Source organism: Cynocephalus volans, chromosome 7 (genome assembly GCF_027409185.1).
Source record: "Cynocephalus volans isolate mCynVol1 chromosome 7, mCynVol1.pri, whole genome shotgun sequence".
NCBI lineage: Eukaryota > Metazoa > Chordata > Mammalia > Dermoptera > Cynocephalidae > Cynocephalus > Cynocephalus volans.
In genome coordinates, this window is record NC_084466.1 from 53019457 (window position 1) to 53091545 (window position 72089).

At 34.3% G+C, this 72089-nt stretch overlaps 1 pseudogene; it reads right to left on the reverse strand.

Annotated features, from left to right (window-relative positions):
• Positions 1-8278: 8278 nt before the first annotated feature.
• On the reverse strand, positions 8279-30180 carry LOC134381633 (uncharacterized; annotated as a pseudogene).
• Between the last annotated feature and the right edge of the window lie 41909 nt (positions 30181-72089).

Here is a 72089-nt window from a genome sequence, read left to right on the forward strand (position 1 = left end):
ATTACTCGAGAAAGGAAAGGGGGTGGAAGAGAGGAAGGCTGGTTAATAGACACAAAATTACAGCTAGATAGAAAAAGTAAGGTCTGTTGGTATACAGTTGACACAGGAATCTATAATTAACAATGATTTACTGCATGTTACCAAACAACTAGAAGAGAGAACAATTGTTCACATCACAAAAAAATGATTTAAGTTTTGCAATGATGAATATGCTTATAACCCTGATTAGATCATCACACAGTGTATACATGTATTGAAATATAACTCTGTACCCCATAAATATGTATAATCAATATGTTTCAGTAGAAAATTAATTTTAAAAAAAGAACGAGTAAATCTATAAAAACCTATAAGAGAATGACCTGCAAAGCATATTGTTTAAAACAAACAAGCAATGAAGATGAACGTGAAAGTCCCACAGGTGTTGAAATGGAAGGATGCAGGACATACATACATTCTTTATGTATGAGCAATTCTGCAATGATACTTAGGGGATTAATTACAGTGTCTGCTTTTTGGAAGGAGAGTAGAGTCAGGGTGTCAAGAAGAAGAATGATTTTTCTTTATACACCCTTTGTATAGTTTGAATTTGTTTTTTACAATGTCCATGTATTGCAATAAAAATAGAGTAACATAGTGATTGTCAGTGTTTGTGATTCTTATAAAAGATGTTCTAGGGTGTCTTCGTTCTGTACAATATCATGGTTTATCAAAGTTTCCAAGTGTTTTCTGATATTACAAGTCAGTTGAAAAATGCCATGAGAGCAAATCATAACAAAAACTTTTCAAAAAAAATCTTGTTATGTGAAAGTTTTTATAGTGTTTTTATTTGAAAAGCTTTAAAACTGGCCAATTTCTTCCACACAGTATATTTTTATAGTAACATAAATATAATTTTTAAAAAACATAGCTTCTAGGAAGAAATTTAATTTTTCCAAAATTCCTGTCAGTGCTTGATTTTTTTTTTTTTTTTTTCCCTTTTCAATCAATGTCAATGCAGATAACTCTCAGGATTCAATATAAATAATTTGGATGTCAGTTCCTATTTTGGACATATGAGGGTACTTCAAACAGTTTGTGGAAAAATAAAATTAAAAAATAATATAAAGCTTTCCATGAACTTTTTTGAGAATGCCTTATAAATTAAAAGAAAGGGAGTTTATGGAAGAAAAAAGGAAAAGGTAATGAAGAATTTGAAAACTTGATTTCACTTTATTATGATAATGTTTTCATTATGTTCATTATCATTATTTGTTTCTTAAAGAATAGTAGAATGTTCAAAAGAGGTAAATAAAAAACATACTTTTCAATTATTTATTTACTGAAGAAAAAAGCCAAGTAATTCCTATTTTTTAACTCTTGTAAACTTACTTGTTACCAGCACTGTCCCAAATGCTGGTTTTTAGGGAAGGAATTCTTGGATTATGAACTTCAGATGATTCCTCAGAAAAACTCCTATTCTCTGTGGCTGTGCTGTGCTAGCTCTTGTTAGCATTTAAGTAGTTGCATTAGTTTCCTACTGCTACTGTAGCAAATTACCACAAACTTAATGGCTTAACACAAATTTATTTTCTTAAAGTTCCGGAGGTGGGAGTCTAAAATCAGTCTAATTGGGGGAAAGTCAAAGCTTCAAAGGACACTCCTTGGGAAGACTGAGGGGAAAATTCTTTCCCTCTCCTTTTTCCACTTCTACAAGTCACCTATGTTTCTTGGCTTCTTTCTCTCATCAATTCAGCCTCTTGCTTCTGTCCTCACATCTGCTATTCTCTCTCCAACACCTTCCGATTTTCTGTTAGAGGAACTCTTGTGATTGTATTGGGCCCACTAGGGTAATTCAGGATAACCTCCCCATCTTGAGATCATCAGTTCAGTCACATCTGCAAAATTGCTTTTGCATGCAAGTTAACATTCACAGGTTGCGGGCATTAGAAAGTGAACATTTTGGGGGTGACACTGGTCAACCTACTACAGTAGCCTGCAGACAGGGTCTTGGAAAATGCCTCAAAATAATTAAGACATTAATTAATGTCTCTTCTTCTTGGATAGGAGACATGCAGAACTACATCCCCCAAATTATTTTTTCAAATGGAAGTTAATTCTGCTATTAGTTCTTTATGCAATTCTGGCTTTCATTATTTCAGTTTAGAGGATTTATATCATTATTTCAGGTTAGAGGAAGGTGGTGTTGGCTAATAAACTCCCTTATTGCCTTCATAAATCACAACCACCATTTTTATGGTAAATTAAAATCTCATAACCTATTCCTTTACAAATTTCATTAAGTTTGTAACAAGGCCCAAGTTTAAAGCTTCCTGTGGCACCAATTGTACTAAATAAAGAACCTTGAAACAATGCAGGCACGTGGTCTTCTGAGCCCATAATGCCCTCAGGTGATTCCCCATTCATCACAAGCAAGAACTAATCATCATCCATTCTGTACTATCAGAAAGTTCAGAATTGGAAGGAAGAGTTCAGATTATTTATCATCATCTTCCAAACATAAAGTAGATTTTTCTGTAATGTGAGCTCATATCTTTCCAAATTTTGCAATATATTAAAGAGCAAAAACTACTTCCCAACTTGTAATAAAATTTAAAGATGATTCAAGAACTTTGATTTTAATATGTAGGTTAGTTCAAAGATAGCTGCAAAACATAAAAGACTTCTTCACATGTGCCTCTTATAGATATATATTTGGGTGTTTATACAGGCTAATTTGAAATTATGTTTTTCTTTTAATAAAAACATTTTTCAGATCTATGCTTACTGTTGAAACAAATACGTTGTGTTAAAATTTTTCATGTTTCATAAATTCTGACTTCAACAATTCATTGATATTTCTTTTGTTCTCTATCTTTTGTTATATGGTCTCTGTATGTCCTGTTTATTATTATTTTTTTGTTTGTTTTATCTTGTTTTAAATTTGGATTGTTACTGTTTTTCTTCTTCATAGGAATATATGTATGTATGATATGTAGTTTATTATTTTTTCTATTGGGGCTACTATTAGTGTTATTTGTAATATTAAAAGACATACTTAAAAATCATTTCCTCTAGTTTTAATTATAACTTTTAACATGTATATGTACACATAAACACACACACACCATATAGGCAAACATATGTGTATACTTATTAAATTAAATTATCGTTGAAACTGAAGGATAGAACAAGTTTTATTAAAACCAGAACACTCTGAAAGAAATTTCATGTAGAAATTTTGCTTTTAGAAATACAAAGCATTTAGCTAACACTTAATTTTTTTAATAAAAATAAAAAATGTAAAGATTAACAAATATTTACCTGTTTCCATAGAATGGAAGTTAAATCTAACTCATTCTATATTTTATCTTCGATATAAAGAACTTTCCTATAATTCTAAAATTTGGTTTGAATAACTCCAGGAACAATTGGCTTGTAATCTTGAGAATATGAATGTTTGAAAGAAGAAACTGCATGTATTAGAATGCTTGTTGAGCAAACCATTTCTTCACTTAAATGTGTAAACTATGCTTGTCTTTAACCTACATACTGTAAGTAAACTGATTTAGTTTAAAAAACAGAGTGCAGATAAGTGTAGAAAGAAATATATTTGAAATTATTACTCTGAAAACCTATTTTGCAATTAAAATTAACTTTAGAACTAAATGCAAAAATATTATTCTTTCACACTACTCTTATTCTGTAATGATAATGGAGAAATTCACACTTGTTTTTGTTCGAACTCCATCCCCTTAGCCCTATTTCTTATTCCATCTACCTCTCCATTTTTATAAATATGATTGTTAGTATTAGCTTTCTATTGCTGCAGTAACAAACTACCACAAACATAGTGGATTAAAGAAAGATAAATTTATATTTTACATTTCTGTGGTTCAGAAACATGAGTTTCACTGGAATAAAGTAAAGATGTTGTAAGGGCTGCATTTCTTTCTGGAGACTCCAGGGGAGAATCTACTTCCTTGCCTTTTGTAGCTTTTACAGGTCATCCATACTCCTTGGCTCATGGACCCTCTTCCTTTATTTCCCAAGTCAGAAATATTGTATCTCTCTGACTCTCCATCTCCCTCTGACCACAGCAGGAAAAGATTCTCTGCTTTTAAGATCCTATGGGATTTGACTGGATGCACTTGAACAATCCAGGATAACTGCCCCATCTAAAGTTCCTTAATTCAATCACACCCACAAAGTCCCTTTTTGCTGAGTATTTATAAACCTGTCTTCAATTAATACACTTATTCCTTAACAACACATCTGGTATGGGCATTTATTTATCAGGGGCTACAAAAGCAAATAAGATGCTAAAAAGTGTTCACTGAAATCACTAGATTTTTCCTAGGGAACACTTATAAAACACATTAGTAGTATTTGACAGCTGGTGCCTCAGTACCTGGAGGATAAATTCCAGATCTTTTAGTATGGGTGACAGAGAGGATCTCTCAATCTAACAACCACACTACCATTAATTTATGCTGTCCCTGAACCTTATGGTCCAAGCTTAAGGAACTAGATACGATCTCTCAAATATGTCACACACTTATGACTGAAGGCAAAGGATATGGCAGTTACGGTACATGCCCGAGTCAATTTCTTCTTGTAGTTTAATTTGGTGTACTCAGAGCAGCAGGCTACTCTTTGTACCAGATGTATAAAGGTCCAGGGATGTGTACTTGTTCCATGAACACATGAGGTAGCCTGGTATGAAAGGATGAATCTTTAGAGCAATTTTAACCAACAAACCAATTAGCTGGTTCTTTCCGAAATCAGGTTTAGAGAATGCAATGCTAGTTGGTTACTCAGTTGCAAAGATATTACAGCAGATTGCCAGTGTAACTGTGGAGAACTATAACATAAACTCTTCAACCATGAGTGACAGATGGAGATAATTATGTCTCCAGATAACTGCCTCACTTTCTTACAATTATTATTATTGTTGATCGTTTGTGTACTAGTATGGTTTGGTGCTACTGCCTTGGTTCATGTTATGGTGCCAGCAGCAAATGCACAGTGAAATAGACAACTGATGCCTTGGTGTTTTTACAAAAATAGTTTTAATACATGCCCCCTATGAAAGGATCTTGAAGCTTCCTGAGACTGTAGACCACACTGTCACACATTTTTTAATCTGAAGAGTATTTGATTCATGTTAGCTAAATGGCCTAACATAAGGTATGAATTATATTTTTCTAGCTGGATTGTCTTTGAACCTCCTGCAACGTTTTTCACTGGTCAAATGTTAAAGTCTAACTCTAGTGGCTTCTGTACTCTGTAAATGTCTTATTTTGTTTTGTTTTGTTTTGTTTCCACAAGTAGAATTAACTTTAGGGGTTTATACTGTGCAAAAGGAAATAGAACTTTAGACTTTAAACAGATGATTAGGCAGTGTTTTTAAAACTTATAGCATAGAAAAACTAAGCTACAACTCTTTTGAGATCTGCTACTGGCAAAGGAATATGATCATTACAACCTGTTTAGCATGCTTACACGTTGTGAGGTTGTTGTGACAGACACCACTTTAGAGATCCAAGTAAAAGCTACAGTATGTTTTCCGTTTTGAGCCTGGCATTAAATTATACAGGCTATCACTTTAAAGAAAAAAGTTTCATATCCCTGCATGCTTTATCAAGGGTACAGTTGGATGGTAAGGTTTAGACATTCATTTTAGCTGAAGAATTATTCAGCAGCATAATCCTTTTGAATGAAACATCCATATATCTCCTGAAAAATTATTTTTTTTTAATACGTGGTGCTCAAATACCAAATCCTTTAGAAAATATTTCTAAAAAGACTTCATTGTACTATGGAGCATAAAAACTAACCCATCATCTTTAGCCAATATCATTTTTTCTTCTATGAATTTCTTTACAAACTTCTGATATAAGTAATGTAGATAACTTTTTAAGTTTAGTTGGATGTCAGAAAGAGGAAGGGTTCTAAGTGGAATTATTCAACTTGATTCAATAACACTTTATTGCCCTCAGTCTACTGCCAAGAGAATAGATTCTATAATTAGGATGGACATTTGAAACTATGCCACATGCATCTGAAAAGTATAACATTTGAAAAATTTAGCAATTTTAATTTAAAGTAGTATAAATTATTTTCAACATTATAAAAATTATTATTTTATTTATAGAGTTCCTGATGCCTCTTTAGAAAAAAAAAATAATGTAGAAAAAAGTATGGCATTTTTTTTTTACAAAATTCTGAATGGGTAGAGAAAGTGTAACCTCCTTTGGCAATTCAAATGTCCCTTTATGCTACAGAAATATGTGTATTTTTTAAAAAGAATAAATGTAGGATTTACTTATAAGCTTCAGAGATACAATATTTATATCTTAAATTGTGCTTGATTTGTTAGTACTCACTAAACCAATTAACCTTAAATTTATTTGCTTCCCAGACTGTCAAGCTGCTCAATGTTTGCTTACAAATATAAGGAGAACACCTACTATATTTAAGGTCTGTGTTAGGTAATCTCAAGTTGCGAAGTGTAAAAGCTGGAATTTCACTCATGAAAAAAGGGAATAGCACAATGCATTACTCTCATACGTCAAGGTTTTAGATTGTCCACCTCATGGTGTCTGCTAATGTTTGAATGTCTGTTCACTTCAAAATTCATATTGAAACTTAATACCCATTGCAACAGTATTAAAAGGGTGGGAACTCTGACTATGATTTTTGAAAGGATGAGCATTTGAGAGGTGATTGGGATATTGTTGGGCCTTAAAAACTAACGCCACCTTAAGTGACATTACAAGCGGCGCCATTATGGGCCCACAAGGGCGTATTAATGTGGCAGCCTAAGACGGCGCTGGGAGAAAGTAGGGTGGGGGTGTCTGCGGGAACCTTGCCTTAGCCCTTATTGGCCAAATACGCGCTTCTGTGCTTGTGGTTGCAATAGCTATGCATTGAGAAAGGATGCATGCTCTCTTGACCTTTAAGCTGATAAGATTATGTAAAAAACCTCCCTTCCCCATTTGCCTTTAAAAGCAAGTGCTTGTGTGATAATAAACGGAACTGCTCAACAGAACCCCCGCTGCGTCTGAGTGTCCTTTAACCGGGCTGGTTTGGGGCCGGCGGTTGTGCTCACCTCTCTTCACGGCTCTCTTCCCCCGTCTCCTTCCAAAGGGGACAGGAGGGAAAGAGGAATCCCAGGCCATTTGCTCGCCCACCGAAAGGAACGAGGCTAGGGCTGTTCGGGTTGGCCGGCGGCGGACCCGACAGGATATGAGGTCTCTGCCTTCATGAATGGATTAATTCATTCATGGATTAATGAATTAATAGGCTATCACAAGAGTGGAACTGGTGGCTTTATAAGCAGAGGAAGAGAGACCTGAGATAGCATACTCAGACCCTCACCATGTGATGCCCTGCACTGCCTCAGGACTCTGCAGAGTCCCTGTATTAGTCAGGGTTCTCCACAGAGACAGAATCAATAGGATATGCTATAAATATATGAGAAGGGATTTATTAAGGGAATTAGCTCACGCCATTATGAAGTCCCGTAATAGGCTGTCTGCAAACTGGGTGCTGGTAGCAGTGCTCAGTCCAAGTCTGAAGGCCTCAAAACCAGCGAAGCTGATGGTGTCCTTGGCGTAAGTCCTGGAACCGAAAAAGGAAGAGTCTTGAGCTCTGATGTCCATAGACAAGCGAAAAGAGTGTATCCCAGCCCCAGTGGATATAAAGAGAGCTTTATCTTTTTTTTCTGTCTTTTGTTCTCTTTAGGCCCCCAGTGGATTGGATGGTTCCCACTCACATTGAGGGTTGGTCTTTCCCACCCAGTCCACTCAGGCTCCTATACTAATCTCTGCTGGAAACACCCTCATGGACACACCTAAAAAGATTGCTTTCCCAGGTTTCTTGGCATTCTTTAATCTAATCAAGCTGACCCATAGAATTAACCTTCACAAGTCAATCCCTTGTCAACTTCGTGTCCATACTATCTCTTTAAATCGTATTTAATCTTCAAATGGTACGATAACATAATAGTTTCACCTAACATGATACAACTATCCTGCATACAACCAAAATGCGTTAATCCCTTTCCCAGAAGGGGAGGTAATGTCCTTAGATGATATTTACCCTTTTCCCAATATCCCATCAATTAAATGCAAATACTATGAGGTAAGGTTAATGATAGTTAAATGCTGGTATAAAGTCAGTAAGTCTCATGGTACATGGCAGAGAATAAAGGGAACAAAAAGAAAGATGATTGCTTGATATGTGTACAGAATATATACATAGTGACATATCCTTAACACAGCAGGGAGAACAATTACAATCCTTGTTTCTGTAACTGGTCATATGGTCAAAGCTGGTATTTATAACTACCTTCTTCTACTACCATTCTGTGTTCCCTTTGCCTTCAGTGAGAACTTCAGCTGGTTGTGGTTCTTTACCTAGTGGAGTGATCCAAACCTTCATCCCTGAAGAGTCTGGGCCATTCATAGTCTTGCCTGGTTTGGTTATTGTAATTTTCCACTGACATTAATCACAGGGCATGGTAGTACTGAGAGACGTCCTAAGGGATCTCCTGTACTCCAGACATAATCTTCCTTACCTCCATTGTGAAGTACTAGTCCAACTTTCTCTTGGTAGTCTGGGTCAATCACCCCAGCCAACACTGTAACTCCTTCCTTAGCCTGTTGACTCAGAGGCATGAGAAGCCCAAAGCGGCCAAGTTGCAGCCTTAATTTCCAGTTCAATGGGATCATTTTTGTGTCTCCTGAGGGAAGTATTCCTCCCTCTGGAACCAAGACCTCTAGACCAGCAGAGTGTAAAGTCACAGGAACAGGAAGTAAAAATTTTGCTAGTGGTTAACTAGGGGTAATGGTGAATGGTGTCACTTCTGTTTCCATCCCTTGATTCCTGGACCCATAAATCCTCGCTATGGGAGAAACAGTACCATATATTGGGTGCTGATTTAGAACATATACAGCCTGCTGGAGAACTTTGCCCTGGCTTTGCAGGGTATTGTCTCATAGCTGGTGTCACCTAGCTGTAACTGTGACTTCAAAAGGCCATTCCACTGTTTTATCAGACAGCGTGCTTCAGGATGATTGGGAACATGGTAAGTCCAGTGAATTCCATGAGCACAAGCCCACTGCTGCAGTTCTTCAGCTGTGAAGTGAGTTCCTTGGTCAGAAACAATGCTATAATGGTTAATAAGGCACTCTGCGAGTCCATAGATGGTAGTTTTGACAGAAGCATTTTATACTGGGAAGACAAATCCATAACCAGAGTAAGCGTATGTTCCAGTAAGGACAAAACACTGTCCCTTCCATGATGGAAGTGGTCCAATGTAATCAACCTGCAATCAAATTGCTGGCTGATTACTCCGGAGAATGGTGCCATATTGGGGGCTCAGTGTTGGTCTTTGCTGCTGACAGAGTGGGCACTCAGCAGTTGCCATTACCAGGTCAGCCCTGGTGAATCGAAGTCCATGTTTCTGAGCCCATGTGTAACCTCCATCCTTGCCACCATGGCCACTTTGCTCATGACAAAGGAGGCTGGAGAAAGAGGCTGACTAGTATCTACAGAACAGGTCATCCTGTCCACCTGATTATTAAAGTCCTCCTCTGCTTTTGATGGGTATTCACATGGGAAACATGTGAATATCTTCACATCCTTTGCCCACTCAAAGAAGTCTATCCACATACCTCTTCCCCAAATTTCCTTCTCATCAATTTTCCAATCATCTTCCTTCCAAGTCCCTGATCATCCAGCCAAACTGTTGGCTACAGCCCATGAATCAGTATATAATTGTACACCTGGTTTTTTTGTCCTTCCAAGCAAAGTGCCCCACCAGGTGCACTGCCTGAAGTTCTTCCCACTGAGAATATTTCCCCTCACCACTGTCCTTCAGGGATGTCCCAGAAAAGGGGTGAGGTGCCACAGCTGTCTACTTTCGGGTGGTGCCTGCATATTGTGCAGAGCCATCTGTAAACCAGGCTCTAGCCTTGTCTTCCTCTGCCAACTGATCATAGGGAGCTCCCCATGAAGCCACAGGTGCAGGCTGGGGAAGAGAAGACAGTGCAGCAGAAATAGGAACCATGAGCATTTGGGCCACTTCTTCGTGTAACTAACTTGTGCCTTCAGGACCTGCTCAAGTCTGATCATGTGTGACCCATTTCCATTTGATGATCAAGTGCTGCTGTGCATGCCCAACTTGTGGCTTGCTGGGTCAGATAACACCTAGTTCATGATGGACATCTCAGGTCTCATGGTAACTTGATAGCCCATAGTCAGGCATTAAGTTTCTTTTAATGCCCAGGAGCAGGTCAAGAGCTGTTTCTCAAAAGGAAAATAGTTATCTGTGGATGATGGCAGGGCCTTGCTCCAAAATCCTGAGTCTTTGCCGTGATTCACCTATAGGGGTCTGCTAAATTCTCCATACAACATGCCTACCTGCCACTGACACCTCAAGGACAATTGGGTCTGCTGAATCATATGGCCTGAGGGGAAGAGCAGCTTGCACAGCAGCCTGTTCAGAACCTTCTCCTATTCTGGGCCCCACTCAAAACTAGCAGCCTTTCATGTCATTTGGTAGATGGGCTGGAGTAACACACCCAAATGAGGAACGTGTTGCATCCAAAATCCAGATAGGCCCACTAGGTGCTGTGCCTCTTTCTTGGTGGTAGGAGGGGCCAGATGCAACAACTTATCCTTCCCCTTAGAAGGGATATCTTGACATGCCCCATACCACTGGACCCCTAGAAGTCTAAATGAGGTAGAGAGCCCCTGAATTTTAGTCAGATTAATTTCCCATCCTCTGACATGCAAATATCTTACCAGTAAGTTCAGAGCAGTGTTACTTCATGCTCACTAGGTCCAATCAGGATAATATCATTAATGTAATATACCAGAGTAATGTCTTGTGGAAGAAAAAGGTGATCAAGATCCCTGAGAACTAAATTGTGACATAGGGCTGGAGAGTTGATATAGCCCTGAGGTAGTTCAGTGAAGGTGTATTGCTGGCCTCACCAGCTGAAAACAAACTGCTTCTGGTGGGCCTTATGGACAGGAATGGAGAAAAAGGCATTCACCAGATTAATAGCTGCATACCAGGTACCCAGAGATGTGTTAATTTCTTCAAGTAATGAAACAACATCTGGTACAGCAGCTGCGACTAGAGTCACCATTTGGTTAAGCTTACAATAACCCACTGTCATTCTCCAGTATCCATCTGTCTTCTTAACTGGCCAAATAGGGGAGTTGAATGGGGATGTGGTGGGAATCACCACCCCTGCCACTTTCAAGTCTTTGTTAGTAGCACTAATCTCTGCAATCCCTCCAGGGATGCAGTATTGTTTTTGATTTACTATTTTTCTGGGTAGAGACAGCTCTAATGGCTTCCATTTGGTCTTTCCCACCATAATAATCCTCACTTCACAGGTCAGGAAACCAATGTGGGGATTCTGCCAGCTGCTAAGTATTTCTATTCCAATTATGCATTCTGGAACTGGGGAAATAACCACAGGATGGGTTGGGGGACCCACTGGACCCATAGTGATTCAGACCTGGGCTAACACTTCATTAACTACCTGACCCCTATAAGCTCTTATTCTAACTGGAGGGCCACTGTGACATTTTGGGTCTCCTGGAATCAATGTCAATTCATATCCACTGTGCAGTAATCCCTGAAAGGTCTGATTATTTCCCTTTCCCCAATGCACAGTTAGTCTGGTAAAAATCCACAGGTCTCCTTGGAGAAGGATGGGAGAAAGAGTAATAGTATAAATTTTTGGTGGTGTACCAGGGTCCTTCCTCAAGGGGACCCAGCCACCCCTTCACTCAAGGGGTTCTGTGTCTATAAACTGGCTCAAGTCTGAGAACTGACTGAGGGGCCATGACTCTGTTTTTATGATTTGAAGTAGACTTTTGTTCACTTGACCTAGCACGTTTCTGCTTAGGCCCTCAACCCAGATATGACCCCTTGATCTTGGACTTCCTAGCCTCCAGAACTGAAAAATAAAAAAAAAATTCTTTTCTTTGTAAATTACCTAGTTTTGATTATTCTGTTATAAGCAACAGAAAATGGACTCAAACAGTATCATGTGTGGGCCTGATTTGTCTAGGAGTCGTAATAAATTTAACCTCTTGCCATAGTAATTGCTTCAAGGAACCCAGGTCCAACTCAATTAGTAAATGGCACACCCAAGGATGTCAGGGTAGTTCAACACAGGTGTAACTCAGAATATAGTTTGAAGGTAAGGGAAAGAAACATTTTCTCCCTGGATGTGACTGAAGAAGAATGCAGTTGTGGTTGATGGGTACATGTGGCTGCTTTTAAAGCCAGCATAAGACCAAAGCTGACTCTCACAGAAGCCAAAGCCTCCAAAATCATAAAAAACTAGAGCCAAAGGATCAAAAAATATCTTAGCCTCCCCTCCTATTAGATTTTCAGAAACATAATACATTCTTATTTTTGTTAGCTTTTCCTTTTTTAAGTTGCACTTGAAAATATCTTAGTTGATAAATTGTCAAAAGACAAAGATGCTTGAGGGAGATGAGTTCAGGCAGAACAAATGAAGTGGAAAAGATATCAAATGAGAGTACTTACTGGCCAAGTCAGGGTTGCAAATTCAAATGCTCTTACTTAGGAGACCAACATCAATAAAGCAAATCAGGCATAAGACGAATTAACATATATTGCCCAGGATACCACCGACATGTATGAATGTAAGTCCAGTGCTATGATATCTTTCTATTTTCAAAAAGTTTTTAGTAGGTTAAATAAGATACTGTGTGGATGATGTTTGGCCTAGTGTCTTATAGATGCAAAGCAATAAATAAGTGACAAAATATTATTACCTATTCAATGTTATTGCTAATATTATTATATTAATATTATTATTCAATAAGTTTTAGCCCACTTCTCTTATTCTCAGTTCAACAGAGGATATATGACAAGAGGACAAGTGGATATAGATCTAGGAAACAGGTGAGCTATAGGTAACTAAAGGTTACCTTAGGAGATTAAAGGAAAGGTGAGGGGCAGAATCAAGTGACTGATATGAACATTTAAATACAAAAGATAGTAGAGAATAGAAGGGAGAGTGAAGTAAACAAAATAAATGGAAAAATGTTGAGGGACAGATATGGAACATTATTAACTGGCAATTTATATTAGTAATTAAGATCAATATTTTTGAATTTAAACAGTTTAAATCTAACCTTTATTACTTAATACATGTGCAAACTTACTCAAGTTAACTAACCCGAGTTTTTATCTGCAATATGGAAATATCAATAGTAACTCTATCATAGGGTTTGTATGAGGTTAAAGGAGATAATGCATATAAAACATTTAGTTCACTGGTAGAAAGTAGGTACTCAATAAATATTGCTAAACTTATTGTTATTTATTGGGGAGTAAAGAAGAACCAGTAAATAAAAGTGAGAAGAAAGAAAGCACAGTTTTAAAAAAAGATAAAATTACAAAATGAAAGAAGATACAGATTTTACATAACAAGAGAAAAATCAATGACTGCAGAAATTATGAAAGATAAAGAATACATAGAATAAGTCATTTTGCTTGATGAGTCATCAGAAAGTTACATGACATTTCCATTGAAGGTACAGGTCTCTACTTGGAGGTTGAAGAAGAAGCCATACAGTAAGGAATTAAAAAATGTGGTGGTAGCAAGGCATAGATCCATAGAATGTAGAAGATTGTTTGAGATTAGCACTGAAAGCGAATGGGAAATATATGGGACAAGCCTGATAGGGAAAGTTTTTGTGTTTTAATGTAAGGGAGATCTCAACATATTGTAATGCAGGTGGGAGAGGTCTCAGTTTCTGGAAAGAGAAAAAAATGATAATGGATGCACAACGGTAGAAAAAGGGATATAGAGGCTGACCCTCACTAGGAATAGGAGAGAGTGGGAGAGGGAAAACATTTTAAAGAGATAAAAGAGTTTGCTGACAGCTGTAAGCTGAAACCACGGAGCTCATATTTCATGATCCTAGCCTTCTCAGTAAGCTAGAATGTTTGGCCAGTTTTTGAGCATAAATGATATGGTGTGTCTAAAGAGTATAGAAAAATCTCGAAAGAACTGCTTTGCGAATAAACAATGGTATTCTTAAGAGATGAATAAAAGGAAAGCCCAACTGAAGTGGACTGTTACAGATGACACTGGATCAGTTCAGTCATGTTCAAGACTTTGCTCTAGAAAATCTCTATTTCTTCAATACGAGGACACCAAATGTTGAGAGATGTGTACTGTTTCATGTTGACATGGGGGAAAATAGTAGAGTTTCATATAAAATTATTTATTTTCTTGGACATTGTAGTTGTTGTGCTGAGATGATTGAACATGGGGTTCAGATGAAGTAGAGCAACACATGAATGGTGAGTGCCGGGAAATTTGAGGAAAGGAATGCAAGGAATTAGAGAACTGGAAAAGGCCAAATTAGATTTTAAATAGTTGTGAGAAAGAGACAGAAATAACAACTATTAGAAGAACTATACTGAGTTTTCACTTAGTATTTTTTGTAAAATGTTTGCAAAATGACCTCAATTCTCTACTACGCCCTATATCCATGACATTTGTGATGTGACTTTATCATACTTCCCAACAGGTGGTCTCTATGCTACTCTGTATTTGAATTAGCCTTCTGATTTGCATTGGTCAATAGAATGCAGCAGAAATGATATTGTGCTAATTTTCAGCTTAGATCTCAAAAGGCCTTGCATGCTTTCATTTGCTCTCTTGCAACTGTGCCTTCACCATAAGAACATGTCTTGGCATCCTCTGGGAAGATTAAATGTGTGAAACAGGATAGTTGGCCCAATTGGTCTAGTTGAATCTCAGGATATGTGAGAGATGCCCAGCCAGAATCAGCAGAGCTGCCTAACCCAAAACTGAACACAGACACATGAGTAGACTTCCTCAAGCCCAGGTCAGGAGAGCAGAACAATCCAATTTACCACAGACTGAGGACCAAATAGTGTTCATTGAAGTATGCCACTAGATTTTGTGGGTGCTTATTAATAAAATTGTGGTAATAAATGATGCAGTATTCTTCTTTGATAGGTTAAGTATAGACTAATCTTGCAATGCATTTCATATGAAATGCTTGTTCACCATTTCCTGTGGACACATTGGTCTGTCATATTTTCTTTGAAAGTATGTTTCTACAAATGTGTGTGAGATGTGGTCCAGCTAGCACACAGCATAACAGCATCATCTCCTCCTGTGAACATAATCCTGTTGATGCATTTAAGAGTTGATTAGCCATTGGGCAGTAATTTTATGCTGTTGGGAGTTCCATGAGGTAAGGGGTAAGCTGATCTTTGTCTCTAATGTCTGAGCTACTATTTAGCTCTTAACTGAGGGAACACGTAATTTAAACATTATGGTGAAAGACATCACATGATCTTTTTAACTAGAAACTATATTTGGAGTAAAAAAAACTAGGCCAAAGTTTCAGTTCTATTACTTAACAGTTCACATAAACTTACCTAAGTTAATTTAGTTCTTTGAGCTTCAGTTTTCTCAGCTGTGAAATAATTGAAGTTTGATTAGCCCAATAATAGACACAAAGTAAACACTCAATATATGGTAAGTACAGTGCTGTTAATAATCCATCTTATAACCCTGGTGATTTGGGTCTTATACTTCCCATTTTAATTTTTTCAAATATACTATATATAGTTCCTCCAGAAAAAAAAATATTTAGGATATACCTATATTTTTTGTTAAATCTGTTTATATTGATGCTATTTATTTATTTATGTCCTTTATTATTCCTGAGAAGATTAAGGAAGTTCATAGGAATACATAACATTCATCAGAATACAAAGTTAAAAATATGTGTCAGAAAGAGATCACCTGGATAGAGACATAAATAATTCTAGAATTGAGGCTAGAACACAAAAAGTTTAGTCACTGTTTGCCTCTAAGCTTATACCTTCTAATAAAAAAGTAGAAGAGGAAATAGAATAAGCATATGATTCTTAATGTTGGTAAAGAACAAACTAGCTTTTTCCAAGTTCCTCCCAAACAGGACACTGCAATCTAATGAAAAAAATTCTAAGCCACATCTTCTGGTAAACACAGCTTTAAATTGTAGAGTTCCATTTCCTATAATGTAGTTATAATTCTATTATACTAAATAACAATTTAATAAAACTAGTCCTAAGGGAAGTCAACATAGTAGTCCTCAGCTATATAGGTATCTGATGAGCTAAATAATGGCATATGTATCCTGACATCTAGATAAATAGACTATATAATCTTCAGGCAATCCTTCCTTAACATTACTTTCTCTTAACCCAACTTTTGATACTGAGCTGTAGCAAGTTTAATATTATATTCCCTGACAAAAAACTAGAGTGCAGGTCATCTGTATTAGCAGCTAAATGTGACATGATATGCTTGTCAGTGAGTCAAAATTGATAAAGTATTATCAAACCTGAGGAGAACAGAAGGGCATATTCTGGTTATATAAAGACACCACAATACCCTCAGGGTCAACTGGAGAGAGCACCTGCTGGCAGTGTCAAGATTTTCTTTAGTTGTTAACTTTGGGTCAGCATAGTTTTTAGGTAGATGATAAATGAGTTTTTACAACACCATCATCAGTCATTACTTATGTCAGTTTATCCAAATTCAAGAGTGTAACACTTTAGATCATTTGAACATTTGTTTATAAAATAGAAAAAATAGTATATGACTCATTCCCTTGATCTAACTCATAAGTGATTTTCTTCCTCGTTCCTTTTTCTTACTTATGTAGTTTTCTTCATCCTTATTTTCCCCGATTTCTCTTTTTCTTTTGATCAAAGGGCATTTATTAAATATCCACATCTATGTGGCTCCTTGCTAAGCTCTATAAAAACAGTCCTTGCCTTTTAGAGCTTGCATTGTAAGACAGACGATATTGATGCAATAGACACATATAAGTCATCCTGATTACAGAAGGAAGATGTTAAACACCACAGCATTTTTAAAGTACAGTCAGGCAGTCCTTTCTTTGGAACTGTTTTTATTTATTTATTTATTTTCTGAAACCCACAACTTTTACTCCTTTTACATTTCTGATGTTTTCCTTTACCAGTCAGTATTGCCAAATCTACATAATAATGAGTTTTGCGTGAGATGTTTCCTAGGTATTTTAATCAGTTCAATCAATGGATCTTATAAACTAAGTACGTTTTGTGAAATATTTGTACATTAATAACCCCTTAATTCTGCTAATTCTATAGTATGAGCAAACGCGGCTGCTGTTCCCTCAGGCGCAGCTCTGTCATCTGAACCAGATGGTTTATTCTGCTTATGTCAAGGTATGAAAATCTTATTTAATAGTCCTTGGGGGTTTGAAAATCAAGGCAATTTTATAACAGAAATACTGGAAATGCTGTAGTGCAGGCTGTAAAACAGATTCCTGCTCACAGTCCCCACGAACTGCAGCTGCTGGTTGGCTGCATTTTGCATACACCCCAACCCATTTGCAGTTTGATAATGTTGGTGGTTCATCTGGAAAAATATGACTACCAAATTCTCAAGTGTTTACCAAGGTGGGAGTTGTGGGTGTGGGGAAGAACACGCACAGTGTCTCTGACATGAAAAAATTAAAAACAAACCAACAGATAAACAGGTTATTGTTCTATATAAACAGTCTAAGGTTCATAATATAGGTCAAATCATCTGTTTGGTAGTCAGCTCGAATTTATAACGAAACATTGAATTGGGCATAACCATTCATTAGGTATCTGAGTATCAATGTTTGGAAGTGTACGATGAAAATACTTTTCTTCCTATTTACCTAATGGAAAAATTAATGTACATGAGGACCAAATGCAAACAAAGTGTGCTTAAGTTTTATTTGAGTTAAAGCATCATAAACATAAATTAAAGCAAGTTTATTTTATTTTTTTTACATTATCAGTCTGCTGTTCTCCAAAGGCAGAGTCACATTACCTTAAAGACCATATGGTAAAATATTCATTATTCCATAATATCTAGACATATTGTTATTAGATTTTTATCAGTTGCAAATGATAAAAATTCATTGCAAACTGGTTAGGGAAAATCTACCTATTTAATCTATATCTATCACTTATCTATCATCTATCTAGTATCTTGAGAAAACTAGACAGCATAGCTTCTGAGGCTATATTCTCACCTCAAACCATCTGCACTGAGAGTGGGATCAGAGCTGTTTCCAGAAGAATAGAGATATAGTTGCTGGGGATATAAACAAGTGTCCACTCTATTGATGAAATTTGAGCAACTGAATAAAGCACAGTCATGCTCCATATAATGACATTTCGGTAAATGATGCGCTGCATATACCATGGTGGCTATACCATATAACTTAGGTGAGCAGTAGGCTATACCATCTAGGTTTGTGTAAATACACTGTATGATGTTAACACAATGAAAGAATCTACCTAAGTATGGATTTCTCAGAATGTGTCTGTGTCATTAAGCAGCACATGGCAGTATTAGTATTCCCAGTAGTCTGATACATCATAGAATAATGCAAAATGTAACAGCAACTAGCTGTTAGAAACAATGCAGATCTGTGTTCGTGGGTTATCACATATTTATTCTCACTGTCCCTAATCCCAGAAGGGAATTGCATTCTAGAAGGATCCTCAAATATCTAGGGAATTGCTGTATTTGACTCTAATTAAAATTTAACCTTTTAGGTAAGTTCTATTAAAACATAAAATTTATTCTATAATCCCTAGAGATGCAGCATGTACAATATATTATTCATAAGAGTAAAGGAGATTTATGAGAAATGTTTGAATAATCAGCCAAGACTTCAACATAAATGTATGAAAATTTGCTAAATATTGATATAAAATCCTGAGAAGCATCCTCAGGAATTTTCCTTTATATTATGTTAATGGTCAAGATCAATTGAAACATGAAATGTGTGGAAATTTATGAGTTTTTATTTTATGTAAGTGCTGCCAATTTTGTAGGGCAAAACACATTTTAAAAGCCATACAGATTTGGATTTAATATGTAGGAGATGTTAGCAGAAATTTGGTTACACTGAGTCTTGTTCAAAGGAGGAGCTTACCAAAAATATCAGAAATTCAAAAATGAGTTAGAGAAGGTTTCAGGCTTTAGATTTAATCAGGGTAACCATATTCCAGTTTTCCCAGGATGGACCCAGCCTAATACCCAGTGTTCTGGTGTCCTATCCTGTCCTGTTTAACATGCTCCAGAGTTTTTTTTTTTTTTTTTGTAATAAAATGTTATTAATAGCTGCATTAAACTAAGCATAAGATTGAATTGTTTGACCCCCATTTGTTACTTAACTATTTCTGCCATGGTTTCTGTTAATGTGAGAATTGTATATGCAATTAACAGCATTCTCTAAGATAAAATCTGAATGAAAAACAACTAGTGATAATCTATATATTTTTTTCCAACCCTTTTCAGATAAAATATGATTAACATTTCCCTGTCAAAGAAAGCTTGCCAAGTGCTCTCTATTAGATGGAAGTGTCCTCCATTACAGGAGGGTGGGAACACTTTACTCTTTCTGGTCTTCCACTTTGCAGCCCCTAATGGCCACCTGGCGAAACAGCTCTTTTTTGTACCTTGGCCCATGCAGTGGCCTGTTACATGCATAAAGCCTCCAGGTCCCCACTGACAGGATGGAAATATGTAGGGATATGTAGAGAATATGGATAGTAGTATGAATGTTCTCACTAAAGTGAATTTTAAAATATATAGTGTGCATCTAAACATATTATTTATTTATTTTCTGCAGTATATTTTTTTTGGCAGAAAGTGGCTCACAGAAACAAAGTATATATTTAATAAAAACTTAGTTCCTGCCCTACTGTCTATCTCAGTCTCAAAAGAAATTTGAATAAATGTGTAACTTGCACAAAATGTTTATCAACAGTTGCTATCTGCTATGGTGGCCCAGACCGCTATGGTGAAAACTAGGAAACATAAATCTGCCGCAGCAAGGTCAACGTCTATTTCGTAAATTAGTAGGTATTTAAAAAAGGCTGTGCTCACTGATGATGGTTTAATACATGAAGCTGCAAAAGTTATATTGACATATTGTGAAGGATGACTTTTCATTTGGATCAAATGATTATTCTTCTAAATTAATCTCATTTATTTCTAAATTAGGGTATTGTTTACATACAGTAAAATTCATGAGAAGTCGAGCTTCCAACTTCATTATTTTTATTGCAAATTTTCTTATGCACATAGGAGAAGTGCAGTAAGTGATAGCTGTGAATGTGTGGGCTACATTAGCAGATGAAATCTTCATGAAAAGTTAAATGATCAGTTTTATATATATCATCAGAAGTTTCAAAAAGCAAAATAAATAAATTCTACTAACATTCATTTTTTCCCATCCAAAAATACAATAAATATAAAACATTTAGATGTTCCTTTTATTTGAGATGATACATCTGACATTACTGTAAATGCTTTTTAAATTTTATTTTAAAAGTTCATCACTGACAATAAAAATATTTATGTGATGAAAACACAAATACCAAGTTCAGTAGAATAGCATAGTAGTATAAAACTGTCCTTAGTAATTCAAGAACCTCTGTAACGTAAATGTACCTAGAATTGCCTTTGGTGCAAGCCTCTAAACGAACTGATATTTCACCAATCAAATACAAGCTGTAGTTGTCACAATTTACAGGTACTTTACATTTTAGCTGTACTTTGCTAAATTTTTTTTTATCAAAATGTTCAAAAAATGGAGCACTAAAAACTTCAGTTTTGAAACTTAAGTGAATTTCAGTTATTGAAACAAGTCTTGCAAACCAGAAAACACTGAAATTTATTCCTGTAAAAGGCAATGGAGGAAAAATAAATTATGCTAGTGCAAGTGGAATATAAAACTTAATTCTAGAAGTCTATAATATTATTTGTAATATCTTGACTAGTGGAAGAAATCTTTTGATGGAGCTTATATTTTTTAATTAGATAAATTTGTATTCCTTGCTAAAATGGAACAAAATTGATGATATCTATGATGTTGCATCACTTAAACTTTGAGAAACATAAAGTCCATTGTATTAGTCCATTTCTGTTGCTTATAACAAAGTACCTGCAACTGGGTGGTTTGTAAGAAAACAAAATTATTGCTTTCAGTTTCTGAGGCTGGGAAGTCCAAAGTCCATCTGGTGGTGGTGACAGTGACCCAGGGATCTCACATTGCAAAATGGTGGAAGCAGAGAGAGCAGAGAGACAGAATCTCTTCTTTTAAAGCCCTCAGAACCACACCCCTGACCACCATTTTTAATCCATTCATCACAGCAGGGTCCTATAATCTAATCACCTCTTCAAGGCCCCACCTTTCAATTACCGTAATAGGATTTCCCACACTTGACAGTTACAGTGGGAATTAAGCTTCTAATTTATGGACTTTGGGGGACACAATTCAGTCAATCCACAGCAGTCATCATAAGTAGAGACAATTCATGTGCATTTTCCTGTAAATAATTATAAACTATAAATTCCTGTATATTATTTAGAAAGGTATTTTGAATGAAGGCAAAGAGTTTTTAAAAACTCTTTGATTTAAAATATTTATACATTTCAATATGAAAAATATAAAGAAATGAGAATATACTCCATCTTACAGAATTTAATTTGATCTTACTAGCTACCTCAGCACCTTTAAAGACAGCATTTTCTTCTTTAAAAATATTAAAATATTACGGCCTATAGAGAAGAATCATTTGATGGTGGGGGGAATTTCAAATTCGTTAACCATAAAATGCAGCTTTGAAAGTGGCTTATGAAAAGCGTTTAAAAAATTATATTAAAAATAAATTCTTCACAACATTACAACAGAGACACACAGGTAACTTGCTGAAGCCTAAATTTGTACAAAACCTAAGTATGTATAGAGTTCATTCTCCTTCTGTATTTTCTAAAATTTCAGAAAATCAAAACAGATTTCTCTTTACTTAATATGCACATATATACTTTATTTTTTTAATTTTGAGAAATAATTTTTGCTTTGAAAATAGCATAGAGCAACTTTACAGATCCACCAATATTTTAAAAAATTGGCGAATAAATATTTCAAAAAATATATGTGTATTTTTAGTACCCTTCTTAATCTCCCAAGTGTTCTGGCTTGTCCTATCAAAAAGTAAATCACTAAAACCCATGTTTTCTACTGATTTCTTTAACTCATATTGATGCACAGAGAGCTTTCATTCATGTGGCTTTACCTAGTATTAGATTTCAGAGCTAGATGACTGTCTATCAGACAATTATCCTAAAGATGCTTTATCTCCGTAGAACTTTTGATGTATATTTATATATCTCACACGGCAAAGAGTTCAAAATTGTTTTTCTGGCAACTACCTGGAGCACAACTAGACCATGTTAACAATTAAAATGAGAATAGTTGAGTTAGGGAGAGGTACACATCCGAGGGAAGGGGAAGGGGCAAGGAAGATAGGGAGCCGTTGTGTAAGGGACACAAAAAGTCATTTCGATTTGTAGTGATAAACACGCTAATAATATCGATTTTCATCATTGCACACTTTACACAAATAATGATAGTTAACTGTGTACCTCATAAATATGTATAAATCAAAAAATAAATAAAAAGAATTCTTGAGCTCTATTCAGAGATAGAGCAGCTACGTTGAATCATTTTCTTTTCTTTTTTCTTTTTTTATCAGAAAGATGGCATGGGGAAAGTTGGAGTATGAAGATTATAAAATACAAGAACCTGAGTTTAACTTCAGCAAATCTCTATATTTGCATTGTACCTAATTTATTAGAGATAGTCCTCCAAGTGATTTACTGACCCATAGCTACAATGTGAGAATGTGGAAATCACACAACCTCATTTTTAAAGCTAGGAATCAGGTCAAGCACTCATTTTGAAAATGTCATGGTTGAGCTAGATTTCCTACTCAGTTTCAGTTAAATTTCTTTCTGTATATATTTCTCCTTCAGGTGTTAGAACTTTATAGGCATGAGAGATATGTTTAAAGAGGAAAATGTTATGATGATACCAGAGCATCAATACCAGTCTCCATAAGGTATTACATTTTATTTCTGATTCTGAAGCAAGTTAAACAATTTTAGAAAGAACTGTTTTTTAGACTTAACCTGATATGTATCCATACATTCAGTAAATATTTCATGAGATTTTAAAAAAATGTGTTAAAAAATATTTATGCCTCTGGTAGTATGAAGAGACCTATGGATAGCTATCTCTTTGTTTCCCATTTTTTTCTGTCGCAATAATTATACATTGAATCTCAGTGAAGTGACAAAAACTGCAGTTAGTGTTGAGTTATTGATTTAGTATTAATGTTTTGCATAGTTTTTTTAGAATATTCTGGCAAAGTGATTTGTGTTTTGAAGATGGATGCAGTTTGTGAGTAGAACCTGCCCCTTGAGTAGAAGATGGAACATCAATGAAGTAATTTGAGTGATGCAAGGATTCCCTTAGAAACCCTTGCCTTTGGATTCTTAAAGCATTTTTACATTAAAGATATTTTTCTTATGATCCAATATATCTGCAAAAGGGCATGAGACTGTAAAGACCGGGAGGCTGCAGTGGGCTGGTGTTTTGTTCTTTTGATCCCTTTGTCAGCTACTATATGATGAAGAAAACTGCTATTTATTTATTTATTTATTTATTTATTTAAAGATAATGCTGAACATGAAAATGGTTCTTTCCCTCTTAAAGTCATTGTGAATATAGAATTGCTCATACTGAGACTATTAATGGCAGAGATAACTCATTTTCTTATAATTCTCAGGAGTAATTAATGTTTGGTAGGGTACACATTAGCAGAGGATACTACTCTTCAGATGGAGTATTTTATGTTATATTGCACAAACAGAGAATGAATACCTTATGACTTTAGAAGCAGTGTCACCAACAAACTTAAAGTCTTAAACATAAGCAATCATCAACAGAACTTTCATATTATTAGTTAATTGGGATTATGGGAAAATTAGTGAATGGCATGGAGATAAGAGGATGTGATGAGAGGTAGCAACAGATAAGATCAAAACCAGGGTGAGGGATTTCTGGATCAAAACATTTTCTTTAATCTCATGTGACATAGAGAGAAGGATAATACTAGAATCATATTTTATTTGATCTATCCCCTAATACATATGTATGAATATATATCTATCCTCTCTGTCATATATCTCTATAGTCTATTTTTATGTTTATTATCAACTTGAGGTATAATTTCTGTTCCCACTTAAAGAGTACAATTTAAAAATTTTTGACAGATGTATACCCCTTTGACATCATCACTGACATGATACTAAGCAAAACATACTTATCACCTTTAAAATTTCCTCTATTTACGGCCCCAGACAACTGCTGACTTTGTTTTCTTTGTCACTATAGATTAATTTTTACTTTTTGGAATTATGTATTCATATATCTATATCTATATCTGGCTATTGATCTGTCTATAGATTGAAACACGCACTATTTTCTCTTTGGGTATGGTTTCTTTCACTCTGCACATGCTAATGAGGTTCATTCATTTTGGTGCATGTATCAGTAGTTTCTAGTTGTTGTCTAGTATTCATTGCATGAATATATCTTATATATCATTTATCCATTCACCTATTCTTGGATTTTTGGGTTGTTTACTGTTTTTTGGCTAATGTGAATTAAATAGCTAGGAACATTCATGTACAAGTCTTGTGTGGATACATGACAATCTAATAAATATGGGCGAAAGGTTTGAGCAGACACCTCATAAAAGAAAATGTATAAAGAGCCAATAAACACATGAAAAGACACTCAGTATAATTTGTCATCAGGAGAATGCATATAAAAACCTCAGTATTAAGAAAATGCATATAAAAACCTCAGGAAGATACAAATACACACCTACTAGAGTGGCTAAAATTATAAAGGACTGAAAATTTCAAGTTCTGGCAAAAAGTGGTAGTGTTGGAGCACTCATAAACTGCTGGTGAGAGTGTACAATTATATACCACTTGGAAAATTGTTTGAGACTTTTAATAATAATTGAACAGACATCTATCATATGACTCAGCCATACCTCACCTAGGTGTTTACACAAGAGAAACAGAATCTATTTTAAAAGCAGCATTGGAGGAGAAATATGCACTTTGCTGCTTTGACTGTGTGACTTTGGGAAAGTTGATTAACTGTCCCAAGTTTCAATTTCCTCATTGTTAAAAATTGAAAATAAATAAGATATATTCATATATGTCCTTGCTTAACCCCTGAAATATACCAAAACTCAGTAAGTGTTAGTTACTTTCCTTCATATGTTAATTGTTCATTTGGCTCTAAAACATTCACGTCACAGTGTGCTCTAAATTATTTTATCCAATTGCCTAAAGTTGAAACCTCTAAAAAATTATTAAGCAGAGAAATCTGAGCCAGATGAATCTGACAGAGAGATATAATCAAGAATCTGTAGAATCAGATAAAATGTTCATTATGCAGAATTGTGTCCAGCTACTGGTCTATGGAAACAAGACACAAGATAGGCTCAGAGCAAGGACATTGACAGGCCAGTGGAGAAGCATTTACCTCGTGACTGACTACCTTGTGACCTTTGTTAAGTATAAATTTGAATATAATTGGAATAATTCTCTGCTTTATTTATGTTATCCACATCTCAAAGTTCATAAAATTTTGTTCAGACTTAGTGGTTTCTTTGGCCTGAATGTTTGCCTCCCCCACAGCCCCCAAAATATTAGGTTGAAACCTCATCACCAATGTGACAATGTTGGGAGGTAGGACCTTTGGGAGGTGATTAAGTCATTATAAAAGAGTGCCCTTATAAAAAAGGCACAAGCAAGCTGCTTTTTTCCTTTTCCATCATGTGAGCACACAGCAGAAAGGCACCACCTATGTACCAAGAAGCAGGTCCTCACCTGACACTGAATCTGTAGACACCTTGATTTTGGCCTTTCCAAACTCCAGAACTGTGAGAAAGAAATTTCTGTTGTTTATAAGCACCCAACTTATGGTATTTTGTCATAGCAGACCAAATGGATGGAATATATCAGTGACTGTTTTTTAAAACACTGGATGATTACTGAGTAACAAGGATGTACTTGGAAGACCAGGCAGCAGGAACGAGTCCCTCGCTATAGGACCTCACTTTGACCTCAAGGAAACATATCATGGGCATGTAAATCACATTATTAACTATAAAAGCAGAGTGTTCTAGAAATCTAGTGAAAAGCAATTGTTTTTTCTAGTATATTTGGGGAAGATACCAATGAAAAGGATGGCGAAGCAGCAGCAGACAGACATTTCATGTATGTGTTTGAGTGTGGTTTTATGAGACAGGGTGGGAAGGCTATAATGCTTGTCAAGCTAAGAAAACATAGAGCAGCCTGGTTGAAGTGGCAACTTTCTGTAAGTGAGGAGTACAGAAGCAGTGTGGGAAGATAAGCAGTGGCCAGAGGGTTAAGGGGATAGTGTTTATACTTCAGTTATAAAAAGCTATGAACATTTTACATGTGGCTGCAGCATGATCAAAGGTGTGTTTATGAAAGGATATATCTGTAGACAGGCCATGATAGATTGAGCATCTGGAGATAGCACAGACAGTAGAAGAATATTTAGGTGACTTTTGTGGTAATCTAGGATCAATGTTAATCTTTTAACTCAGTGCTTTCCATTCTATTCCCCTTCTATGGCCTTTCCTAGTCCTAGATTTGGGAAAATCCTTATTCCCCTGACTTTGCAATGAACTTAACCTGCTGTGAAAAAGCTGAATGATCAGGAATGTGAGTTCAGACCCTTCCTTAGAGGAATAGCACAAAATTAAAAAGGTGTTGTGCTTTTTAGAGGGAAGGAAATGTGTAAATACAGAGAATTACCAGCAGCTGTCATTTTAGAAGACAGATCTTTCTCTTTGTTTTGTTTTGTCCCCTGAGGAACAATTGAAGGTCATGTTATTAAAAGTGCTAGTATATTATAATATTTGTGTCAGCTAATTAAATCTGTCATATCAAACATCTTCTAGTTTGCCTGACACTTTCTCTTAATTCCCTCCGTTTCTACTCAATAAATAGAGGGGAGAAAAACACAAAATCTCAGCTGTTGGAGTCAAATTCACCAAAATGCTGTCAAGTAACTCTTTGTTTACTTCAATATATTTGTTAATTTAAAGTAAAATGTTCATTGGACTTTCTTATATTTGCAGTTATTTTATGCTTATTAATAATCTATCAGGGTAATTTAAATGTAATATCTTCAGTCTGGATTTGCTTTATCAACCTGAATTATTCCTGAGAATTACTTGATTTCTTAAGCATGGCATATATATATAAAAGTTAAAGAAAATAACAATTATGAGGAAAGATTATAAAAAAAAAAAAACTGTTACAGAGATGAAACTGGCTCCTTGAAACAGTTACCCAATTTAAGGTTTTATTCTGGAGCAATTTGGAATTTCCCAAATAATTACCTCAGCATAAACTCTAGGAAATACCGACCTGTCCGAGAGGATCACACATAAAGCTGTACAAATGATAGGCTCATCCTGAGGTTGCTGAGAACATGTCTCCAAAGTCTTATTCAGCGCTATGTTGATGTCAACCTTCTGCTTTACCAATCTATCTCAAAGAAAGTTTTACTACCACCACTATCAAAACAGTGTCCTAGGAAATAAACTCATAAACTATGTGCTTCCTCTCCTTTGTGTTCCCTAAGCCTTTACCAACAAACTCTGCAGTGGTCTTCTCCAGTGGAGAGCTTTTCCTGTGTAACCTATACTCACTTTCTATATCTTGAATATTGTCTCATAAATGGTCTTGGGGGTCTTCAACTATTTTCACTGATTTCAAATTATTTTATTTTATTTTTAAATTTATTTTCTGAATAACTTTTAAAAAGTAGATAAACTGAAATGACAGTCCTCATATAGGACGAAGCCTCCAGTAATGTCTCTGTCAGCATGATCATTGCATTTTTCTTTCTGATCCTTTCCTTCTACTGGATGAATACAAAAGACAGCTGTGGAGATGACAGTAGGGACTTCCTCTGTCCTGCTCCTGAATTCTGGGCTACCATCAACTGAGGTCCTGCTGAAAAAACAGCTCTCTGTGTTTGATGATTGTTATGATATTAACTTTTCACTAATAGTATTTCCCAAGATTAACTGAATGCCATTCAGGAAATAAACAGAGCAGGAATTTAAGCAAAAGTTTGAAGAATCCTGGATTTACATATAAGTTTCTGATTCCACACTTTCCCATCTCCAATCACCCTACACAACTGAGTTACATGCTTGTAACTCCCTTGACATCGGACAAGACCATATTTTCATCACCCCTCACTTCAGCTAGAAGAAGGAATTAGCTGATAATTTATAAATTTACATATATCCAAACACACACACTCATATGTATAGTCTATGTTAGAATACAGAATATAAGTTAGTTATTGATAAATCAGTTACTTATAAAACTTTCTTCACAATTCTCTGTGTTGTAGAGGATTATTACACAATTCTCTTATGGCTTAAGAAATCATACTTTTTAAAATCAGTTCTTAAATTACACTGTAATAGCACATGAGCACCAAATCATGAGAATATTACCCATATTAGGTTGTACCTCCAAAGTTCTCTCTTCTTTGTGTAAACTCATACTTTTAATTCCATCAATTCCAGTTCCAACTACCCATTAGAAAAAGCATAGATGCTTCACAATAGAACTTACACAGTCCTTAAACAGAATGTTTCAAAAATATTTTAATAAAATGAGAAAATAACCAAGATTTAATAAATAGACAAGTTTATGAATAGCAGAATCCTGTACATGTGTTAAATATGTCCATAGAAAATCTCTATACATATATATATCATACATCAAAACATTCAAAATGGTTTCTTTGGGGCTGGGAGAGATTTGTTAGCTTTGTCTTCTGCTTTGTAAATTTTTGTGTTCCCCAAATTTTTACAGTGAGTAATTACTAATTTACCATAAGGAAAATAATATCTTAATTTTAAATGAAACCATGAATGTGACATGTATAACACACAACCTCATACATAGCAGGCAGTCAATAAACACCAAATACTTCCCCACTGAGAAAGCATTAAAGAAAAGGGGAAAGATTCATTTTGTTGTCAATAAAACCTTACTCAAATTGTCTAGAAAGCAACTGTACCCAAATATCTTACAACCTTGGCTAAGAAGAACAGCATAAAACTTCGAGACAGGGGCTAGCCCTGGGCATGAAAAGCCTTCACAGAAGAAAGTTAAAATGACTCATTGATGCGCTGGGGTCTAATTAAGCAAGTGAAGCATGAGGTGATATCATCAAAAATTGTTCTAACGGTAGGGAAGCAATTATGGAAACTATTGCAGTGGTCAAGTTCACTCATAATGAACACATGAATAAGAAGCTGTACACTAGCCACTGAAAGCAAAGTTTTATCTGGAACATATTTTTTTTTTCTATGATAACAAGCAAAGTCAATGCTTACTCCAATTTGCTTTTAGGAGGAAAGGTGAAAGGTCAAGGTCTTAAATGATCATAAAACCCCAAATAAAATGTTCTATCAGGCCAATACCAGGATCAGGGCCATACATTCAACTTCAAAATAAAACTAACTAAATAAATAAAAATAAAAAAGAAATTATTTAAGAAATAATTTTGGCTTACCTAGACTACATAGTTAAACACACTACAATTCAAGAGAAAGAGTAATTGCATGCTTGGCTTCAACACTCACACACCTCTCTGCCCACATCTCTGCGTTTTGGGGCTTTCCTCTTTTCTCATGGCCCATCTCACCAACAAACTAATGAAGTGCAATAATTAGAAGTAATATCGGTAGCAGAACATTACTCCATTTATTCATGCATTTATTCATTTATTTATTCAGTATATATTTACTGAGTTTTCTTTCAAAAATATTTTTGAAGTGCCTACTAAGTGCTAAGAAGTGTTCTAATCACTAGAGATACAATAAGACAATTAGGGTAGAAAGATTCCTACGCTCCTAAAATTTATATTTTAGAATGCAGGAGACAGACAATAAATAAGCAACACAACTGAGCTGGGGTATGCTGCTGCATATTTAAATTACACTGCAAGAAGGATGACTGAGGAAAATTCAGTATTGCCACCTGATTGCACCTTCCCTGCTGGCTTCAGTGCTCCACGGCGTGTTTGTTCCTTTGGCTTTAGGCAAAGGTTCCGGTAATAAGTCATCTTTCAGCTGCCTCAGTCTTTCCTCAGGCCTCATTGGCAGTGGAACTCAATCGTCTCTTCCCCCTTCTTCATCCAGCTCAGGCACCTGGGGTTTATCCCAGCCTCTGCTGTGGTCTGATCTCACCCTTCCACATTGAGCCTCCAACAGATTGCTAATCTGAACTAGGTGACTTTTTTTTTAATACGTGTGCTGAGAATGACATCAAGATAAACCTCAAGTCCTCCCTGATCAGGCTAGACTGTCAAGTTTATTTTGCTGTGTCTTGGATGTGAATATTGAGGAGGAAAATGTCAGAATACCTTAGTTATGCTATTTGCATGTTTTATATGCTATTTGAAAAGCAGAAGGATCAATATTAACAAAGCTAAATTTTTCCCTAAGATAATCAACAAATTTAAGGAAATACCAAATAAAAATAAGAGAATTTTGAACTACAAAATCTGAATCTAAAGTTTATGTGGTGAAATAAGCAAGTAAGAGTATCTGTCCATAAAAATTCTGAAAATGAATTATGTTGCAAGACTAACCCTATTACAGTATAACACATTATAAAATTATCATGCTTTTTAAAGCTCTGTGGTGTTGATGCAGAAATTAACAGATCATTAAATTTAGTGAAAGATAAAGTTTCATTTTAGTAATAAATACTATTTGAACAATTGTGTAAACTCCTGGAAAACAGATTAATTTGAAACCTATCACACTTTTTCTCGATGGAGAATTCCATTCGTATCAAATATATAAGTATCAAAATAAAACCACAAAAATCCAGAAGAAACCATGAAAGATAATAAAAAAAAATCTCAGAATAGAGAGGGTCTTTTCTCAGCATGTCACAAACAGAATTCATAAAAAACTAAAAACCAATATGCTTTTATATGCCACAGTAAAGTCAATATTAGCATAGTCAAAAGACAAATACTAATTAGAAAAATATTTGCAACTCATATCACAAAGGACTAATATCCTAACACATGAGAAGCTTTTTCAACTAACGAAGAGGAAATACTTGGCAAACCAATAGAAAACAAGCAAAAAAAGATGCGAACAGATATCTTCCTAGAAAATTAATTGCAAAATTTAACCCTATAAAAGATGTGCAAAATCACTACAAAATGTTATGCACAATTAAAATTACAGAAATATATTTTATCTATTACTTTTTACCTTTGAGTGAAAAGTAAGCCTTATTGGTCAGTCTATGAGGAATTAGAAGCTGTCATATACTGTACTTAGCCAGTTGAGTTAAGTAAATTCAGAATATTTCTGTTTAGTCCTAGTATATTGTTCTAAATGTCCCCTTCTTGTTTCCTTACCTGCTGTTTGAGCCTTCTCTCTTTCTTCCTAACCAATGTCCTTCATATCAGATCTCTCCTTCCTGTAAATCCTTTTGGAAGCTTTCATATTATTGTCTATTTTTAATTTTCTATTAAATTGTCAAACTATATTGTAAGTATTTTGAAGTCTGAGCCTTATTTTATTTATTTTTTAATAAACCCAGTGCCTGAACTTACCATTTGCTAACAGTAAAAATATCTGTAATGGGATTAGACTTTACAACTTTTACAGATTTCAAATGTTTTCTCATTTGGGACCACAATAACCTCCAGGGCTGGGTATTACTATTTACACTATTCTACTGATGAGAAAACTGAATCAGGTTATGACCATGTATTGACCAGGTAGCAGAGTCTATAGTATGGACATTTGAGGGTCAAAGGACTATATTCAGATCCTGGCTCTTCCACTTACAGGTCACGTGAGATTTACTAATTTAGTTAACAACTTTAAGTTAAGTTCTTTGCCTATAAAATGGAAATGACTATAATCCTTACCTCAGGGTTTCTGGGAAGAGTAGAAAATAAAAATAAAAAATAAAACATTTGGCACATGACCAGTAACATAAAAAGTGCTCAGCTGTTATTGTGATTAGTATTATTTTTCAATAGCGCAGCTTTTTTTTTTTATCTGTAGATTTATTTCTCTTTACAGTGTGTCCTTCTGATTCAGGCCCCTTATAGACGACTTGAAATGCTGTCAGTGAGTCATTTTTGGTGATGGATTGATGGTGAATTCAATAATAGGAATGTATTTAGTGCTTTACCAACGTACTTTTCTTATATATAATTCCATCAGAGAAGCAGTAATAATCAGGTAAGATGGGAGTTGGCATTGAATAGCTTTATTATTCATTATTATTGTAACATCAGCCCTTCACATCTGTTCTTGTTACATTGTGCATAGTGCATGAATGATACTTAGTTTGATTAGTGTCTATTCTTTTTTCCTAAGCCTTCATCAAAACATTTGTCTGATATCAATATGAATTTCTTTCTAGCTTTTTCTTTCTTTTTTGTACAGAATATAATCTTGCTCATCCATACAATTTAATTCCCTAAATTACCAGGCCTTTTTTTTTTTTTCTTTACTTGTCAAAAGCCCCAAGCCACATGAAATAATAGATCATCAATTCCTATTGTGAAAAGACTGAATATATGAAGTAGCTTTCATTTAGAAGTCAGTTTCTGTTGGTGTGAAAGAGAAAGTTTATTTATTTTTTTTTAGCTACCAAGTTATGGTCAACATATACATACATGCCAGCAAGAACAATATAAATGTGGAACTTGGGAGGCAAGAAAATATTTTATTTCACTAATATTTTCTCTTTTTATTGTGAATAATGGAAACTCTAATTATGTTATTAAAAATAATGGTTTTAGTAATAATTTGGTTATAATTTACTATATATTCATAATGGATAATGCTTGCTCTTTCCAGAATGATTTTCTTTTTGGTCTGGAAATAATAATAATAATAAAAAAATCATTTTATTTTTACAATAGCTTGTGAACAACATAGCTATAAACTCCCATAAAGGAAGAAAAGTTAAAAATAAATATTTTTTTTTTCACGTAGTAATTGACACAACTACAAGATGAGTTTTGCGACTTCTGTCGTGGATTGAACAATTGAAACCCAATCAGACCAGCAGAAGTGGAAATCTCTAAAGGAGGTACACAAATTAAAATATATCTTCCTACAAATAACTTTTCTAGGTCCAATGGGAAGGTTCTAAAAATTTGAGGTGAGATGATAGAGCATGGTTCTAAGTTGTTTTTATTGGACAGTAAATTGTGTGCTTAAATTAAATTACCTGAATATATTCATTCTTCCAACAAATGTTGAATTAAGGATACTTTTGTAAATAAAAGCAAAGTCTAGTTTAATTAAAAACATCTATTTAGGTAAAAAAATTGCCAATGTATAATTTTATTTATATTTTATAGCTGTATATTCTTAGCAATACTAGGTAAACTGTATTGAGTGCTTAATATAATCCAGGCACTAAATTGAGTACATCACTAATATTAAAACTCCTCATAGCCCTTTGATGGGCAGTATTGCTTTACTGATTTAAGATGAGAAAAGTGAGGTTTAGACAGTTTAGATAATATGGTCTATTTTTTCCCATCTAATCAGAGGAAATACTTGCAATTTGAATCCAAGCTAATTTGATTTAAACCCCTGTCATTTTCAAGTGAAATTATTTAAGTGCCTCCATTTGTAGTAGCTAGTATATAGATGAAAAAAGACAAATATTATTTGTTTGCTGTCATTTTCTGATGAGATGAGGACCACCAATGCAGCAAGCTCTATGCCTGAGTACACTATTTGAATTTCTGCAAGAGGTGAATCTAGCTATTCTAACCCCTACAGTCCTCTTACTACGCTTATGGTGCCTCTTTTTTTTGTTCCAGTGTCTTTAGCTCCACCTATTCCTATGTTTTATCTAATGAATATGTCTTGAAAAATGTCATTTCCAACCTTGAAAGATTGTTAGGCAAGTAATATAAACTGTATCTAGGCTACTTCCTTCTCTGTCCTGTGTAATTGGCATTGCCATAGATCAAGCCAATTAAATTTGAATTTTCGATAATCAACAAATACTTTTAAAACGTAAGTATGTCCTATGCATGTATTACACTAAAAAATGTAAGTGAAATTCAAATTTAACTGGGCATCCATATTTTATCTGGAAAACCCAGTCCTGCGGGGGGAGAATACACACACACACACACACACACACACACACACACACACACACACACACACACACATGCACATAAAATTGTGGATAAGCCTATTGGTTAGGTTGTCAGATGGGGGTGGTTGCTAGGTGGTCAGCTTGTAGAAGGTTATTCCTTGTCACCAAAATATGCTATCTGAAGTCATAGTCAATGCGCCTTTCAATGACCCCTGGAGAACTCTCCTGGCATTGTTTTGCATGCTCCCATGCCGAATACCCATTTTTAAACCAAATGTCATAGACAGATTATTAACCAGGGAACTTGCAAAAAAAACTAAAGTATGAGATGATTCAACAAAGATTTGTAGGGAAAGAATTTAAACACCCATAAAGCAAATTGTTCGCATAAGATCATGAGTATAGTTCCAGACAACTGGTTTGTTTATATTTGTGGGATAGAAAACTATCTTACCTTTATCATGATATGGCTTCACCTAGGTCATGACAACTTAGAATCATCTCCTGAATATGCCATTTATGGACCATTAATCAGAAATAGTGAACAATGAACCTGTGTGGTTCTTAATCAGAGGTAGTGACGAACAAATAATAAGCAACTAATCTGCAGCTGTTGATCACACATACTGGGTGAGAAAATTTCATTCCCTAATGGTGTCAAATAGGGGCTAATGAGAAATGGTAGCTACAAATTTCTTTCTTCCTTTTTCCCCCCAAGTAGCTATCAGAAAACTCCTAAGCATAATAAAAATCACCAAATCACATACTCCTGCCTGTTTCTCAGTTTTCATTTTCATTAATAACAGTAATGAAATGTTAAATATTCATTTCTCTAAGCATCCTGGAATTGCACCAAGAATATATGATATTGAGGGAAGAAAAGTATACAAATTAGGCTTGTCTTTACCTTGTCTGATTATACCCATATGAGACAAGAATTCTGTAGATTGAGACCTACATGAGTGCCCCCTCTCATTTAATCACCTCTTATTTCCTCTTTTAAAGCAATCCGCTCACTTAAAGAGCCTCCCTAACTGGTGTTCTTTCTACCAGTTCCAAGCATTTATTTCCTACAGAGTCCCAAAACCCTTGATACCTTCTTTTTTTCTAGCAAATTTTACCCTGTTTTTCCTCTGCGTAGCTTTTGTAGCTCTATTTGTGAAAGAAAAAAGTAAGCTCCATTTCTGAGGGCTGTACCAGAGAGAAATGCTGGGGTATAACAAAGGATCACTATTATCTTTAATAACATCAACAAATATTTAATTCACCTCTTTTTTTTATTTAACATGAATTTCTCTTTCTACTCTGGGTTTCATCTCCAAATAATAGAAGTTTCTGCCAATGAAATTGTTTATCATCAACAAAACATATGTAAAATACTCTCTGACGGATGCAAATCCTATAGATTATGTTCTAAACAAGCAACTTACCAGCAGTCAAGGACAGAGAAAGAAGTTTGTTGATTTCCTTCAAGATGTCACCTCTTTATGTTACATTTTAGCCTTAATTACATTAACGCTTAATTACAATCTGTTGTAATTGCAAAATGTTTCATTTTTTATAAGGCAACTGTAATAAATTATTAATTCAGATTATTTATTAATATGTGTGAAACACTCTGGGGTTAAAATAGAGATAAGTTTAATTGGGTCAAAAACATATATGTGGAGACTGAAAATTTAAAGAAAAAAGAAGATCCAAATAAATAAAATCAAAAATGAAAAAGGAATTATTCCAACTGATACTACAATAATATAAAAAATCTTAAGAGACTGCTATAAACAATTATACACCAACAACTTGAATAACCTAAAAGAAATGGATAAATTCCCGGAAACATAGAACCTAATGAAGACTAAACCAAGAAGGAGAAGAAAATCTAAACAGACAAATAATAAGTGATGAGATTGAATCAGTAATAAAAAAATCTCTCATCAAACCAAGCCCAGGACCAGAGGGCATCATGGAGAAATTCTACAAAACATTGGAAGAAGAACTAATGCCAAGCCTTCTTAATCTCTTCCAAAGAATTAAAGAGGAATGCTTCCAAACTCTTTTTATGAGGCCAGCATTATCCTGATACCAAAGCCAGTCAAAAACACTGCAAGACAAGAAATTTACAGGCCTACGTTAATGATGAACATAGATGCAAAAATCCTCAACAAAATACTAGCAAACCAAAATTCATCAGCACATAAAAAGGATCACTCACAATGATCAAGTGGAGTTTATCCTTCAGATGCAAGGATAGGTCAACATACTCAAATCGATAAATGCTATACATCACATTGACAGAATAAAGGGCAAAAAACATATGATCATGTCAACAGACACAGGAAAAGCATTTGACAAAATTCACCATGCTTTCATAATAAAAACTTTCAACAAATTAGGCATAAAATTTTTAAAAAGTAGCTGAAATTTAACCCAATAAAGGCCATATCTGAAAAGGTTACAGCTAACATCATATTCAATGGTGAAATGTAAAAAACTTTTCCTCTAAAATTAGGAACAAGACAAAGATGCTCATTCTTATCACTTCTATGCAACATAGTATCAGAATTTCTAGCCAGAACAATTAGACAAGAAAAAACAGAAAAGTTAGAAGTAAAATTGTCTCTGTTTGCTCATGACATAATCTTATATATATAGAAAACCTTATAGATCCTACCAAAAAAACTGTTAAAACTGTTAAATATATTCAGTAAAGTTTCAGGATACAATCAACACACAAAAATCCGTATTTTTTCTTACACTAACAACAAACCATCTGAAAAAGAAATTAAGAAATCAGTCTTATTCACAATAGCATAAAAAAATAAAATAAAATACTGAGGAGTAAATTTAACTTAGGAAGTTAAAGATCTGCATACTGAAAACCATAAAACATTGGTGAAAGAAATAGTTGATGACAGAAATAAATGGAAGGGTATCCTGTATTATGAATTATTATTGTTAAAATGTCCATATTCCCCAAGGCAATTTATAGATTCAGTTCAATCCCCATCAAAATTCCAATGTAATTTTCCACAGAATAAGAAAAAAAAATCTTAAAATTTATATTGGAACCACAAAAGATCCCAAGTAGCCAAGGCAATCTTGAGCAAAAAGAACAAATCTGGAGGCATCATTCTACCTGCAAACCATACATCTGATAAGGAGCTAATATACAAAATGAATAAGCAACTCAAACAACTCAATAGCAAGAAAACAAAGAATCCAGTCAGAAAAAGGGCAAAGGACCTGAATAGCATTTCCCCAAAATAGATATACAAATGGTCAACAAGGACATGAAAAAATGCTCAAAATCACTAATTATCAAGGAAATGCAAATTAAAACCACAGTGAGATATCACCTCATACTTGTTAGAATGGCTATTATCAAAAAGAGAAAAGATAATAAGTGTTGGCAGGGAGAGAAGGGAACTCTAGTGCATTGTTGGTGAGAATCTAAATTAATATAGCCATTATGGAAAATAGTATTGAGTGTCCTCATAAAACTAAAAATAGAATTACCATATGATTCAGCAATCCCACTTCCAGGAATACTTGTGTGTCCTTGGGAATTGAAATCAATATCCCAAAGAGATACTTACACTCCCATTTCTATTGTAGCAGTTTTTACTATAGCTAAGATATGGTGTCCATCATTGGATGAATGGATAACTAAAATATGGTATATATACATAATAGAATACTATTCAGCTTTAAAAGAAGGAAACCTTGTCATTTGTGACAACATGCATGAATCTGTAGGAATGCTGATTGAAATAAGCTAGGCTTAGAAAGACAAATATCACATTATCTCATTTATATGTGGAATTGAAAAATGTTGAATTCATTGAGGTAGAGAATGGAATGGTGGTTACCAGAGGCTGGGAGAGGGGGTGGATAGGAAAAGGTGAGGGAGACGTTGATCAAAGAATACAAAATTTCAGTAAGATAGGAAGATAAGCTTTAATGATCTATTGTACAGAATGGTAACTGTAATAAATAGTAACACATCGTATATTTCAAAATTGCTAAAAAAGTAGATTTTAAATGCTTTCACTATAAAAAAATATAAATATGTGAGGCTATGGATTTGCAAATTAGCTTGATTTAATCATTCCACAATGTAAATGTATATCAAAACATCACATTGTTCCCAATAAATATATAATACATTTAATTATTTTTTATCAATTAAAATTTTAAAAATAATAAAAATCCAAGCTGTATCATCACCATGATAACTTTATTGATGCACGAAGTTTATACTTCTCAGATTTTACTCAAAAGAAATAAAGTTGTTATAATGTGACTTAAAATAGCATCTTATTTTTTAAAAGTTATTAGTATGACATTAATATTATTCATTTTAAATTGTAGTTCACATTAATTATATAATTTAGTTTTGCTTCAATAAATTCATGCTGAATGTTTACTACGAGAAATGCAAGTAAGTGCTTTGACCATGTATTCAGAAAAAGTAAGAATATTAGATTTATTTATAGAGGTCAAAATGTCTGTATTAACTGATCACCATCCCACATGTCCTTGGAAGGCTGCCAGTCACACAAGACTTTGCCTAAGGATGAGTGTGTTAGATGAAACGATTCAAGCAGCACCCTTTAGAAGACAAGGCTGTGGTGCCTAGCAATTGAAAATTTGGATGCTGGATAGATGTTGGTTAGATGATGTTGGATAGATGATGGTTGAAATCCCTGCTCTGTTATTACCTAGCTGTGAAGTTTTCCGTATGATATTTAACTTTTCCAAGCCTTTGTTTCTACATATGTAAAATAGGAATAATAGTGGCATTGTGCATTTAATTAATACTGTATCATAGAATTGCAAGCACGGATTAAATAAAACAGTATACTAAGTGCTTCTATATATAAGTATATATGTAAGTACTTCTATATGCTTCTCTCTACATATAAGTACATGTATAAGTACTTCTCTCTATATAAGTATATACATAAATATATATACTTACATATATAGGTATATATACACATAAGTACTAAGTAGCCCAAATGCAATGAACACTGACTGAATATTAAATAATTTTACTATTACAGGACTAAATTTACCTTTTGCTACTGCATATATAAAAATGCTTTCTTATCATAATCTTTATTTATTTATAAGTAGTTAAAAAGTGTGTAAAGTTTTTTTTTTCCCAAGCCTTAGTCTAGCCCCTAGCTGGTTTGCTTCCTAACTCACTCAAACCCCAGTTTTCAATCAATTTGAAAGGCCCATCAATCTGTCCTTTTAAATATTTTTAATACTAAAATTGTCTCTTCCTTTTCTATCACAAAACCATCACTGTTGTCCATGTTTGTCTATGTCTATTAAACCGACACTGTTCAGTGGCACTTTCTGGGATATTGGAAAGATTCCAGATCTCTGTTGTCCAATATGCTAGACACTAACTACATATGGATATTCAAATTTAATTTAAATTAATTCAGTACAATTGAAAATTTAGTTCTTCCGTTATGCTAGCCACATTTTAATTGCTCAACAGTCACATGGAATACTACGTACCATTTTTGATGGCATGGAGAAAACTGGTTCACCTGTCCCCAATTTCTCTACAATCAAAATCATTCCATAGAGCAGTTGTGGTTTAATATTAATAATGACCAATTTTGATCACCCTATTCCCATGATCAAAACCTCTTTGGTTCAAAGCATACTCTTAACAATATATAATTACATGAAAAAATGTTCACGTAATATAGAGAGCAGAAAACATCATTTATAAAACGGTAACAGTCTAAATTTCAAAAGTTGTGGTCTCTATTTTGTTTATATGTTTGTATATCTGTAAAAAATGCTCATAATATTAAGAATGCATAACTGCGTGTTTAATTAAAAACTATTTACATTTTAATTTTTGTATTTCCTGCCTTCCAGGTTCTTCAAATATTTGAAAAGAATTGTTGTTTTTTTCTTAATGGTCATTTCATCTTCAGATTATTTGTTTCTGGTGTTAGCATTTGGTGTAGTTGCCACAAGTCTACTGAGGTAGATGCCTTTTTAAACAGTAGTGTCTAGTAATAGCATAGCCCCACTGATGTGGGCTGGGAAATACAAACTAAAATAATTTTAATCAGTTATGTTTTATTTAAACTTGTATTAGCTTTCTGCTTATGACTTTAAACAATTTGTTAAAATTTTAAATATGATCAGGTGGGAAGAACTCGATAACAAAGGAAGATCTTTAGTTATGATGTATCACCAATTGATAGTCTATTATTTTGCTTTCCAAATATTTTCACATTTTCTTCCAAGGATATCAATGAAAGAACTTTACTGAGGACAAACATAGCTTGCTGAAATCAACAAAGTTTGTCTATAAAATTCACCTAATTTGCCAGTCTAGCAACTCTATCCAAAAAGAAGTTATTCTTCGTGAGCCCGTGCTGGCTCCTAATGATCATCACTTTCTCTTTCCCATGCTCTCAAAACATCTTTGTAACAACTTCTAGGATTTTGCTAAGTCCTTTCATGCCATGCTAAGTTGTCTGGGTTTTGTCCTATGTATGAGGTGAAGACTCTATGTTTTTATAGTTTTTTTATGTTTCCATTTCTCTCATTAGAACGTACGTTTTCTGAAATTAGGGTGCTTATTTATACACAGAGTTTAATAACATGAACCCAAAAGCACAACCAGCAAAAGAAAAAAAATAAACAAATGGGACTTTATCAAACTAAAAAGCTTCTGCACATCAAAGGAAACAATCAATAGACTGAAACTGACATCCTACAGAGTGGGAGAAAATTTTTGCTAACTATGCATCCAACAAGGGATTGATATCCATAATATACAAGGAACTCAAGCAATTACATAGTAAAAAAATAACCCAATTAAAAAATGGGCAAAGGAACTGAATAGACATTTGTCAAAAGAAGACATACAAATGGCCAACAGGTACATGAAAAAATGTTCAACATCACTAGTCATCAGGGAAATGCAAATTAAAACCACATTGAGATACCACCTCATGCCAGTTAGACTGGCTGTAATCAAAAAGATGGTGAATAACAAATGCTGGAGAGGGGGTGGAGAGAAGTGAACACTCCTACACTGTTGGTGGGACTGTAAATTAGTATAACCACTATGGAAAACAGTATGGAGGTTTCTTAAACAACTACAGATAGATCTTCCATATGATCCAGCAATCCCACTACTGGGTATATACTCAGAGGAATGGAAATCATCATGTCGAAGGGATACCTGCACTCCCGTGTTCATCACAGCTCTGTTTACATTAGCCAAGGCATGGAACCAACCTAAATGTCCATCAATGGATTATTGGATAAGGAGACTGTGGTATATATACACCACGGAATACAATTCTGCCATTAAAAAGAATGAAATTCTCCCATTTCCAACAACATGGATGAGCCTGGAGAAACTTATGTTGAGTGAAATAAGCAAAGCACAGAGGGATAAATACTGCATGTGCTCACTCACAAGTGGGAGCTAAGAGAGAAAGAAGGAAGGAAAGAAAGACCACAGTGGTGCATTGGACTTGCAGAGGAATAGAACATTCCTTGGGCTACAAAGTGGAGTGAGGGGGGTAGGGGGAGGGGGAGGGGGAGGGAGGATGGGGATAATTGGGTGGGGGACACGGGGTACAAATGCAGTTTGTGATAATGGGTATGCTGCCAGTATGAAGCTGGACTTTGCATCTTGGGCACGAGGGGTGACAATCAGCTTTGTAACTCTTGAATATTCATAAACAATGTAAAAATAAATAAATAAGTAAATGCAAGAATCATAGTTAGGACTCCATAATACTAGATACATTGATGAAGAAGTTAATGGGACAATATTTAAAATGTTTTGAACAGGTGAATTAAATAATTAAGCATTTATTTTAGAAAAGTTATTTTGAATACAAGATTGAGGGGAGATAGGGGATGAGGCTATATTCTAGGAGACCTACTAAAAATACATTGAAAATATTTAGATAGAAATGACAAGGACCTGAATTAAATGATGATGGGAAGCTGTAGGGAAAATAAATGGGATTAATAGATAATAGATGATAGATAGATAGATGGGTAGATAGACAAGTAAATCCTATATGACTACTTGTGTGTGTGCATGCACATGCATGTGCATATATGTCCATGACTGATTAGATCAGATAAATGCAGAGATCTATAATAACATCCAAGTGTGGGGCTTATATATCTCTACATTTTATGGTGTTCAAATTAATAGAGGCTTCCAAATGACCATCACTTTAAGTACAATAGAAGGTTATTCCTTGCTCATAGAATGGAATTCTTTATTCTTCATAGTTGTTCAGGTTCCTAAGCTGACAGAGATGTTCAAACTTTCAATTTACAGCAATCATGTTTGTTTCAAGTTTCCTGCCAGCTGGAAAAAAAAAAAATTAGAATGAAGGAGCATGCATAGAGGATGTCTGGGACCATGTTTGAAAATAGAACATATCACTTCCTCAGTTGGAACTCAGTCCTATGGCCACACCTAAGAGCAAGGGAAGTAGAAATATATATTTTAACTGTTTAAGAATGAAGAAAGGAATATGAATTTAAATGAGCACGTGTCATTAACCTGACCATAAAAATGGGAGAAGGTGGAAGAATAGATGTTATGGGGCTAAGAGTTCATTTTGGAGCATAAGTTTAAGGTATCACTCAAATATTCATATGTAGAGATATATACTAAAAACACATAAATGTGGTGTCTGAATTCCATTGGAAGTTTTTCTTGGAGTTGCAGACTTAGAAGTCATTGGTTTGAAGTCATGAATGAAAGGAGATTTTTCAATAAGAGTGTGAAATTAAAGCAGAACAGGTGAGAAGAGAAAAATGGAGGAAAGAAGAAAAACTTGATAAATAAACCTTAGAATGAATAAAAGCCCAACTTTGCATAGTCAGAGAAGAATTCTGAAAAAGGAAGGCAAATCCCAGGAAAAAGTTATCATAACAGCCAAAAGACACAGATGATAGATCATAGTGTCAAATAGGAGAGTGGGCTTCAATTTCAAGTACCATAGAGAGATTAGTTCAGATTAGAATTGAAATATATCTCTTGCTTTTGGCAATAAAAGACCTTTATACACTTTGATAAATCAGTTTCGATAGTGTTATGAAAGAAAGTTCAGATTAAAAGCTTAATAACTAGACAAAGAAAATAGATTATAGCCAGAAGGATGAGGGAAAAGGAAACACTTGATTTTGATATTGTATTTAAAATGAAGCATGTTGAGCAATTTTACACATTAAAAAAAAAGAAATTATTAGAAGTAGAAATAATTCAGACACAGGTCTGAGGATATGTAATCTTAAATATGAATAGAAGGATTGTCCTTGTATAGGAAAAGGGGCCTCTCTTCCTCTAAATAGTAGAAAAAATGAAAATTGCCATCTCTTAGTACTCTGAGATATAATCTGGATTTAGTTAAAATAGCTTGAATTATATTTTTTAAAAAGTTAGGATTTGATTTTATAGTTATACCAGTTATCTATTTCACTCATTCTTTTTTTTGTCAATATCCTCAATTAATAGTCATGTATTGGATGCTTATATGGTAGTAATGAACTAAATTTTTAAAAAAGTGCCCAAAGAAATAAAAAGCACAAGAAATACTTCGATGAGCATTATACAGAGTTATAGTTATAAAAAAATATATTAAACAGTGAGGTAGAGATTAAGTTATAGGAATGTTGATATTAATATGGGTTTGATAATTATATTTACCTTGATATTGTTATTATTTTTAACAAAGTTTATACTTATAATGCTTACTTTGGATTCAGATTATTAAATTTTTCAGCCACCACATAAGGAGATTGCTCTTATATTTATCCTGTTCATTCAAATCCAATTACGCTCACAGTAGTAAAGAATAGAGAAGTAGCTAATTGTTGGGTGTGAAACTTAGAAGTTCCCACTTTTTATAGTTACCTGGGATAAACAACATAATGAGCTTGATTCTTTTCACTACAGGGTGCATGGACTTAAACTTGGGAATAAGAAAGACTTTTTAGAATTTTAATAGGTTAGATATCTTCCTGGTCATCTAGTTTAGCCATATTTCCCCAGAATTTGAAGTCTAGTGAAAGAGTTTGAGGTAAAAACAAATGAAACATCATCAATCTGATTCTTGACTTCACATCAAGAAAGCAGTCAGTGTGGCTCCTTGGGCACAGAGGGACTTTGGAAATGTTCTTTCTGTCTCCTGCTAACATCTGATTGAGAAGAGAATTGGGTTCTTGATGAAGCCAGTCTCAACAACTGCTTTCTTAATGTAAAATGATGGTAAACTAGCATGGGGTGCATAATGATGGTCATTATCAAATTGTATAATGTCTGCTCTTAGCTTTCTATATTTTTATGTTTTCTGAACATACACCGACATCCACTTTTTCTTCACACATATTAAAGAACATTATGGTTATATGGACTCTTAGATGTTGGAGCTCCTATAATCCAACCTCTCACCCAAATGTGAATTAAATCTATAATATTCCTATAGTGGATGGTCATTCAGATTGGACATTGACCCTTAAAAGTTCCACATTTTCCTGCATACCCTCAAGAATACCATGAGAAAGGATTATATTGGTAGCCAGGAAATACCTCTAAGGCAGGAAAGAGAATATAACTTCCCCCAAATTGTTTTAAAAACACACAAAAACAAAACAGAATAAAATACTTCTAGGGATCAACTTCCCACCTGATCATTATAATTGCTAAAGGAGCATAGAGTCCTCATCTCTCAGTAATTTTGTGCCCAGGTAAATTTTGACTCCAGGGTTGATAGATTTTTAATATGTTAATCATCGAAATGGCTCAAACCTGAAGTTTCAATTTTACCAAATCAGGCAACATGTTAGTTTCCAGCTCTCAACTAGAATTTAATGGTGGGTAAGTCGATGCAAATATGCTCCCTTGGCAAATGCAACAGAGCTCTTCCCTGTGACAGAAACCAATAGCCATGACAACACAATGTGGGTTTTAATTGTGCTTAAGTGCTTCTAAACCTCTAGCCAAAAATGAATTGCTCTGCTTTCAGAATTCATGAAAATATTAATTTGTGATTTGGAGAAAGACAATTTTTTACCAAAACATAGTTCAATTTTAGACAGCATCAATAGTTTAACTGGTTGTTAAATATAAAATTTCCTTTTCAAAATTAAAGCAAGCAACCTGTGAGTAAACTGAGAAATTTTAGTTTAATATGTATTCAGCAGTCATGACTGATAGTAAACTAAGAAACACAAAATATGCAAACAAAACTATGCATATGTTCTCATCATATGCTTAGATATTTTATTTATAATCTGTTGATTTATATTCATAGTTAAAATATAATGTGCATAAAATATTTACTTATAGTTATATATTTATAGGATGAAATGAAAATGTTTCCAGTGTCTACAAAAATACCTTCCCTAATAATTTCAGAACACGTTACAATCTAATATCTAAGGCAAAACTTATAACATGAAGAATAAAACTTTCTATCCCTATGTTTACTTGTATGAAGAAAAGGAGCAATTTAGTAGTAAGAGAAAAGTGATAGAAACATATTTCACTTACTAGCAGTTAATATTGCAAAGAAGTGAAGCCATCTTTGTTTAAAAATAACTGCGGAAACTGCGGCAATTTGGAATGGAAGATAATTCTTCTTAGTTAAGAAAGATCAATGTGTCAAGATATTCACATGATAGATACATAGAATTTAATTATAAATGTTTATATATCTCACAACTTTCTTTAAATTTTCATATTTCTCCTTTTTACCTTTTGTAACATCCATACTCCTTAAAGGTTCTGTTCCACTTCCTCCTGACCGCTATTCTCCCCGCTACTGTCCCCCACCCTCACTGCTAAAACCTGAGCCTTTTGAGGGGTCAATACTATTCTGGGCTATCCTACAGAATAAGACAATCCTCTCCACGCATAACTTTGCATTCATAATTTAGCTTTAAAATAAGACACTTTGTGTGCTTCTGGAAATTAAGTACCAGAATTCACAATTAAAAAATTATAGAATGATAAAAGGCCCTGTGGGAAGCTCTAAAGAGGGGCATGGAGGCGACATACAATATGAGACAGAACCAGGCCAGAGGAAATGTGCTAATATGGTGAAAATGTCAAGGCAGAAAGTTTTGCAAGGCATTCTGAAGAGGAAGAAATAATAATAAGTTTAAGGGGCTTTTAAATTGTATCCAAGAAAAGAGGGAGGGATGGATATGCTTGCAGCTCATGATTGAATGTTGATAAGTGATGAAGAGAAGGTAAAACCGCTCAACTCTATTTTACTTGTCTTTTCTGTCATTGTGAATGATCTATGAACTAAAGAAGATGGAATAAATGTTGTTAAGAAAGATTTAAGTTCAGAGTGGGTGAAAAGGTTGTAATAGTTGCTCTGAATGAATTCAGCAATTCTGGCTTTGATGAAATATATCCCAAAACAATGAAGAAATTTGTACATGAGACAGGAAGGCCACTGTAACTGGTATTTAGAATTTTAGAGTACAAAATATTAGGTAATGGTTCTCAAACTCACAACAACAACAACAATAATAATAACATAAAATAAAAGGAGGAGGAGAAGAGAAATAAACTTTCTTATGATGATTAATTAATGAAGTTAATGTTGATCTCAGACCTAAATTCATGACCAATTTTTAAAGAATGACTTATGAAAAGTAACAACTATTCAAAACCAGCATGGAGTCACTGAGAATGAATATGGCAAAATGAGTTTTATGATCTTCTTTCAGTGCAATGACTGGGTCTTGATTGGGTATACTTGGTAAAAATAAGTTTTTTCTTCTTTAATATCTCCCTTCGGAAGACTAGCAAGGCTAAAGATCAGGATAAATCTATAAATATAGTGTACCTAAATTTCAGAAAAGTCTTTTTCATGAATTTGCATAATTTCCTGGAATAAAGAATAAAACATTAAGCACAGTATGATGTGGGTAGTGGGTCAATCTAGTTAACAGAGAATATAGAGATCCAGGTAGAGCTGCAAGTAAACACGCCAACTATGGCTAGTCCTAAGCCATTCAGAACAGATATGCCTTATCTGCTAGAGCCATTCAGAATAGATATGCCTTTTCTGCTAGAAGGGAGAAGATAAGACACAACCATTAACCTAAAGCAGTGGGACAGAGTCTATAAAAGCAGACAGACCAAGGGGCCCACACCATAGCTTGGAGACAGCCAGCATTGCTATCTTGCCAGAATAAGCACTTAGGCACATAGCAGAGCTGGTGGAGAGAGGATGAACTTGGCATATACACACAGGAAGGCTGGCTTAAGGCTTATCTTGAAAATGCCAGATCCCACATCTAAGGGAGTGTCTTAAAGGTCTGGGTTTCTTTCTTTCTTTTCTTTCTTTTAAAGATGACCAGTAAGGGGATCTTTTACCCTTGACTTGGTGTTGTACGCACCACGCTCTCCCAAGTGAGCTAACCGGCCATCCCTATATAGGGATCCGAACTTGTGGCCTTGGTGTGGCCTTACTCTCCCAGGTAAGCCAGGGGCCCGCCCTAAGGTCTGGGTTTCTAAGGCCATAATGACTTCAAAGTAAATACAGGTAGTCAGGAAACAAGTCATGCTGTCCAAAGGCTATGGCCTTTACAAGAAATTGTCAATGCTCCTTCAGTCAGCAAGGCTTCCAGAATGAGTATTGGTTGTTACAAGTGATGGTAGATATTTGGGGTTCAGGAGACAGCAAAATATCATATAACTTGCATAGGATTGCAATCATTTGTTTGGAAACATGGGTATCTCTTCTGGAAAGGGATACTGGCAAGAACCAATAGGACTTTACTACTATTAAATAAATAGTAGTAAAAAACACAGAAGTAGAAGTAGCAGCAGCAGGAGCTTAACACTGTCACTACTAACAGCAACCTGGGTTTCTAATCGAAGTCACTACTAAAGATATGATTCTGGCCAGAAACCCAGTCCTTCGGACTGGACCAACATAAAGATAACATTCAATAGCATTTATTAATTTTTAATTTGGGACCATCTAGGACTCTACTGCTTATCTTTATGTGCTAGCTCTGAAGCCAGGAAGGAGACATAAAGAGGTAATATGCACCAAACAGCTAACAATTGCATTGTCCTCCCTGGGCTCATAGGTTTGCTTAATTGTATATTTAATTAGATGAGAAGGCACCAGGAAGAGGACATGGTTATTCATATTATTTCTATTATTTTGTTTTAGTTGGTAAGGACCTTAAGCTACAGGTGAAGAGCATCAGTAATTTTAATTGCAATAAGCCTTGGAAGTCTCAGGCAAGTGTAGAAAGAATAGATTCCAGGTTTTATAAACTGTGACTTTGGGCAAGTTGAAACCATTTTCAATTGTGCATCCTTAATGTAAAAAGGGAATAACAGTACTTATTTTACTTTAATGATAAAATAAGATCATTTGTATTAAATCACTTAGCACAGGGCTGACATTTCTTCGGATAGAAAGCTACAAGACCACAAAGACAATATGTATTTTTTTTCAATGTTACACAGTGCCTAGCACATTGTATACAGCCAATAAATTTTGTTACGTTAAAATGCTCTATTGTTTTCAAAATTTTTGAATAAATATTTGCATAAAATTAGGGAATACATGTTTAAATGGGCAAATGGCACAAATTTGGCCAACACACTAAGGTTTTGGAGAGGCAGCATTGTTTGGAAGGAAAAATACAGTCTTTGAAATGAAAAGAAACAAAGAGAAAACAAGGTGCTACTGTTTGATTTGACCATAAGCTAACCCTGTAAACTTGAACATCTTGCTACAACACTTGGAGCTTCAAGTTTTTACCTTTTAGGTGGCGATGGATGGTTGAATTATGTAATATTAAAAGGAATTTTCATCCTGAAATTTTTATGATTCTAACTTTGTATTTTTCCTGATTTTGAGAAAAATTAAATTATTAATTTTGATGAATTACAGTAATTCCCAAAGAAGTGATTTTCTTTTCAGTTCTAGGATGTGACTTATAAGTATATGAAACTACATATATATATATACACACACACACACACACACTTAGCTGTGTACATATTTATGCACATTTATCAGGCAAGTGTTGAAAATTTTACGTGGGAGATATAACCTCACTGCATCCCTTTATTTTATTTTTTCTTTTTGAGACATTTCAGAACTTTATAAAATATTCAAATGTGAATCTGTAGATACTAATGGAATTGAGAATTTTACAGAAAAAAAAAGAAATGCAGTATATACTTGTAAAAAACTGAAAATCTAATACTAATTCATAACAATCCTGATAAATTAAGCCCTTTTATATTCCACCTCCTATTACACTCCTTATTTTTTTTATTGAATAATAATTGATTATACATATTTTGGGGGTTCAATGTTGACATATGTTGATCAAATCCATATTATTAGCTTATACAATACATTATTACAAATCATTCTTTATGACCCTTATCCAATCTCTCTTCATCCTTAGTTGTTTTGAATACTTTTATTTAAATTGTGTCAGTGTGACTTAATATCTTACCTTGAAAAACGGATGTCATTTCCTCCATTGATTTATCACAATTTATTTCTGGCAACAGGAGAATCTATGTTTACACATGGTTAAATTTATTACACCAAAGTCATCTCAGGAAACACTGAAAAAATTTTTATTATTCAGGAGTACACTTCTTTCTGAATCAAGTAAATCTCAAATATTGATTGGAAAATGCTTCACCTGCAAGTAGGTTTTGCTAAGTTCATACATTGACCATATTAAATAATAATAATTGTACAAAACAGCAGCATTAAAACTACATTAAAGACATGGCTTGAACTGGCAAAGGAAGGAAATTTTAAGCTCACGTGGAAATCCATCATTTATAGCAGTTCCTAACCATGAAGAACTCCCTTTGAAATCACGGTGATGTTTTCTGCTTCAAGCACTGCAGAATCGAGACATTCAGTAAGTCCAGGCAGTGCACAGAATCTACAAAGAGGGCAGGTGTTTCATGTGTCTGGCCACAGTGGATTAGTTGAAAGATGATGTTTCATTACGAATTCAGAATTCCTCAAGCATTGCCACTTTCACATGGCATTGTTGACATTTGTATTAGAGGAAAATCCACACTTCAAAGTGAAGTCCTTTACAAACTGCCGGCCTTCAATCTCTGTCTTCTAGTCCATCTCATGCCACTGTGAGCACTTCACTTTCTTTCCTCAGCCACTTATAAATAAAGTCAAAGCTGAAGTTGCTCTTCATAAAGCTGTCTTAATTTTTAACACCTGATTACAAAAACTGTAATAATAAATAATAACTACTCTTTAAAAACTTATTTATAAATAATTATTAATTTTGGTGCACACAATTATTACGAGCATCAATAGCTAACTTTTATTGAGTGCAAAGCACCACGGTGAGTGACTTACAGTCTTTCATTCAGTATATGAGAGATTCCAGATCAAATTGATACCATTACAACTCAATTGAAACTTTGTTTTGTAGCACACTGAACTAATATAAGTTTTTCAAGGGCATGCATGATGAATTAATGGTATTGAGCAAGTGCCTACTATGCTTAAAGGATTCACTAGATATAATATAAATGAGTTTACAACTAATTGTTCTCTCTCTCCTCCACGTGAGGATACAGTGAGAAACTGACAGTCTGCAAGCCAAGAAGAGAGCCTTCACCAGAACCCAACCATGCTGGTACCCTGATCACGGACTTCTAGCTTCCAGAACTGTGAGAAATAAATTTCTGTTATTTAAGCCATCCAGTCTATGGTATTTTGTTATGGCAGACAAGCTGACTAATACAGACATCTATAACTTATTCAGAAGAGAGGAATAACAGAGGAGAAACATACTGAGACCACATAATTTTATGCTTCATTTTTGCATGTGTGGGATTTATGAAGCAAAGTAGAAAGTCTATGAGAAGAGGTACAAATAAAAAACAGAATTAATATTATTATGGATTAATACTATGCCAAAATCTGACATATAGGAAGTCTAATATAAATACAAAATAAATACGTTTGGAAGGCATCATTGTGATATATATATATATTCAAATAAAATAAAGATTATGAATACAAATTTATGAGATTTTTCAAATTAACACAAAACTATATGTATAGAAATAATGGGGGATTTGAACTCCATGGACATCTGTTAGAAATCTAATTCTGCTAAAATGATGGCATCTAATAAATTTGTTATTTACCTTGTTGACATCTCATTTTACATAGGAAAGTATATGGGCAGCTGCTGGAATTCATTCAGATGGGAGAAGAAAATTGGCTGAGGATTTAAGAGTGATGGAAACCTTTCAATTAAAGTGGCTATGTTTATTTGGAATTTAGAACTGAGAAGGACAGAATTGCTGATCAGATTCAAAGACATACTCTTGACTTTAAAACAGCTGAAAAAGATGAATAAGACTCCATGATCTCATCTGTAACTCTAAAGAGTATGTGTGTCAAGAGTATTGAAAGTTTCTGAAATAAATCCTCATGATACATTTCTGCATAACTGCAATGCAGAATAAAAGTAGTAGGCAGCAAAAGGATATTGTATGATAGTTTGGAAAAATCTGCAATCGGCTTGATTTAAGGCATTTTCCAAAGATGAAAGGAAGGGCACAAACCCACTGCAAATGCAAAAGGAAATCAACAAATTCTAAGAATAGACTTTAAAAAGTTAAACCTAGAGAAAGTTCAATAAAAAATGTGCTAGAATTTGTTGTTAGAACAGAAAAATACAAGCTAAGTAGGTAATTGTCACTCTTAGAGAGAAAGGTACAACATTCATGGATGCCAGAATAATGGCTAAATTCTCAATATCTGAGTATTTTTGCTTAGTTCAGTAAGAGGACTGATCTTCACCAATTCTTTCCTAATAATATTTTTCACACACCAATAATTCAGGAAACAAGTTAGGAGTTGTCTTAGATTGGATTTCCCAGAAGAGGTCACTGAAATGGGGATTTGTATAAAGATAATTTGTTAGGAAATATTCCTGCGGGAGGAGGGGAGGAAATAGGAATGTGGTACATGAGAGAAAGTGTATTAGTTTCCTAGGGCTGCTGTAACAATGTACTACAAACTGGTGGCTTACACCACTGAAATTTATTGTCTCAGTTTTAGATTCTAGAAGTCTGAGATCAAGGTGTTGGCAGAGTTGGTTCCTTCTGAGGGCTGTGACGGAAAATCTGTTCCATGTATTTCTTCTAACTTTTGGTGGTTTGCTGGCAATCTCTGAGTTTCCTTTACTTGTAGATATATCACCCCTCCTCTGACTTCATCTTCACATGGCATTCTCCCTGTGTGTGTGTCTGTGTCTAAATTTCCCCTTTGTATGAGGGCATCAGACATACTAGATTAGGGCACCTTTTAATACCCTCATTTTAACTTGCTTATCTCTGTGAAGACCCTATTTTGAAATAAGGTAACCTTCTGAAGTACTGGGGATTAGGACTTCAACATATCCTTTTTGAAGGATGCAATGAAATCTATAACAGGATGGGAGACTAAGAAAGTGTTACTGTCTAGCAAAGATCCTTTGAGATAATTTGGCCCAATCCCACAACAGCTCTACAAACATTGCAGCCTATACCTCATAGCTGTCCTGTTCAGAAACAAAGATATGAGAGTAATTATATCATTGTACTATTGTAGTAGTCCATTTCTGTTGCTTAGAATACCTGAAACTGGTCAACTTATAAAGGAAGAGAATTTATTTCCTACAGTTTTAGAGGCTGGGAAGTCCACAGTCCAGGAGATACATCTGGTGAGGGCTTTCTCCTTGGTGGGGACATTTTCTCTACAGAGTCCCATAGTAAACAGGGTGTCACATGGCGAGAATGGATTGAGCAAGAGCACTAAATTGCTTACTCGCTCTCCTTTTAAAGCCATCAGAACCATACCCATTACTACATAAGTGGATCTATAAGGGCACAGTCCTCACAATCTAATCATCTCTTAAAGACCCTATCTTTCAAATGCCATAATTGGGTTTCCTATCCTCTTAACACTATTATAATGGGGTCAAGTTTCAAATACATGAACTTTTGGGGGACACATTTAACCCATAGCAACTATCAATCTTTAGATTGTGGCTGTCCCAATTGGACATAACTTCTCAAGCACTTTCAAATCTAGAGCCAGCAGTCTAATGGCAAGACTCTAACAAAGAACTGCAGAAACTGGCTCTTGGGGTTGAAAGCACATTGAGAATCAATACACATAAAAATGGTAAAGGGATTTGAGAGTCTATGAGCAGATGACTAACAATGTCTATTACAAAGTGACACAAAACAGAAGTCAGTACATCATTTAGATACTTTGAAGCCTCCAGAAATTGCAGAACTATATTATAGGTTGTTTAAAAATACATTGTACTGTTAACCATGGAATGACTGAAAGTAGTCTTTCAGAAATATGGAAAACACAAAAGATTTTCTACTATTGGTGATAAGCACATGTTCTATTTTCAACGAAGGAAAATATACATTATGATAAATTTAATGTATGACTTGAGAGTAATTAGAAATAAAATCATTTACCACTGTTAGTTCACATAAACTTATCAAGAACAGTGTGAAAAAATAACAATTTCTTTTCAAATATATCTGTACACTATGTTTCAAGGGTATATTTAGAGGATTGCTTGATTGAACAACTTCATGGGTGCCATTTAAATGGTGCTTCCAGGAACTAGGTAGTGCACAATCTATTTGGTCATTTATAGTGGCCCTGTATATGTAGATTTTATAAAATTTAGCTTAACTTTAGGAGTACATCTGATAAAGCCTCTAAATAATATTCTTATAAACACAATAGAGAAATAACTACATTTATAGCCAATTGGACTTGATTAGCAGAGAAGGGCAAAACTAGAAGAAGGTCTCTAATAGCATATAAATGGTCTGTATTTCAATTTTTCCAAAATATTATCAATTACTTGGATAAAAACATATTTCATCAAATTTTCTTATTTACTCAATAATTTATTTTTAAAAAATTGTTGTACACCTATGGTGCATCATAGGCTATTATTAAAGCTGAGACACAAAGTTAAGAAGACATGGTCCTTCTCCAAAGGTACTTTGACTGGGAATCTGTCTTATTAATGAAAATAATACTATCTAAAATGTATCAGTTTCTACATGTAAATCACTATGTAATAGACTTTATAATCATCCATGGTTGCTAGGAAGAGTATATAATTTCTCTCCATTTTTGCTTTCCCAAGGAAAAGTGGTACTGATTTTATGGTGAAGTACAAAGGCATCCATTGAATGGGACAGATTTCTAGAGGACCAAACATTAATATCAGGGTAATAGGTCTTACCTGATCAAGTGCCCCTTCTGTCCTTTCTTTTTTTCCAAAGAATGCTGTCTTCTATATACTCTTGGAATTGTGAGAACAGCCAGGAGCTGCTAAGGGGGGCTGTGTCATCCCTAGGAATATTTAGAGTAGTTAGTCTTGATCAGCGTCATAATGACTGGTCTGTTCTGCCTAGAACAGGCTTTTCCATTCCATAAGGTAGAAAGAAATGGGATTTGGGTTTGTTCTTAAAAGTTAAGAAGCAATAGAATCTTCTGGTTTTAGGATCAGTTCTATCAGTTCTAACTATTAGACCTACCACTGGTAAAAGTAAAAGCAATCAAGTTTGATTCATTAGGGTTTTATATTGAGGCTAGGGAGAAACCCCTACTTGTAACAAAGTGTTCCTTCTCTGCTCTAAGAGCAGAGAAAAGGGGCTGAGCCTTTGTTTCTTTGCATCAACCTATCATTGGCTGTGGACAGCTCCTGAACCAGGGGGCTGGTTTCCTGTGGCAAAGGGCATTTCTCAGTAAGGGGCAAAGATGTTAGCTGTGAGCAGTTAATATTCCCAGAACTTGGAGTATGAATGGATAGGCTTTGCAAAGGGGTTCTGAGTAGAACACTACAGTATCCATTACAGTTGGTTTAAAATATTGAAAAGAAAAGAAAGAGAAGGGAAAGGGTAGGAGGAAACTTATTCCAGATAATTCCAGGAAAGAGGATATAACAGGCTAGATGGGTAGCTTAAAGAAAAAATAATGTATGACACAGAAGACTTCAACATCTAGGGACTGGTGACTAGAAATGTTGATATTCTTAGTGGAATTGTGGAGAGCCATCTGTTGGGATATTAAAGATTGGTTTCTGTAGACCTCAAAGTGAAAAAATACAATTTAAAAAACTAATTCCTTATGCTCTTTTTTTAACTGAAGCTTTTAGCAGAGATCAATATAGATTATTGAGATTTCACAGACTATTAAAATAAAAAAAATTAATGTTATTATATATATATATATATATATAGCCTTTTTTTTTTTTTTTTTTTTTTTGTCTTTTTCGTGACTGGCACTCAGCCAGTGAGTGCACCGGCCATTCCTATATAGGATCTGAACCCGCGGCGGGAGCGTTGCCACGCTCCCAGCGCCGCACTCTCCCGAGTGCGCCACGGGCTCGGCCCATAGCCTTATTCTTTTTACATGGGGAAGAATATATTTATATAGAGTTGTTCTTGCTAAGTACAATATTATTAATTATATAGCAAACTTCAAAAATAGCTGTTGCATCTTTATGTCACCAAGTTCCCAAAGTCCATAATCTGGGTAATTTGGTTTTTGATAAGGGTGAGTAACAACCTACATAGGATCTACTGTGCTTTGTTATGTCTTCAAGATATAATTATTTAGCAGGCATCTTAGTCTGTTTGGACTGCTATAGCAAAATACCACAGAGTGGCTTACATAGAAAAGAAAATTATTTCTTATAGTTCTGGAAGCTGGAAGGACCAAGATCAAGGAGGCAGTAGATTTGGTGTCTGGCAAAGGCCCATTTCCTCGTTCACAGATGGCTATTTTCTTGCTGTATCCTTACATGGCAGAAAGGATGAGGGAGCTCTCTGGAGTCTCTTTTATAAGGACATGATTCCTATTCATGAGGACTCCACCCTCACGAGTTAATCACCTCCCAAAGGCCCCACTTCCAAATACAATAACACTGGGGATTAGGTTTCAACATATGAATTTTGGAGGGACACAGACACTCAATCTATAGCAGGTGGTTATCCTAAATATCTTAATTGCTTTTCTTTTATGAATAGGTTCTATCAAAAAATAAAATGTGCATGGAAATAATGTAGTAATTGTTGATATTTTATATGAATTTTCCAGAATTGGACACTTCCTCTCATTTTACTTTAGTTAATTTATGTCCATGAGTGAATATCACAGTTAAACAATTGGATTTATTTTAAGGTCCTTATCAGTGGCACACTGTGCACTATATAGATTAATGCAGAAAATTATAAGAATAGTATTTCTGGGGTTTTTTTTGTTGTTGTTGTTATTCTTACCTAGGGATATTCATGCATTTCTGAAATTTTATGAACAAGTTATCAACAAATGGCTGGCTCCTGCCCACTGGCATGTTTAAAGTTCTTTTAGATATTGGATTATGTACCCACACTTATTTTAAAAAGTGATGAATTATTTTTTAAAGAAATAAGCAGGTATGTAATCTATTGTATAATAGTTATCTAAGAGAAGTCACAAATAAGGAAGTGGTAAATGAGTGGAGCAGAAAACATAATTTATATTAGGATTCTGGGTAGTGATATAGAAGTTCCCACTCCAAGGTTCTAATATATTTTTCTCTCCTTTTGTTTTATGATCTCACTAGTTAAAATATGCTATGTCTAGAAACAACACAACATCTCTGAGGTGGTAGTAAGTCCAAACTATGACTGAAAGTTTCAGTCTGTAGCTGACTTTAATATGCTGCCTGATTAATTGGTTTGGGTGAAGTTAGGAAATTCAATCTTTTATACCTTCATTAAATTTCTGGAGGAGAGAGACCACTTCTACTATAGTGAGCAACTATAGCAATGGACTGAACTTGGGGAAACTGAGTCCTAGTGTTTCTCTGCCTTTGACTTGGTCCAACTCACTGCAAGGAAAAAAATATTTGTCCTGATTGAAACTCCATATAAAACCAAGAATGAACTAGCTAAGCTATTTTTTTCAGCATTAATACTATTCCTTTGTACAAGGACAAGAGTGGTGGGAGGGTATTCTTCAAAATGAAATAGCTGAGGTGTTTAAAAGTTGAAATACACTACGATTGCTAAATTTTGAAAGAAATTTGATTGGGAAGCAACTCAATTATATCAAGATTTGCAGGGGGGAGGGGGTAATTTTTAACACCAGGTCTAACTTATTTAACAGGTGAGGGAAGCTATGTATGCACTGAGATTCCCTCCTGGGAATACAGTCGGGAGTCACAGAGGCAGCCAATCTGTGTTCATGACTAGAAATCACTGTGTGTAAACTCAGGAAATCAAGCATTTGTTCATTCATTCATTTGAGATTTGAACCATGGGCACAGAAAACAGAGTGAGACTACCAAAGGAGTGAGAGAGGGATAACACACATGGAGAGACAGGAGTAACCTTGGCTGCTGACTGCTTCCCCAGTGCTGGCTCCAGCCCTTAGAACAACAGCAGCAGTTCCTGTCCTAGTATTCACCTAATACCTTTGCATCCTGCCAATAAATCCCTTCTAGAGGATCCTAGTGTAGCTCAAAAGGGTTGCATTTACTTAGATTTCAGTTAAAATTGTAAAGGTATTGGGCCAGAGGCCATATGGCACAATGGTCAATGGTACTGCTTTAAGGTACAAGTCATGAAAAAGGTACAAGTCATGAAAAGGACACTGTGTAAGTGACCACAGAGACAGAAAGCAAGTCAGCAAGGTGGGGTGATGGGAGATCTTGCAGTGCACCTCCCCTTCCGCCAATTACTCTAGAGGCCCCCCCCCCGTATTTTCAATATTGAAATTCACTTTTGAAATACAAGAATTGCCATGAAAATCCAGCTATAATGCATACCTCCTAGCAGTATTTTTACAACCAAATTTTTGTCCCTAAGTCCCCTTATATAGAAACCCTTGAGCTACCACTGCAGGAAAAACAGAGGAAAAGAGTCCTTTGTTTTGAAAGACAGCAAGTGATAATTGCCAAATATTGTTGAAAGATCAGTAAAAGAAGATTCCTGAAATCATCTATCCTATTCAGCATCAGAAGTGAGAGCAGTTTATATTATGTATAGGAGGAAGAAAGGAGACAGCCCAGGTTTGAAAAACTGAGGATCAAAAAGTAAATGATCAGAGAATGGAAGAGTGACAACATACAATTTGCCAGGAGATAAAACAGCTGACATGATAAGTGTTTATTATTACGATAAGCCTTTTAGGTTCTCATTTTATAGAGACTGAATATTTATTGATTATTCAAATGTTGCCAAGTTTTAGTGTCCTAACTGTTAGGTCCGTACAATAGGTAGAGATAAGTTTTGAAGGACACCAAGACCATTGGGATAAACAGTTTATGTCTAAGTGCAGGGCAAACAATTGCCTTCTTCAGGGATCTTAACGTCATTTATATCTAGACTTCCCTTATAGAATAATGAGAACTTGAGAGACAATCTTATGGCATTTAAAGGGCTACTGGGAAATACATTTATAACTGTTAATCTTCCTGACTTTTTTTTTAATCACCAGACATCATCAAATAAATTATTATTTTACTTGAAAAGACCAAACTATTTTGTTTCTGCATTAGTCAGTATAGGACAAATGATGTTGTATTAAAAAGCAATCCTCAAATCTTAATAACGTATTATAGTACAAAGTATGTTTCTTATTCAATTGAGGTGTCCATTGCACTTCTGCTAAGGGTTTCGCCCCGTGTCTCTCCAATCTGTGCCATAACAATCACAAGTACCTCCTTCCCCTCTTACTGTCCCCCACACCATAATCTAATCTCAAGGGATGAATTTAACAGATGGATTTAATAATGTAAACACTAAGTTATTTAGTGTTTACACAAATGACCATTTTTTAAGAACTCACTTACCAAAAGTAAAAATATATAAATATTTATTTTTTGTATTTAAGTCTTGAATATGCTTCTTTAGCTTTTTCTTACATTTGGAGCATAAAGGTAATTTGGAACAGTTTGTTCTACAATATTTCTTAATATCGTCTGAATTATTTCTGTACTTATTTGTTAAATTAAAAATCTCTCCTATTTTCTTTGATAAAATATTAAACTATTAAACCTGATTATTTTTGGAGATATGTAACTGAATTTGTTTACAAACATTTATCATTCCTAAGTGTGTGACATTATTTCCCATACTAATTTGTTGATTGAAAGAATAGGTTGTGATTAGATGTTGGTATCTCATTAATATGTATGGCTATTTCTTTCTCTTGTTTTTTTTTCACTTTTGTCTATATATCTGGAGATGAACTTATGTCATGTTAAAATTTTTATTTTGTTTATGTGGTTGTTAGATACAATTGCCCTCCCTGCCTGTTTGATTCTGTCCTGTGAGCCACAATACAAGCTTGGAATATATTTGAAGAAATCTAAATAGAATGTTGAATGGGGTTTTTAAGGAGATGAGTGAGTTAAAATAATTGAACAAGCAAACCTTGGATAGAAAGCCCTCTTGGTGTTTGTTGAGGTTAATTTGCATATTCAAATTATCTGAGTTGATGCATTTCTAGCACTTGAATATATACATACACACATACATATATATATACTTTCAAATTTCATGTTCAATGGATTGAGATATTTGGTGGATTGGATGATATAGAATAGTATGTACATCTTTTTGATAAGTGTTTAAGCAATATGTAAAACATTTATGTTAATATATGCACTAATATATTTAACGTAATTTAGATGCTGTTGAAAAGAAAGGAGACCTTCTGGTATATGTTAATTCATTAGCTTTGCATTGACATATGATTAAAATCTCAGCTTCTTTTTTTTTTTTAGCACTGATATATTTTATATGACTTACAAACATTTGAGGAGAGTATTTTAAAACAGAATTTGAAGAATTTAGAGTGTGTAGAATGTTTTTGTGCAAAACTAGGGTAAGCTATTAAGTAGTTTATCCTAAGTTTTTATTTCGGTTAATGTCTACAAGAAAGATATTGTTGGGTATATGATATGTTATATTTTATTTATAACTATTTATTTGGTTTATTACCAAATCTATACTGAATTTTATAAAATTCCCATTTATCCAAAGTCCACAATAGCATAAATATAAGATTATTATTTTGCATCAGGGTGTATTGAGTAAGAGTTACACGGACAGACATAGCTAGAATCCAGCTCCATCTCTTCTCCAAATACTAATGATTTGACCGAAAATAACTTAAGCATTTTGAGGGCCACATTCTACCTTTGGAGAAGAGGGATACCACAGTTGTTGGGAGCATTGAGGGTAATTAGCAAGATAATGTATATAAGCACAGTGTCTTGCCTATAGTAGGCTACAGGAAACATAAACTTCCATTTTTATAATGAGAAAGAAATGATGAACTGCCTGATATAAAATACCTATTACAAATTTCTAAAACTATCTAGAGTTATATACAATTAATATTTGTATTCATAATGATTAGCCTAAAACTCTGGAATATAGGAACGTATTTTTTTGAGTCATCTGTCAGATTAATTTTTATTCAATACAACTTAGTTTCCTCATGCACTTTTCTATGTCATAATATTCTATGTCATAATTTTCAGTAAATATGTAATGATTGGTTGCTGTCAATGGCACACATAGCAGAGTGGGTGGTAGGATTTAGCCAAAAGAACAGCTAAAGCAGTTATACTCAGCAAACGACTTAATGTCTCCATTATCTTTTCTGAAAAATGAAGAAAACAATACATGCTGTATTAGGCAGGATTTATTTCAGTTGCAAATGACAGAATCTCAGCTCAAAGCAGGTTAAACAAAGTGGTCTAGTAAAGATTTTGAAGTAGCTGACTGAATCAGAAGGAAAAGCTATTGGAACCCATGGTTCCAATCTAACATCCCAAAGGAATGAAACCAAAGATACAACTTCACTTAAATCCTCTCTGCCCATTTGTCTCAATTTTGCTTCTCCCTCTTTTGCGATATATGGTTTCAACCAAAGAAAAAGAGAATGACAGGCAACCCCCAAATTGCATTATCAACCCAGAGTAATCTAAGAAGTGAGACTTCACCCTCTCACATGAGAATAACATACCCAGGGAATGAATCAGCCTGATTTGGGTTACATACCCTCTGCTGGCTCAAATGTTGTATTTAGAGATGTTGTATAATGAAAGTGTTTACAACAGGATGTCCTGTGCTGTGTCACCAGGAGCACCTCCAGTTGTATTAGTGCCCTTGGAATAATTAATTTTTTATGGTGGTGAAAAAAGAAAGAGTTAGAGTTAGGGTTTTAATGGCACGTAGATCCACCCAATATGATCCTCAAAGAATCTGGTTCTTACCACCATTTCCAAACCCCAAAGAAGCACTGTACCATGAACCATGGGATCTGGCTTCCCCAAAAGCTGCTTCAAGGGAACACGCAAATAGGAAGTGTAATTTAACCACCCTCACGACCATCACCACCCCCTTGGGAACCTTTGTCTAATGAGAGGTAGAAAACATTAGGGAGTCTGAAGACAGGCACACAATTTTCCCTTCCTCCCTAACTCTGAATGAGTGCTCCTAGTGTTCTTTAAATCCTCTCCAGAACTATCCCTCACAGACAAATGACCATGACTGTGAAGTAGGGCCCAGCTCGATAACATATCACCGTGTATTTGCTCCCATCCTTCGCTGACACACTAAACTTTCCTTTCATTCTTTCTGCCTGGTTTTATACTCTCATTGAAGAATTAGTGATTACTCTTTGATTCAGACTGTTTTCTAGGGATTCCAAGCTAAGATTAGTTTACCCTATATCATTTATTTTGTTCACTGCTTGTAATGTAAGCTCTATGAGAGTATTGTTGCTTTTTCGAAAAATGTTTTCTTCACCACTGAATCTCCAATGCCTAAAACATCCTGACATATGCAAGCTCCTGGATAAATAGTTATTGAATTCAAAATTAATTGATTCAACTTAGGTTCTATGTCCTCAGGAATGTTATTACAAAAAAGTGCAAAAGAGGACACAAAGCTTGATAATGACAGGCATGAAGTGGGTGCTCAATGTGCTCAATAATTATTCAGTAATATTGGAAAAATAAAATTGATTCCATGTTGAATCATAGCTGTTTAATGAGTATCTGCTATGTGCCATGTAATGTAAGTTACACAAAGTTTAGTGATAACAATACAGAATCCTTGCCTTCAAAAAACATATGAAGGGTCTTCAAAGTGTTCAGGGAAATAGTTGTAATATCTTATAATTCTATTTTTCCACTTTTTGAAGTACCCTCATACAGTCCAGTGGGGAATGCATAAGTTTTATATTTGCCTTAAGATTTTCCAGAAAAAAAGAAATGCATTACAATTAACTTATTTTATTTTGCATGAGAAAAAAAAAAAACTATATCATTTATGTAGGTTATTTCCATCCTCCTGCTACCTCCATTTCTAAAATAGAGGTAGTTGCTTTCCAGGGATGAAAAGTCCATTCCAAAATAAGCCATTTTGCTTAGATCATTGGAGCACTTTGCATATTGAAATTTTGCAGCAAGCTAAGATGGAGTAGAAATACAACTCAGCAGCTTTCTTCTCTGTCCTAGTATTTATTTCTCCTTTTCCATCTGGCAACAAGGGAAAATAAACAAAGGCAATGGCATCTGTTGCTCCTGCTGCTTTGAATTAAGCTGACTTAGTGTAATCAGTTTGCCCCGACCAAATCCATTGCTGCACCTTCCCAGGTATTAGTCTGACCTTTAGTTTGACACTCCTGTTTTTCAGGTTTACCAGATTTTTTTTTAAAAGACACAAAATCCAGGGGGATTGCAATTAAAAAGCCAAAGTTGTTTAATAGCCTTTGCTTCTGTTGTATACATGCATATAAACATAAGGTTTTTAAAATCTAAATTTCCATATTAGTGTCTATATTTAAAGCACAAGTAATAAGCCTCTGATATTAAAAACAAGGGATTGCCTAGAGATTTGTTCTAAATGATAGGCTTTTGAAGCTTTAGTGATGGTTGTGGGGTGTTTCTCCTTGATAAGGAGATGGGATGTAAAAGAGATTACTAAATGATTTCGAGTCTCGGGAAGGCACTGGTTTTTATGCAGGTTTTGATATGCTTGAGCACACAAATATATTCCATAAATCTGTCTAAGTTCCCCAGAACTCAAGGGTAATGCATTTCCTCTTGAATTCCTGTCCTGATCAGCAAAACACACACACACACACACACACACACACACACACACACACACACACACACACACACACACACACACACACACACACACCTCTCAGCTTCAGCAAAGAAAAAGAGGTGAATTCCTAACACATCAATCCAAAGAAGTAAGAGAGAATCAGAGCAATTCCTTCTCATAAAATTGTCTCTAGGTATTTGAAATCTTTTCACATGATTGTAAAGCAACATTATAGCTGCAAAATGTTTAGAAAGTTTGCCCACTCTTTTGAAGTACTTAAAGTAGAAGTGAATTTGACATGAAAGGTGCTATTCAGTTAAACTTGCTGACCATATTAACATTTAAATGATAACAAACAACCTCAAGATAGAATAAGAAGTTTAGGAGAATATTCTATCAAGGCTCTGAGAAAGAAAGAGCATTTAGGATCTATACTTATAAAGTTTGTATGCTAATTGTCAGTTTCTCTCATACAAAATATAGTTAGTAAACATTACTCCAAAATATTCTAAATCTTAACACTTAGTTTCATAAAATTCAAACAGTATGTTTTGATCGTTAATGAACATAAAGTTTACCAAGTTAAAGGTTAAAACACACTACTGTTACAACTACCTACTTTCAGTGAATAGGCAGTATTTTTTTTGAAATAACATTCTGTTACTTGCCACTGTTTTTTATAGCAATGAACAGTTGTGTTTTGCTTAAACAACAGTTGTAAAATGTCTTGTGCTGATACTTGGTAAAAATGGAAATATCAACATTGTTTTTGTTGGATTTTCAAGCCATAAGTCAGTCAAAGGTACATGCTGTTTTGCAGTCTACCTGTCAAGTATGAATGGGCTTTTCTGATTGGTGTTACATTTCACTTGACATTGTCAGATAACAAAGACAATAATACCCACTTAAAAGTAAAACAGAATGAGATGTTCATTGTTTTCATCAAATACAGAACAAATGATCCTTGTAAGACTAAAGCGCTTTGCTACTCTCCAAATAGTCTAACGTTCAAGAGCACATTTACCACCAGTCATTAAAGTAATTTTGTTAAGCGTATTTTTTGTGTACTAGTGATTTTTTAGACATTTTATTAAGAAAGAGAAGTGTTTTATTTTTCAAACTGAAATTTGGTGATAAATACATATCACTGAATGTTTTTAAAAGTTAATTTGCTTCAGAATTCTCTCCTTGGTTCAGAGTGCCTTCCGTTTTACAGATTTGCAGAGTAGAAGAGAACTAAAATTTGTTGAGTGTATGCTATGTGATGAGCATTTCATTTACGTTGTCTAATGTAATCCTTGTAAGAACCCTGCTATGCTGTTAACCCCGTTAAAGAGGTGAGCAAATGGAGCCTGCATAGGTAAGGGAACTTGCAAATGCTGTATGGCCCACCTGCTCCCTTATCCCATGCCTGGAGGGAGCAGAGCCTGTATATTATTATTTTCTGTCTTGCTATGGACAAACACTAGCTCTGCCACCAAGGACTGGGGCCTGGTGGTGGCTGGAAACTCAGGCTCAAGTAGGTTTCTGGCTGCACAGGGCTTCTTAACCTTATGGTTTTTGTCTAGTCCTGCAACAACCCTCAGCCTCTGCAAAACATGGATAGTGTGTCCATCTCGGATAGTTCTAAGGTGAGCATGTCCTGCATGTGTCTGTCACAAATTAATCCTTTCACAAATAGTATTCATTGTTCTCATGGTATTTCATATTTATTTGTTGAACTTTAATGAGGAGGATATAAAAACACTTCTTATTTTCAGCCAGATTGAAACAAAGGGAAAGATTCTTGAATGATAAAGAATAATCCTAAGTGCTAAATTAGTGAAGCCTTGTGTCAAAACCGATTACTGCAAATTTTTATCATACAGGAAGAAAAGCCTTTCAAATTGTCTATTTTCCACAGTTTGAAGATACTTATTTCTACTCAGAGTACAGTATCAAATGAGGTTCCAGTGGAGGGAAAAAGACAAACATAGCAGATGAACATATTCTTCATATTCTTTCATTTTTATCATTCTATATAATAAAACGGAATTGTTCTAAATTTTTAAATAGAAATATTTAAATTGGTGTGTTTGAGTGTGTATGAATAATCTACTAGAAAGGAGGGCAAATCTGACAAAAATGGGATTTTTCTTAATTGTGTATACAAGTAAAGATGTATTTGTAAGAAATCATTTCTGGTGGCTTAGAGTTTGAGTGTTAATTAGTAGACTTTTACTTTTTAGAGTAGGAATCATACTTTAGTCTAATTTCTTACTGAATTTAATAATTAATTACATTTCTCTGTGCTTCATTAATTCTCTGAAAACAAATCACAGTTTCAGTCTTTTGTGCATATAAATTTATAGTTTTCTTTTTCTTGAAAAGTAAATACATCATCTTTTAGAGAATTACATCCATTTTGAAATTTTATTTTAAATAAAATTATGAATTCTATTTAATATTTCTTTATATATTAGAAAGATATATATATTTGTAGAGCATATAAAATAGAAATATGTACAGCAATTTGCTAAATGTTAACGCATGCAATCAAAGATAATGGCAAGAATACTGAAAGTGGCTCTATTTATTAAAGAATATGAAAAAATATTCTTAGAAATAGAATTTCTTTTATAAATTCTGTTTTAGAATCTTCCTCCCTTCCATTTTATTTAGAATAGAGTGGTAAGTATACAAAATGATTACCAGAGATTTTATTTAAAAGTGGAACTTAACATTAATGTCCATTTACTCTCAATATTTTCTTTATCTATACATGAATGATCAGTGACAATTGATGTCACACTTTGGGAACACTGAGTAATATAAGGGTTATGCTTAAGGATATTTTTGTTGTTCACATTTTGAAAATTGGTTCTGACTTACATGGAAAAAAATCTCAGATTATCTAATTCTCCTTTATGTTCTTTTTCACAAATGACTTGGAATGAATAAACAGGGATTTAATATACTCTGAATATTTTTCTGTGTTTCCTTTTGGTGAGAAGAATGAGACAATCTCCATGAAATGGGCCAGTCAAATTCCTGTGAAGCTACATCAATATTCACTTAAAATATAGATGGCTTAAGCAGCTTTTAGATAAATACCAAATTCAGTCTATTCTAGTGATCTGAAGAGCAGGGAAATGGACAAAGAAAGACCAAATATCAGCAGTAGAATAATAGCAAAGCCGGTTTAACTGATAAGAGGATGGAAGAATATTTTGATTTTGTAATTTTAAAATATTTATTATGAAAAATGTCCAACATACACTAGAGTGTAATAAGCCCCTAGACCATCACCTAGATGAAACAACTATTCAGATTTTGGGACCTCACCCTTGCCTCTTGCATCCCCTTTTTGCTATAGTTATTCAAGTATTCTAAACCAGCTCTAAGACCACACCTCATTTCACACATACATCTTAGAATGTATATATCTCCAAAAACTGTGGACACTTTCCTACATACAAGCAAGAACACTTTTTACACCTAATAAAATTTATGATACTTCCTTGCTACTATCTAATATCTAATCACATTTAAAATTGTTTATGCAAATTAGAATACAAAATGAGTCCTTAAAATTGCATTGTGTTTTTATGTTCTCTTGTTTTTTTAATCTACAGTTCCTCTTTTTTTATGTCATTAACTTGTTGAAGAATCTGCATGAGCTAACTCTAGGACTAGGGCTTTATAAGCTGTCCTAGTTTCTAGCTTTCACTCTTTGCTTTTTTCATGGTGTCAGTTTGCTTGTTCCTCCCGTGTTTCATATGAAAACAAAGGTAGCTAGAAAGTCTTGAGTAGATTTGCGTTCACCTTTCTTTTCCCAAGAATATTATTGGTAATGTTGATTATTTCATATTATATTACATCAGGCAGCGTATACTATCTCATGGTCCCACTTTTAGTGATGCTAAGATTGAACAGTAGGTTAGAGTGAACTTTCATTTTAGAGTTTCTCATTGATCTTTTATAGAATGGTTTTATTCACTAATGAACTTTGCTTGAAACAGTTCACATTTTATTACCTGAAAATTTTCTTTCAAGAAGTACTAACTTTTCATACTCAAGTTGATTTATTTGGTTATCCTGAGATCCAGTTTTCATAGAAAATGTAGGATAAATGCCAACTTCTTTTCTTTGTCTCCCCCCGCCCCATCTCTTTTATGAGAGTCATTTTTTTTTTTTTTTTCTTTATGAGAGTCATTTTGAAATCATTTCAATACGGGTCAATCCATTGTAGCTATTATTTTTCCCAGTGGTCGAATCATTCTCTATTGGGCCATTGGGAATTTGTTCTTGTGAGCGCCTCTGTCATTTTAATTTTAATTTTATTATTTTCCCAGCTTTACTGAGCTATATTTAACATTTAGTAAACTGCACATATTGAAAGGGTACAACTGGATAAGTTTTGATACATCCATACACCTGTGAAACCATCACCACAGTGAAGAGAATGAACATTATCATCACCCCCCAAAGTTTCCTTCCTTCCAGACTCTTGCCACTAGCTCCCACTGCCAGGCAACTACTGATCTGCTCTTTGTCTCTATAGTTTTGCCTTTTAGAGAATTTTATGTAAGTAAAGTTATATAGTACATAGTCTTCTGCATTTGACTTCTTTTACTTGGCATAATGATTTTGAGATTGAATTACGTTATGTGTATTCATATTGCTTATTGCTAAGTAGCATTCCCTGGGAAGGATATATCGCATTTCACTGTCCATTCACTAGGATATGTACATTTGACTTGTTTTTGGTTTATGGCTACTACAAATAAAGCTGCAGAGAACATTGGCATACAGAATTTTGTATGGGTATATGCTTTCATTACTCTTGGGCAAATACCTAGAAAGTGGAATTGCTAGATTATATGGTAGGTATATATTTAACTATTTCAGAAAATGCCAAACTATTTTCCAAAATGATTGTACTGTTTCACATTACCACCAGCGGTGTAGAAGAGTTATGGTTCCTCAATATCCTGGCAAATACTTTGCGTAGTGAGTCATTTTATTTTAAGGCATTCTAATAGGCATGCACTTTCTTATTGTGGTTTTAATATGCATTTACCTATTGACCACTGCTTTTAAGCATTTTTCTGCTTAAAAATGCTTATTTGCCATCTGTATATCTTTTTGATCAAGTGTGTGTCCAGATCTTTAGCCCATTTTTCTACTGTCTTGTTGGTTTTCTTATTATTGGGTTTTGAGTATTCTTTATATTTTGGACAGAAAAAGTTTATCTGATATATACAATGCTAACTTTTTCTCCCAATCTGAGGTTAGTCTTTTCATTCTCTTTAAAGTGTCTTTCTAAAAACAAGATGATTATTTTTTCACTTTGATGAATTTCAATTTCTTAATTTGTCCTCTTATGAATCATGCATTTGATATTATATTGAAATATTTCATAACCCAAGATGACAGAGGTTTTCTTCTAAGAGTTTTATCATTTTAAGTTTTACATTTGTAAGTCTATTATATGTTTTAAATTATTGTTTTGTGTGTAGTGAAGTTCTCTCACTCTCTCTCTTTTTAAAAAATTCTTTTTGCATTGGATATCTACTTTCCAGTATCATTTGTCTAAAAGATTCCCTTCTTCCACTGATTTACCTTCATATCTTTGTTGAAAATCAGTTATCAAAATATGTGTGGATCTCTTTCCAGACTCTATTTTGTTCCATTTATCTACTTGTCTGTCTTTATACCAGTACCACACTGCCTTGATTATATTAGCTTTATTATAAGTTTTGAAATCAGGTAGTATTAGTTTTTCAATGTTTTTATTCTTTTTCAATATTACTTTGGCTGGTCTAGGTCCTTCAGAATCAGTTTGTTACTTTTTATTTTTAAAAGATCCTGTTGAAATTTTTATTAGGATTGTATCAAATCTATAGAGCAATTTGGGTTAAATTGATATCTTAACAATATTAAGTCTTCTTAACCATGAGCATGGTATGTTTATTTATTTAGGTATTATTTAAATTCTCTCAGCAATATTTGTATCTATCTGTGTATAAGACTTTTCAATTTTTTGTCTGATTTATCCTAAGTATTTCTTATTTTTGGTGCTTTTGTAAATGATATTTTTAATTTGAATTTAGGATTGTTTATTATTAGTGTAAAAATAAAATTTACTTACTGTGTTGATTTTGTATCCTGAAAAATTGCTAAATTCACTTAGTAGTTTTAGTAGCTTTTATAGATTCCATCAGCTTTTCTACATTATCTATAAAATGATCTCCTAGATACTTTTACATCTTACTTTCGATTTTGAATGCCTTTTTTCTTGCCTTATTGGGCTGACTACAGCCTCTGCTACAATTTTAGGTAGACGTTGGAGATTAGAGTTCCTTGTTCCTGATCTTTTGAAGAGAGTATTCAGTCTTTTACCATTATGTGTGATATTGGCACTAAGTTTTTAGAAAACTTTTATGAGGTTTATGAAGTTCCTTTGTATGTATAGTTTGCTGAGAGTTTTTAATCAGGAGTAGATATTTAACATGGTCAAATTCTTCTTCTGAGAATATTGACGTAGTGTTCATTTTTGCAAATAAAACAAATGTGTATATGTATAAATAAAAATCTTTATATACTATTCTTACCTTGCTTTTTTTCACTTACCTGTGTGTCCATACAGCTGAAAGTCATCTTCTCAATGCTTCTTATAACTGCAGGTTGTCTAATACAAGAGTCCTTCAAAAAGTTCATGGAAAAATAGAATTGAAAGGTTATATGAATATTTCCATGAACTTTTTGAAGTACCCTCATGTGTGGTTGTATTCATAACTTATTCAGGTTCCTATTGATGGATTTATGAATTGTTTCTAATAATTGTTCTTATTAACAATGCTACTATGAATAACATTTTGCATAAGTGCATGTTTTCCTCACATTCATAATACAATTTGGAGTTTTACCGATGTAATAGGTTATGGTATCTTGTTTTAGTTTTAATTTACATATATCTTATTTTGAGTGAGGTGTACATTTTTACAAATTTAAGAAACTTTTACATTTTTATTTAAAATTATTTGAATTACTTTCTCAGATCTATAACTCAGTAAGATTTTAATTCTTTCATTTTCAAATTCTAGATGCTCTTTAAAATTGGAATATTATTCTTTTGTCTATAAGTTACAAATATGTTTCCCAGGTAATTACTATTTTTATATCTTTTCACATTGTTTATGATGTCTTTAACCTGGAAATAATTTTACCTTTTTTCTCTTCAATGCCTCTATATTTCAAATGATGTTTAATAGGAGTACTTTCTTTGATCTAGATAAAAGATAAATGCATTCTTGTTTTCTTCACAGGTCTTTATATTATTATTACTATCACTAATATTATTATTTCTACATTTATGCTTTACATTTCTTTGGAATTTTTCCTTGTGTATTTATAATGTTTCTTTAGCTGCTGCTTTTATTACCTATCTGGGACTTAAAAGCAGACATCTGAGGGCTTGTGTTAGGAACAGCCTATATAAAACCCCTATGGAATGACCAACCTCTAATCTGGGTTTACATTTCTATCCTATTTCAATGCTCATAAAGGAAAAATATAGTTTTCAAAAAAGAATCTTCAAAACATTCAAAACAAAACAAAACACCTCCTCAATTTCATTTGATTTTTAAATTTTGTGTGTAAGATACACTTGGGGTCCTCTGGTAGCTAAATAGCACCTGTAGAAGGCTCATGAGGCATGTTTTCTCCACTAGATATAAAAGCCATTAAAGAAATCTAAGAAGACTTGCATTTCTTTAAGATTTAAAATAAATTTTGCCAATGCAGTAAGAGATACAGTTATGATTGCTCAATATTATTTTGAACTTCTCATTATACTGGGTATTCTGAATCATTTGTGGACATATTAAATAAAATTCAATAATTGTGGTTCTCCTGATAACCTAGGAAAGTTAGATGTGAATTTCTTTAGGCTATCACAATAGTACAAGATTTTAAAAACAAAATATTAAACCTTCTACTTTGCTTTATCTCTCCTTAAAAGCATTTCTGGCCTCCTCTGTAATGTCCGTTGTCAATAGACTAATTAAAACATAGTCACACGTTCTATCTCCCAATGTTTAAACTATAAAGGTCAACATAATGGCACAAAAAGTTTAAGTGCAAAATTTATTTTTAAATTGCTGAGAAATAATGATACCATACTCTCCGTTCTATCCAAGCAATTTGGCAATTTTCTATGTAGCACTTATGCTGGGGAGAGGGAGGTGGTATATTTTCTGGAAAGTTTTCTGTTTCAAATTCTAGTGAATTAGCTTCTATGAAATTTATTTGAAGAGTGGAATTAAGAAAAAATATTAGCACTAGAATGGGTGTACCCATCTGACTTTTTGCCTTTTTCAAAATGGAATGGCTCTGTGTAAATAGTATTACTAACATGTTTGGTAAAATAAGATTATATCAAATAAAATACAAAATAACAAAAGGGGCCAAGTTATGCACAAAAGAGACCAATTTGATGTTAGTCTATTTGAGCCTTATTTTTGATAGCTTTAGAGAAAAAATGCTCTAAAGTTTGCATGACGTTAAATTTGTTGCTTGCGTGTACTGTCAATGCTTAAGAACACAGTAAAAGCTGCAGAGTATATACGTATCTTATAAGTGTATTA